We start from the raw sequence: 70,169 nt of genomic DNA, 5'->3' as shown, positions 1-70,169 counted from the left end.
AGCCAGGTGACCGCCTCCGTGGTGTAGTGGTTAGAGCGTCCGCCCGGAGAGGGAAGGTCACGGTTTCTGATCACCGAACGCGTCATACCAAAAGACGTTAAAATTTGGTACTCGTTGGTCCCTGCCTGGCGCTCGGCATTAATGGGTAGATACAACAAGGACTGGTCGGCTCGGAGTCCGTATAATGTGTCTGAGTGGGTATTTATGCTTCACTGCGGCATGGTATCCCAGTGGGCTAGCACTATAAAACCAGCTTCAGTCTGGGCTAGTACAAGCAGCCACACATACACATACACACGCATGCACGTCATCATATGAGCGAAATATTCTCAAGCACGACGTTAAACCTAAATTAGACCACCTCCTCACCTTCCTTGTACAGGGACACCCTACAGAAATTAAGTACATGCAAATTTCTCTCCCACCCCATAAGCCAGGCTAAAACTGAGTCTTATGTTAACAAAATATTCACGACTTAACACACATTTAATACTGACGAAGCTTCGAGCTAACATCGCCTTCATGACTTCGGGACTTTGGTTTACCACTCACAATCCTCTAAAATCCCGGACAATCTGAAGCTCATCATTTCCCCTCCTGACTTGATAAGGTCGATAACGCTATATTTGGTTTTAAAAATCTCCAGTTACAAATGTCCTGTTAAGGACACCGGTGATAAATCAGCATGGACTCGCATTAAACGTCAAGGAGAGAATCGTGACTGTGTAAACGCGACCAGGAGCTGTCGTATAATTAATGCATGTCGTTCACCCACACTAACGTTTAGTCGTTGTGACAGAAACAAATATCACCATTTACAATGATTAGGAGCCAAAGTCAGGTGGGTGATTCCTTATGTGACAATCATGTTTTTCCGGGACAAGCCGAAATGGGCGCGTGGTGGCGAATGCGTTTTGAGGTTACGGAAAAGGGCGAGTGGTGACGAATGTTCAAAGAGGTCTCGGAAAGGAGCGAGTGGTGACGAATGTTCTTGGAGGTTACGGAAAGGGCGAGTGGTGACGAATGTTATTGGAGGTTACGGAAAGGGGCGAGTGGTGACGAATGTTCTTGGAGGTTACGGAAAGGAGCGAGTGGTGACGAATGTTCTTGGCGGTTACGGAAAGGGGCGATGGTGACGAATGTTCAAAGAGGTCTCGGAAAGGAGCGAGAGGTGACGAATGTTCAAGGAGGTTACGGAAAGGAGCGAGTGGTGACGAATGTTCAAGGAGGTTACGGAAAGGAGCGAGGTTGACGAATGTTCATGTTCAAGGAGGTTACGGAAATGGGGCGAGTGGTGACGAATGTTCAAGGAGGTTACGGAAAGGAGCGAGAGGTGACGAATGTTCAAGGAGTTACGGAAAGGAGCGAGAGGTGACGAATGTTCAAAGGAGGTTACGAAAGGGCGAGAGGTGACGAATGTTCAAAGAGGTTACGGAAAGGGGCGAGGAAAGGGGACGAGAGGAGTTCAAGGAGGTTACGGAAAGGGGCGAGAGGTGACGAATGTTCAAAGAGGTTACGGAAACGGGCGAGAGGAGACGAATGTTCAACGAGGTTACGGAAAGGGGCGAGGAGGAGACGAATGTTCAAGGAGGTTACGGAAAGGGGCGAGAGGACGAATGTTCAAGGAGGTTACGGAAAGGGCGAGAGGTGACGAACGGTGAGATTCAGAACCTGAGGAAATCAAGACTTGGGGAGCATTTTTCACGGATAGGGCTATGTGTCGTTGTACAAAACAATCTTTACTGCGGTTGATCTTAGAGACTAAGGATAACCTTAGGGGAAACCTTAACAAAATCTTACGCCAATTACACTGAATCTTTCTTTGTTTACGATTTACGTTTCAAACAAGCACAGCGTTTTCACATCAAATATGTTTCGTTTGGTTTTAGCTAGACACTTGGTGATAAAGACCATCTGTTGTTGGTGGTGGTGGTGGTGATGTTTTATTCTAAAATGTATGAAGAATTCAGTGTACAATGTATATGTCGTACAACATTTTAGGTTCGTGATTTGAAACTGCTCAAATGTTCGTGATGACTGTATTGAATCAACACCGTTCGACAACACACTGGTGACTGAGATCAGCTTCACGTCGCTTTTAGCAATATTCCAGCAATATCACGGCGGGGACACCAGAATGGCTTTCACACATTGTACCCGGGTGTACCGGGTATTCATATATACCCCTGCAACAACTTGCATCTTTACTTTGATTGTCGGGGATTTCAGTAAACATACGTGTGAAACCCCTAAAGAGACATTCGTACGTTTTGTAGGTGCATTTTTAAAGTTGGTAGGCACTATTCTTCTGGGATATCAACAGATCGTCAAAATCAATCATTTAACAGACGAAATAATTTAATCCAGACGGAAGCGCTTGAAGGTTAATAAATGACCATTGAAACTCTCGTGAAATGAACTTCACACACACACACACACACACACACACACACTTTTTAGCTGTTAAACTGTAGCGATACCCATCTAATACTGCTTGGGTTTTTTTCACCCCTATGTGATGATATATATTCGACATTTCTTTAAAAATGCCATGTCGAAAATGTGCTTTGAAATTTAATATATATCTAAAATAGACTACATTCTAATGTGAATAAATACGAGAAGCTGACAGTCCTTTGATTGTATAAATAGACAACGCATAACACCTTCACAAAATCAGTTGTGTTACTCAGAAATCAAAGCTTATGTTCAGTGCTCAGTGCAGTGGGCGTTAAACCCAACTCACTCACTCACTCGTCAGATAACTTGCTCATTGATCCGCAATATAAATATGAAGTAACCATTGTCAAGAATATTGTCACGAATCCCCTTTACATGTTCTATTTACCCCAGTCTTTACAGATATAATGATGTACTCACACAAGAATGTATAACTCCGACGGGAAAAGCTTACGCAAGCAGCAAGGTGGCGGACAAAGCAGAAAACTCCTGACCCTATAACTAATACACGGGCATCTAGAATACACAGCTGTAACGCTGTCTCATTAAGCCTTACTTGTGATGCATGACGTTTATCACTCAGTAGGCTGTATACATTGAAACACGTGACATTTACTGCATAGATGACACTTCACAGATACCATGTATACAGGAGAGCCATGGGTAATCTTTATGTCCCGTTCAAGTCGCCGTTTTGTTTTGGGGATATTGCGGTCGGTCTCTTGAGGGCTATAAGGAGGACAGTCGGGGTTAAGGTCACGCCAGACTAGTGAGTGAGTTGGGGTTTACGACGTTTGTGACCCCGACGTGACATCACTGGGATACTAAAAGCGGCGTAAAACCATATTCACTCACTCACTCGCTCTTACGAGCAGCACACGCTGGGACTGACTTGCTGAGTTTAGCTGTACGCCGCTTTTAGCAATATTCCAGAATATCGGGACACCAGAAATGGGCTTCACACATGGTGTCATTGCAAGGAATCGAACCCCGGCCTATGACTTCACGAACGAACGCTGTAAACCACTCAGGCTACCCCACCGCCCCTATATATAAATATTAATCAGTATTTTTGATACATCTAATCACGTGTATATTGCAACAATACGCTCCTTCTAATCCTTGCAAACCCGTCGTGCAGCGTGCTCTGTCGTACAGCGAGCTCTGTCGTACAGCGCGCTCTGACAAACGGAAATCTGAAATTGTGGAAACCTCCAACGAGGCTCGGCCGCTAGAAAAGTTTAGCGGTCTGGTACGGACTTGATATTGTATCAATCACAATGTACGTTACTAAAATACATTTAATTAGCACAAAGAACACATAACAGGTGTAACCAGTGAGCCAAATGAATTGTGAATCATTGTACGACCAATGTAGGCCATCAAACATGACATTGGTGTCGCGAGCGAACGCATCCACCACAGAGCTACCCTAGTACACTTTCGCCTTCATGTATACGTATTGGTTTGTTGGTGCGTTGTTTAACGCCGCACTCAGCAATATTCCAGCTATTTGGCGGAGGCTTGTAAACAATCGAGTCTGACCAGACAATCCAGTTATAAAAATATGAGCTTTGATCTAAATTAGGATTCGACCAAGTCAACAAGCCTGACCACCCGATCCCGTTAGTCGCATGGGCATCATGTACACGTGCAATTTTCGAATATAACGAACTAATTTGAAAGTCAATGACGTTCGGGATATCCGTTATTCACTGTGAAGGGTTATCTCCCAATTGACAGACACCCATTTGACAGACACCCAATTGACAGACACTGAACTAGAAGGTTAATTAGGGTAACACCTACGGGTATAATGGAACAGTCCACTGTGTAGTGAGTAGAGCAGGGTGAGCCTGAAACAGGTTCGTTACTGAGAAGTTTGATTGTGGGTAAATAGAACTTTGTTGTGATTAAATGATAAATGATTTCTCTTCTCAAAACTGATTTTACTATTAATTACTATCGAATATAAAATTGATTGTGTTTATTGATAGAAAAGCCCCTCCCAATCATAACATATGTACAACAGAAGTTAACTGAGAAAACGTTTTGTTGGAGAGATATAGATATGTACATATTTGAAAACATTCTGATTTGCAGTAAATGAGACACCTGCATTGCCATGTAAGATACGATTAATACCAATCAGTGTTCTAATTTTAACAATACTTTCTAAAGATTGTAACAGTTTATGTCTTTGAGTAGTATACAATGGACATTCAAGGGAGAAATGAAAAACATTCTCACATCCATGGCCACATTGACATGATGCGTCATATTTTAAATATTTAGTCTAAATAAATTGTGATTAAGTGCACTTAATAACTTCTTTATTCCATATGAATAATATTTAGGTTCACATTTGTCTTTATTTGATTTATATGATACAACAGTGTCGCAATTTCTAATAGCTAAGCTAATGCTTTCAATATGATGATGCCGACACCCGTTAGACTAGAAGGTTAAACCGAAATGTTTATGAAAATAAACTGGGTTTTTTATTACAGCAATAAAAATTCAAATTAATTTTTTTCGTCCATCTTTCAATATAAATAATATAGCTTCAGTTTGTTCCTGTGTTTTTATTTGGACTATTCCATTATAATGTGTAGGTAACAGGTAGTAGATAATCTGTTCACTGAACCGTAAATATATGTTGTTGTTTTAAGGTGTCTGCGAACTGGCTGTCTGCGTAATGGGAGGACACCCTGTGAAGGGTTAGCATCAGTATACACGCAGGTTTGAGAGTGTGTTCGAGAAAACAGTGTGTCGATGTCAGGAAGAGACATCAACATTTGACCCGTGAAGGTCCGGGTTGAATATTGATCTTCAGTAACCCATGCTTGCCGTAACTCGTGTTATTCCGGGACAAGCCGGAAGGTTTTCATACTGGCGCATGAACATCAGAACTACTTTAAACAAGAACGATAACTCTATTCCTATTTGATTCCACTGGTACTTAATATCACCGAAGTACTCGTACATTGTATTGCTGTTTTGGTTTTTACTTATTCATTATAAGGAATTAAACGTCTTTGATACAACTAAAAGAAGGTGAAAAGACATATTTGTTAAAGACATTCTAACGTAATTATTACCAGCTGTTTCCAATTATATTTCTGAATAGGGCTTAATAGTCACAAATGGGATTTGTTTAACTGAATGTGCAAATAAGAGTTTTAAAATCTCAGCTAAATGAAGTCCCAAAGCAGATACTCAGAAATGACTTTAAAATATTTCTCACACTGAGCATTCGTGTAGCCTTGCTGTCACACCCCAAGTGGAATTTTAATTGAATTCGCTGAAAATATATGAATGACAAAAAAAGTCAGACTAAAATATTCCCAGAGATGTGAAATATATGCCTAATGTTAAAGATTAAAGTTGATTAGTTACATACAGATATAACATAATTGTTTTGAAACTCGTAGCGATTTATGATTACGTTTCCTAAAACTGTTGGAAGCGCACGTACAATCACCAGAACAAGCCCCGCTAGATCGTCAGAAATACACTCAATTGGACCCATGAGAGCCGTTATGTAAACAAACGCACGTGCGTGTATTTGAATCTCTCACCTTCCATGGCAATATCTTTACTAAAAACTACACATGAGCCAAAACAATAATGTTACCTACATTCCTTGTACTTTCAATATGATGATACATATTTTTCAAGATTGTTTAAACAATGACATAATGCCATAAACGATTTAAGTATTCGGGATTATATTTATCAAAGCACCGCCTTTATTACGTGCGTTCTGATTGGTTTGTCGTATTTTCGCACGTAACAAGCATCGAGACGGGGACGAGTCTTCTTGGAGTTTACGGAAAGGGGAGAGTGGTGGGAATGTACAAGCAGCTGGTCGTACACTCTCACGCACTCGGGTTATTCCGGGACAAGCGGGAGGTTACGGAAAAAGGCGAGTGGTGACAAACAAACACACACATGTCATCCATCCGTCACCACTCGCCCTTTCCGTAGCCTCGCTATTCGGCTCGTCCCGAATAACACGAGTTGGTCACGAATGACATGTCATCGTTAAAGTGAAATAACCTTGATCGAGACGTTGAATCCTTCAGCTTCCCTAACCCTCTAGATTCCCTCCGTGTACTTACCGCGCCATTTCCTGCCGTGAAGCCAGCCATTGTATCAATACAGCCGGTCTAAACGGAACAGACACACTGGTTGAAAATGTCCCCGATCCTACAGGCGATACTAACCTGTCTCACAGTCCCTGTACCACATTATTTTCCCCTTCTGCCAAGTCCTTTCTGCAGTGCTAAAGCCCTAATTGAAGCAAGTCTAGATTTCCTGAGGTTCTGAATATCTGGTCTCCCTGGGTCTCCTTTTCAATTTAAATGGGCTTGTTTGTTACTATCAAAATTATATATATTCAGAGACTAAGGCGGCACGAATGTGCCTATATTTAGATACGCCTCGACAAACTAGATTTTTGCAAAGGCCACGAAACCTCATCGCTGTGACGCATTATTTGCATTGTACACCTGTACAACGTTTTTCGTTACGGTCCATTGAAATGTTTAAATAGTAAATTCAACAATTTCTCTGCGGACAAAAGGCATTATGCACTAAACAATGAGAGCGACATCAGTGTAGGTAGTGCGCTGGGTCTTAAATGTACCTTTCGAACCTTCTGAAGAGCTTACTGAAAGCCGAGCTCATTGACTAACTGTAGTCTCTGAATATATATAATCTTGATAGATAAAAACAACACCTTTTAAATTGAAAAGGAGTCCGGGTGCAGAGGCAGATTCAGAAACAGAGGAAATCTAGACTTGCTTCATTTAGGGGTTTAGCATTGCAGAAACGGCCAGGCAGAAGGGAAAATAACGCAGTTCGGGGACTGTGAGACAGACTAGGTGTAGCATTTCAGGGAGGACACTTCATTTGCTGAAGAGAGTGAGTGAGTTTAGTTTTACGCCGCTTTTAGCAATATTCCAGCGATATCACGGCGGGGACACCAGAAATGGGCTTCACCTTGTACCCATGTTGGAAATCAAACCCGGGCCTTTGTGGCGTGACGAGCGAACGCTTTAACCACACGGCTACCCCACCGCCCCTTGCTCGTATTGATGGAGCTGACGTTATGAAAACACAATACCATTTAGATAGTGGTCAAATGTAACACATGTTATATTTGGGATTGCACTTTCTCAGTTAAGTACAGATTCTAGATCTAGTACTTTTGTTGGGTTGAACCCGGGAATCTGGGATTCGACCCTACACCCTCAGAGCCAGGCACCTTACCGCCAGCACATAAAGTCGGCCATCTAACCCACTCAGCCAGAGCGGCTTCCACAAAATTGAAGTCGGACAACTGGTAGTCTATATGTACCCTATGTGTACCCCTCTGACGAGAAAAGATTGGCACGGCTCCCACGGGCGAAATCTATGAATACACAATGCGAATTACAAATGCCATTTACTGAGAAAGTGTAATCCCAAATATAACACGTGTGATATTTCATTTTGACCACTTCCTACGGAGTCCCCTATTGAGACTCAATTCAACAAAAGTACTAGAATCTGTACTTTACTGAGTAAGTGTAATCCAAAATATATAACATATATGTTACATGCACAGCAAAAATAACTTGGTTTCCGCACGGAAACCTGAAAAGTGGACTGAAACTTAAGTTTCCACCTAGAATCCAGTGAGTTTCCGTTCTTTACATTGAGTTTCCGCAATAACGGAAAATTACAATTACCCACTTTCTAAGGGTTTCCGCAAGGTTTCCGTTACCCCTCACTCCAACAGGTTTCCGCAAGGTATCCGTTACCCACACTCCGACAAGTTTCCGTTGAGTTTCAGTTAACTTTGAATCCATCAGGTTTCCGCAAGGTTTCAGTTATTAATAAGACTCCAACAGGTTTCCGCAGAGTTTCAGTTACCAGCTATTCGACATAGTTTCCGCATAGTTTCAGTTACCGGTTTCAATTTCAGGTTCACAGGTTTTCATATGCGTTTCAAAGAGCCAAATTTAAACATTGTTCTTTACTCATATCATAAACTCTTGTTAAAAACAATATAAGCAATTTGTTATCATGACATTTACTTAAAGAAAACAGAATATATAATAAGATTCATTGTTTTATTTTCTCAACATGAATATGAATTAGCATTTAAGGCAAATAAAGATCATACATATAACTAGTAATATAGCACTAAAAAAACAGGGCAAAACATTTTGGCATAACTCAATCCAGTTTAAGAAATCATATATCATTTATAACAAAGTAGTAATTTTTCATCAGTTAAACTTTCATTCACTTATTATCTTGAAATAGCATGTTAGATATGAAATTTATTTCTAAAATCATGCTAATGGTGAAAATAACATTAACATACAACTTAACACAGTAATAAAACATAGCTGCATCGGACATTTATTTGCACGCCTTGGCATTCAGCCACACACTCTATGTCACAACTATCGCCAAACATCCACTATGATATACATCATACAATAACACAACATACAGCTTACAATACAAAAATAAAATAAAAATTACATTATGAAATCGAAAATAAATTCAATTATATTGCAAGAGTTGGTCAGTTAGCCCAATAAGGGGGCATCCCTGGGTGGAGATCCCTCCGGTTGATTGGATGCCTTATCCTCGTCCTCACGTTGGCCATGACGAGAGCAGTGGAGGTGTAGATTCTTTCCAAGTCCAGTGTCGTCGTGTATGCCCTAAGCTTGCTGGACTCCCAGACAAAGGGGACGGAATGCAACTAATTGACGTCATCTTCGTCACTCACGACTGGTGATGTCATGTCTATGGTGAGTGTTGTCGCTACCTTTTTCTTTCGTCTATCATCGATAGATGCAAGTCTGTTTAGGCGTTGTGCAAGTTTCTGAAAATGGCAGGTAATAACGAATTACTAGGTTATTTTGATAAATTACACAAACATCAATCAACGAGAAACTGACAATGCCAAGGATGATTTAAAATGAGTAATCCAAAAGGAAGTTTGAATAAAGAGAACTAAATTGAACAATCACACTTTGCACTAGTTTTCTCAAAACTCAAATTATGCAATTCATCACACTTCATTGACCGAATGAAATATCTTATTTTCTAAAGAGGACACACAATCTATACAAAATTTGCTCTGAAGTTACATGCTTCCCAGTCCAGAGGTAGTAATACGTTATATATATATATATATATATATATATATATAACATTTATTGCATTTTCTATACAGTAATAATGATACTAGTAATAGATTTTCATCAAATTGCTATATTCAATCTCTTACGGTTCGTATTGAGCCCATTTCTGGTGTCCCCGCCGTGATGTTGCTGGAATATTGCTAAAAGCGGCGTAAAACCAAACTCAGTCAGTCAGTCGTATTGTTGAAGGCACAAGTATATTCACCCAGTAGTGACTGTATGTTTACACCATTAAGTCTTTGAGGTGTATGTAGAAGTGAATAATGCAAGACATGAATGTTTACGGATGTCAACGTCTTTATTATGTAAAACATAATAAAGGAGTTGACATCCATAAACTTGTCTCTACACTATTAATTTGAAATTATTTACTATTTATAATGAAAGTCACTACAGATAGGTCAAAATTACCTTCACATGTTACTGCTTCACTGCTTACCATCCTTGATCATTTGTTATACAGTCTCCAGATTCATCATCAGCTTCGCTGAAAAAAACAACAATAACACGTTACTTTTCTTTGCATTTCCCCATTCATTCATTCGAGTTTTAAAAAACCCTTAAACCTGCAGCGACATTTATACCAACAAGCAAACTACAGATTTATCACTTTAGGTTATGCAATCAGTAAGTGAAGGCCTGACATAAACATCCTGATGAATGAAGTTTATGTGACATAACCTTGGAGTAATTACGGTGTAAATTGAGTAAAAGGGTGCAGGCTAAAACGGAACCACAGCAAAACGGCACCTGGCGAAAACGGCACCATTTGGACATAACGGAACCTCGACTTGGCGAAAACGGCTACAAATCTTATGGCGAAAACGGCACAAACTAAAATCTTATGGGGAAAACTAGTTTGTTATAAGATAATCGGATTGCAGATAATAAATACATCTACTATTATGTCGGAACTATCAAAATTTAAGAACAAGGATGTATTTTTATATTCAGGATACGATGTGAAAACTACTTTATACGGTAACGGCGCATTGAATAACTCAACTATTAGTGATATTCTGAACTCATTACAACAGTTCATTTCTAAAAGTAACCGCTTACAGTAATTATCAAATCTACGTATATATTCAATGTAAGGCAAATTTTATATATTTGATTTTCTGCCGCTGCTCATTTCGTTGCTAGGCATATCCAACACTATACCGAACATATTTATTATTCAATCATTTATCTGTTATTTTGTCACAGTATTTTTCTTTTGTTGTCAAATTATTTCAATTATGTATCCAGCTATTGGAACAATGTAATGGAGTTGCGTCTATATAAGCCACTAATAAAAATAAATATGTTTGTTAGTTTTTTGGTTTTATGGGTTTTTTTTTTCTTTTTTGGGTATACATAACATAATAACTTTTCTGAATATACATAACATATATTATGCAAGCTTAATGATGTTTCATTTTTCATATTTTACCATTTTTATTAGACATTTCCTGAAATTGTGTCACTGCCGTTACGAAATTTGTAACATCATTTTGAAAAGAAAAAATCCAAAGATAATATTTATTTCATGTACATATATATTAAAATATCTAGTTTTACAATATAACATGGAGTTTTGAAATTGTATATTTATTGCTTATGAAAAGACTAAAAATTCAAATGCCACATCTGTGACATTAGCCACAGGAGTTGTGACACATGAACATTGAGTAAAATTGGGTGGTGTAAAGTAAATATAAAAAATATAGTTTCCCTACTTTTGTTACTGTAAAGTGTAGAAAAATATTGTGATAAGTTAGTTACCATAATTTTTTTTTTTTTGACTTGAGAATGACTCATATGTTGATATAATCTTGCTAATGCTATAATGAAATGAAATAAAACATGAGTCAACGTCTTACTTTGTTTTATATATGGTGCCGTTTTAGCCCAGAAATCAGTAGCCGTTTTCGCTAATATGGTGCCGTTTTCGCCACACAAATTTGGTGCCGTTCTGCTGTGGTGCCGTTTTAGCTATAACCCATTGTAAAATCAAGGGGTCACTTTGACTGCAATTTCACACAGGTGTTAAGTTAAGATTTATTTGGTCCAATTTGAAATCATGATTAAGTTACCGGTTATTCAAATCCATTTGCAAATGTAACTTTAGTATGGTTCATTTTGTGAAAATGTATCTAGGGAAGCATAATAATAAAATATTCAAAGTGAAATTATGTCTATGTTTCGTAGTACCATAAACACATACCTTCAGTAAGAGAGGGTGATCTTTTCCTCCAGGAGTAGTCGTGACACATGTTTCCTCACAACAGCCTTAATGAATAAAACAAATCCATTAATATATAATCTATTTGCTATATTTTTCAAAATTGTAGTATATTTTAGATAGACTTATTTTACTTCACCAACCTTAGTTCGAGCAAAACAGTTTATACAGTCATGGGACTTAAATATACGTCCATCGGCAAAATTCTCATAGACTTGCATGCTATTTTAGTGTAGCTGTGTAATTTTCATTAATTCAGTTTTCCATATTTGGTTGTCAAATTTTGCAGGTTGTTAGGAAATCATCTTGGTCACAGATACATAATTTTCCACATTGTAGTTACATGAGCAACATATATATAAACATTGCGTATTCTTTCCCCATAGACCGCCATGTTAAAAATTGCCATAACCATGACACGCACTGAAGTGAAAATAAAACGGAAATTATGTCTTTGTAGCTAAGACGATTCATGACCCATGTGCAAAATATGAACAATATCAAACGGATATGAAATAAATTCAAGACATATTTCTTGCTGCACCAAATTAACATGTAAGTCGAATAATGCATAGTGACGAATACCTATGGCCAGTGGCTGTAATTCGATAGATTAGCTTGTTTACCAATCCAGATTTCTGTAGGTAAAGTAAATAATTCATTAAACGTTATTTGACAACAAAATAAATTGGTCTTACCTGACAGGGTCGTGGTACTGCGAGTTTTCACAGCCATTTCCATCTTTCTTTTCCAGGTAGCGAATTCTCTCTTCCAGTGCTTTGAGGGAAACTGAGGCGGCTATGAAAATGGCGTCTCGCAAAGACTCACGGGAAAAACACTTTGTTGTTGTTTTTTAATCTAAATCTAGCATTACAGTTTGACAATATCTTTCCGCGTTATACAACAAAATAAACATACACTATACACCTAAAATGTCAGCTGTGTGTTTTTATAATTATTTAGGTAGTCTCGCGTGGACGTGATCCGGTCGCCATTGTTTTATTCGTTTACATTGCCGACATCAAAGGGACTGTGAAAGGTGGAAATGAGCAGATTGAATGTGAGTACCCAAAGTGACAACAGTGGGCTGTTATGGGCTTAAGGGTCTTTTCATCGGATTATGGGCACTAATTGCTCCTCCTCAGTGTCAAGCATCAACATGTAGGCCTAGAGATAATTAACAGTGAATAAATCTGAAAACATATTCACGTTACTTTAATAGTCCTGGGTGCCGTTCCACTAACCGATTTTAGGCCGATTGTAGCCGGTCCCGATCTTACGATCCGATCCAAGCTTAGATCGAGACTCTTTCGTGCGAGAGATAGAGGAATGGGAGGCACGAGTTATCTCCCTTTGCATAGTCTAGCAAATGATGGAAGTAGTTTACGAACCAACTGAATGAGTGAGTGAGTTTAGATTTACGCCGCACTCAGCAATAGTCCAGCTATATGGCGGCGCTCTGTAAATAACCTAACTTAGATGCATAGCGTTCACTAACATGAGCGTTCATGTTAGTGAACGCTATGTATCTTAGCTATAAATAATCGAGTCTGGACCAGACAACCCAGTGATCAACAGCATGAGGATCGATCTGCGCAGTTGGGAACCGATTACATGTGTCAACCAAGTCAGCGAGCCTGACCATCCGATCCCGTTAGTGGCCTCTTACGACAAGCATGGGTTATTGAAGTTCAATATTCTAACCCGGGCCTTCATTGGTATTTTTCCAACCATGTGTAAACGTGGAGAAAAACCTAGAGCAAAATATTAGGGTAGTGAGCACCTTGGTTTCAGGTGCAAGTGCGTGTGAACGCTGGGTATCAGGCATAATATAATAATAATAAATGCATATTTATAGTGCGCCTATTCCACATCCTGGGGCATGCTCAAAGCGCCATGTACAGATAATTTACACGAGAGTATTTACAGCCGAGATTATAAGTAATAAACTTAGAACAGGTTTTAAGTCTGGACTTTAAAATGTCAATTGTGTCAGAGCTTTTAATATGTGCCTGAATAACACGCGGCCTGCCTTTAGAATCCCCACCAAATATGCGCAGTGAAATCAAACATATTTGTATCTTTTGCTTCAGAACATTGTTCACTTCACAGCTGTCCCATGACGTTGCAATATTGTTGTACAAATGTGTCACACCGACTCGCTCGGTTGTGTTCCCATGACGACAGAGGTCAGACTGGCCTGACATTTGTAAGGCTTCAGTGCAGTGTTTGTTTACATCACAGAAATATACAAATTCATTTCATGGGGATTTTAGGGGACGCTCACGGTGAAATGCTCGCTCTTATTTTCACATAGAATAGGAAAGCCACCATTTTGGTTTCTCTACGATTGATTTTAGCTATCCTAAGTTGGTCATGAGCAACTTAGACTTTGAATCTTAACTTTACGATTGACTTGGGTAAGATTGGTTAGTGGAACGGTATGCCGATCGTAACGTCACGCTAAGATTGGGATTTTAGGGGTTTACGATTGGCGTAGGGCTAAGATCGGTTAGTGGAACGGCACCCTGATCGAGCTTCATGAGTCCTACTCGTGAGAACTTGTGTTAGTGACAAATAGGTGATTTTTCAAAACCCTGTCAGGAGTAGGCAATATACGAAAATATTTTTGCTGGACGTAAAACTTCATCATGTAAGTAATTTACCCATTGAGATCCAAGCATGCAAGTGTATTAGACATGCTTATATCATGTTCATTCTTTTCAGTTCTACACCTAGATATACTATTCCCATGTATTATAAGTTAAATTATCTAATTTTTGCAGTATATATTGCTAGTTTATATGTAATGTCAGCTCAATATATCTAAGTGAGTGAGTTTAGTATTACGCCGCACTCAGCAATATTCCAGCTATATGGCGGTATTTATCCAATTATACCAGTTCATCTATTTTATCATTTTATAACCATTAAATCAATTATTACATATACTTTACACTCATAGCTTTGTGTAATAATTTGTGTAATCAATTATTAAACCTCTTAGCCTTACAATGCATTGACACAAGTCACGTATAACATTTCTAAAAAGAATCATTGTTTCAATTTACCGATACCTTTTGTGGATCTAGGGACTTGTTGGAGATTGACAAGAGGCTTGGCATGGTAATCATTTATAGTTACACCCTACCATGCTCCTAATTGCATTAAAGGAAATCTTAAAACAATATTTTTTTATTCATCAGCATTTAGTCAAAAACAAGTAAACACTAAATCGATACACAGAATAAATTTCTTTATCTTTGTGAAAATATAATCACTCAAAATGTAACAGTGCGTGGATTCCAGTGTAATTTTAAGTTGATATGTTTTCAGTTCAAAGAAGAAGACCAGTTTTCTGTCCGCACTGCCAGTCGCTTGTTTCAAGGAAACAAGGAATCCGTCTGGAATGGACGGCAGTTTCTCATCAGGTTAGTCGTCAAAGATACTTCACTTCATAGGTTTCACTTAACGACTTCAGTTTGATCTGTCCCTTTGTTATCCATCGTATATCAATAATGAATATATTTAATTATTGTATATCAAATATGTAACTGTAACTGTAAGTGAATAAGTTGTGTTACACATTTTACAGTTTTAAATTAAAGTAAAGGTCACATTAAAAAAATATTTTTTTGTTATTATATTGCTGTGAATGTTTCTTTAGAGGGTTGATAAAACTAAGAAATGCCCACGATTTTTCATTCATGGGAAATGTTAGGTTTTGTATGCTTTTCTCAGTAGAGTTGGTCCTTTCAATTTGAAATGAACAAGATCACATGTATAATAAGGTGTTACATTCAGTGTTTAAACATGATTCGTATCTATTTAAAATATGTATGTACCGTTTTACCTATTCTTAGATTTCAATTGGCGATTTGGTAGTAGATGTTACCTTGAATATGAGTACAGTAACAGTAATAAATATTACCACAATTTGCTTCAGAATACTGGGTTGGCTACTATTTTCTGGTACCAATCAATCAAATAAGTGACATGTCCAATGGAACATACAATATACATGTATACTACAGATCTTTCCTTTGTGATTGTGAAAAAAATCTTTTGGGTACATCTACAAATTAGTCGTTCTAATTTTATAATTTCATTGTGATCAGATATACCACTGTGCATGTTTTGAATATGTATACATGTGTTACTTTGGCTGTTTTTGTAGTTTTACTAAGCATTGTATGTATTGTATTTGCAGGATGATGCAGAGTCTGTGTGGGACGATGAGCATGGCAACGATGTTGTGCCAGACATCAACCAGGACTCTTCATATTCACCCACAGATCTTAAGTAGAGCATACACCATCTGTTTGCGGTTGTGGACTGGTTCAAGCCTTGTTGTAATCAACTTGGTTATATTTCCCCTTTCTCTGTGTGGCAAAACAAATGTCTCAACTCAGGCTCTGCTTCATATGTACCAGATCAGAGGATTGCTGTCAGCTCAGTATGAGTGCAATAGAAGCTTCATGATTGTCAGCACGTTGCCAAGTCTTTACTATGTGAGATTGTTAGTGTGTATATGTTAAGATACATTGAGGCAGCTTCAAATGTACACTTCATGTATATGGGCCCATGACCTTTCATACAATAAACATTTGAATTTGAATTTAAAATCTGTTTAATAAATACCACAGCAAGTATGTTATGCCTGCACTAGTAGACATCATTTCATCATATGCATAAAATGTTGTAGGGTTTTGACATATTTGTATTTGCATATTCATACAGAAGTTGTGTTCTCCAATGCTGAAGATTCCCTCTTGATGTGGCTTCTCTCATACATACATACATACACACACACACACACACACACACACACACACACACACACACACACACACACACACACACACACACACACACACACACACACACACACACACACACACACACACACACACACACACACACACACACACACACACACACACACACACACACACACATACATACATACATTTATTGGTTCTCTTTGAAATGTGAGCTATTCAAAATAATGAAACAGATGAATCATATCAGTGACTGTGTTACTGTGTCTGTTGTTTTCGTGTACAATGTAATAAATGGTACATTCACAAGTTATGCAGAATGGTAGTGAGTTACAAAGTCACATCGGCAGCCATATCGTGAAAGTCGTAAATCTAAATTTGTAAATGTGTACATGAAATAAAAACAAACTTATATACCTACCTGTCTTCTAAGGACAGTAAAATAACTAGTCTATCACAAATGTACACTAAAAACTGGCATGTAACCATAAACACTTTAACGGTACAGTATAAAAATGGGCTATAGATTGCCAACACCTGAAGGTTGATCAACATACTAGGGACTACGGAACGAACGTACAGTACTTTTGCTTCCTGCATGGACCCTAGCTGGATTCTGTATATAGAAATTATCTTGCAAATGTAACAGTAAGTAAATATTGTCCCCCAATGGAACAGCACAAAGTTAAGTTTGCCATTTCATCTAAGCTGAAACCAACAGAAACCTAGCGGAAACCTACATTACCCAGTATTCAATAGGTTTCCCGCAATAGCGAAACTAAGTCATTTTGCTATGAATGTTTCAGCGAACTGAAACTAAATGGAAACTAATGATAGTTTCAGTTGTAGAAACTTGACTAGATTTGTTAGTTTCAGTTTTGTAAACTATGCGGAAACTCGCATTGTCTGTTTCCGGATACTGAAACCTAGCGGAAACCTACATTACCCAGTATTAATTAGGTTTCCGCAAGAACGAAAACTAAGTTATTTTTGCTGTGATGAAGTTGACGTTGTCGGCTAGGACATTATTATACCGACAGCCGCCATATATCTGGAATATCAAGTCAAAACATTGATTACACAACAGTCTCGTTACCTGCTGACTGGGTTCCGTCCTATTGCGCAACTTAGTACAATAACCAGTCCAGAAGTTTGAGACCAACTCATTCAACTGGATATCAATATCAGTGAGTGAGTGAGTGAGTTTGGTTTTACGCCGCTTTGTGCAATAATCCAGCAATATCAGGGCGGGGACACCACAAATGGGCTTCACACATTGTGCCCATGTGGGGAATCGAACCGGATCTTCGGCGTGACGAGCGAACGCTTTAACCACTAGGCTACCCCGGCGCCCCTATATATAAATATTAATCAGTATTTTTTATACATCTAATCACGTGTATATTGCAACAATACGCTCCTTCTAATCCTTGGGGTGGTGGGGTAGCCTACTGGTTAAAGCGTTGGCTCGTCACGCCGAAGACCCGGGTTCGATTCCCTACATGGGCACAATGTGTTAAGCCCATTTCTGTGTCCCCGCCGTGATATTGCTGGAATATTGAATAAAAGCGGCGTAAAAACTAAACTCAGTCAGTCTAATCCTTGCAAACCCGTCGTGCAGCGTGCTTTGTCGTACAGCGCGCTCTGACAAACGGAAATCTGCAAATCGTGGAAACCTCAAAACGAGGCTCGGCCGCTAGAAAAGTTTGGCGGTCTGGTACGGACTTGATATTATATCATTCACAATGTACGGTACTAAAATACACTTAATTAAAGCAAAGAATACATAACAGGTGTAACCAGTGAGCCAAATGAATTGTGAATCATTGTACGACCTCTTCATACAGGTGCAGTCTGTGACGTATGCTGCCTAAACCTCCAATAAAATATAGATATACGATTTTATTAAACTTTAAAATTGAAATGTATTTGTAAATACAATTTTCTTATGAAACAAGGAATTCGAATTCAGTGTAACCATAGTTGTTTGTAGTGTGTCTTTTCTCACTTTCACACGAGAAAATTCGGATCGGCTGAAAAGTAGGTCATTGTCTGAATTGGTTAATGAGACTCATGTTTCGGTTTGGCGCAGTGCGGCGTTACACAGTAAACAAATTAATCAATAATAACAAAGAAAAGTTAATTAATATGCAGCACTTCCAAACAGTCTATTCAACAGAATTACAAATATTGAAATGTCGGTACACGTCTACTTTCAACACCTGTTGCAATATTTCATCAAAAGCAAAAACATATAATATAGTGGATATAATATTGCGGTTTGCCATATGGGAGGAAGTTTTGGGCTGTACATGTGCATGTATTCTACATAGACTCCTACAATATGTAGTCATAATTCCACAGAACAAGAATAGTTTGCATTATATCCCAGAACCTTTCGTCATCGTACCTTTTGATTTGATTTTTATACACTTTTACACATTTTGAAAATGATGATTTATGATTTATTGAAAATAATGTTAGTAACAATCTTGTCCGTTAATTAATCTTTGTAAAGGGGAATAGAGATACTGCCTTGGTGCTTCCCAAACTGGTAAAACGAATATTTCACAACTGGTAAAAAGTAATATGGCGTACTTCTATTCTGTCTTGTGTTCGTGTTTATCAACATGAGGATTAAACCAACAACAAACTAGATGAGGTTTTTTTATACTACCCATCAAAAGTTTAGACTCACTTTAAGCACTTACTACATGAATTTCTCCACTAACTTCCGGGAACTAACTGCAAACCGTATGCAGATGAATTGCACGAGGATCATGCATCAAATTGCTGAAAAGCATGTGCAAATATCGTGCATGTGAACAGCTGCGTTTTGGTGTAAAGTTTTGTTAAGAATTCGCCAATTTTCACTGAGTTTCATCATTTACTGAACTCAGGACAATAATCTTTTCAACGTTACAAATTTGTTTTACGATACATCAGTTCATGTGTAAACAGTACCTTTAAACAGTAGGGTATATTTTGCAAAATCTAGTTTAGAACAGTTGACTGAAGTACGTGGCTACATTTACACTGGTGAGTCTAAACTTTTGATGGGTATACGTATACATTTCAGCCTATGGAATCATTTGGGAGGCCAGGGTTGTTCTACACGGCACCCAACCGTTGAAGGACAGGGTATATAATGGTTAACAAGTCCGCCCGTGCGTACCTCAATCCTTTGTTGGTTTTGTTGCTTTTCACCTTAACCTTTCTTTTTACCTACGAGTGAAGAAAACTTTCTTTATGAAAAAGACGTCTGTGGGGATGCTCTGTTTCACCTCACAACCACAATGAACAAAAGTAGGTTACAACGGCGTCGGTTCGCGTGACGGTGGATACCTTTCGAACCTTCTGAAGAGCTTACTGAAAGCCGAGCTCATTGAATGATCAGGGGCGACATGATAGTTCACTGGGTGAAGCATAGACTAGCTCTTAGTCTCTGAATATATATAATCTTAGAAGATAAAAGCAACTCCTTTTAAATTGAAAAGGAGTCCGGGTGCGGAGGCAGATTCAGAAACAGAGGAAATCTAGACTTGCTTCATTTAGGGGTTTAGCATTGCAGAAACGGCCCGGCAGAAGGAAAATAACGCAGTTCGGGGGCTGTGAGACAGACTAGTTGTAGCATTTCAGGGAGTGGACACTTCATTTACTGAAGAGTGAGTTTAGCTTTCCGCCGCTTTTAGCAATATTCCAGCAATATCACGGCGGGGACGCCAGAAATGGGCTGCATTGTACCCATGTGGGGAATCGAACCCGGGCCCTCGGCATGATGAGCGAACGCTTTAACCACTAGGCAACCCCACCGCCCCAACTGAAGAGAGAGAGGTGCCTGTAGTCAGTATATATTTTATGAAGATAAGCGCTTGTGTGAAGACCATATACTTTCACCGTGGATATCTAGGCCGAATCGGTATATGTTCACAACCACAGGTGTGTGTCACGCTTAGAACTGACTGACTGACTGAGTTTGGTTTTACGCCGCTTTTAGCAATATTTCAGCAACATCACGGTGGGGGACACCAGAAATGGGCTTCACACATTGTACCCATGTGGGGATTCGAACCCGGGTCTTCGGCGTGACGAGCCAACGCTTTAACCACTAGGCTACCCCACCGCCCCGTCACGCTTAGAAACAGCGTTAGAAAGACATATAGGTATATAGACCCGACCGTAGTACTATATAAAAGGATAGTACTAGGGTAGGGTCTATATACCTATATGTCTTTCTAACGCTGTATCTAAAACACGCCCTAATGCTAACAACGACAAACAACGTACAAGTAGTCTGTTCAAAACACTTAAGTTAGAAATAGCTTTCTGCTTTCAACATGTCTCGACGGCTTTGTACACGCTGTCGAGATCATTGCGATGTACACGTTCACGCACGCACGCACTCACTTGCTCATAGAGTCAATCACTGGATTGTCTGGTCCAGTCCGATTATTTACAGACCACCGCGTTAAGAGCTGTAACACTGAGGCGCTAAACAACAAACCAACCAAACACTCACCCCACCCAGGGTCTGTAGAGTCGGAACGCTTGTGAATACTTTCGCACCAGAAATCATTGTCTGTCAAATACGAACACTGGGGCTGAAAATAACCTAGTCAATATTAATCAAATACAAAACCCGACCAACCATTGCTAAATCACAATATGTCGTGAAATAGCCCTAATAGTGCCGTATGCAGTATCACTGCACTTGCCAATACAGGCGGCAGCTGTGCCTGAAACGTACAGTAGTATAGCCTTGCCCCAAGGCGTACAGGACTTTATTTACACTCCGGTCGTTCTGCGGCTTTAGAGGCTCATGCTTACATCATTATTATGTACAGCTTATTTGTGTTAAATACCTGTATGATAGACCAAATGGTAATATAATTATGCTTATCGCTTGGTTGCAAGAATACATTAAGTCTGTACATGCATTTAACCAGTTAAATGAACTATGTTACACTCATGCGTTATTATTTTTCCTTTTCGGGCGATGCTGAAAAAGAGACATTATTATTGTGCAAAATATTGCTGTTTTCATAATTTTTCCTAGTTTGTTAGAGTGACACGGATGGTTCATTTGGTGCATGTTCGGGCTCTACAATAACAGTTGTTTATATATTTTTTTCCTTCGAGGGCCAAGGTAGGGCAAATAAACAGTAATTCGTCTCAAATATCGTTTGCATAACATAACAAACATAATCTTTCCTATGGGAGTGTTTTACTCCATCGTCCTGTTTCAGCTGGAAGGTAATGGTTTGATTGGAAGGTAATGGTTTGAGTGGAAGGTAATGGTTTGATTGGAAGGTAATGGTTTGAGTGGAAGGTAATGGTTTGAGTGGAAGATAAAGGTTCGATCGGATGGTGTGATGGTTTGAGTGGAAGGTAATGATTTGAGTGGAAGGTAATGGTTTGAGTGGAAGGTAATGGTTTGAGCGAAAGGTAATTGTTTGAGTGGAAGGTGATGGTTTGAGTGGAAGGTAATGGTTTGAGCGAAAGGTAATGGTTTGAGTGGAAGGTGATGGTTTGAGTGGAAGATAAATGGTTTGAGTGGAAGGTAATGGTTTGAGTGGAAGATAATGGTTTGAGTGGAAGGTAATGGTTTGAGTGGAAGATAATGGTTTGAGTGGAAGGTAATGGTTTGAGTGGAAGGTGATGGTTTGAGTGGAAGGTAATGGTTTGAGTGGAAGGTAATGGTTTGAGTGGAAGATAATGGTTTGAGTGGAAGGTAATGGTTTGAGTGGAAGGTAATGGTTTGAGTGGAAGTAAATGATTTGAGTGGAGGTAGTGGTGGTTTGAGTGGAAGGTAATGGTTTGAGTGGAAGGTAATGGTTTGAGTGGAAGGTAATGGTTTGAGTGGAAGGTAATGGTTTGAGTGGAAGGTAATGGTTGAGTGGAAGGTAATGGTTTAGGTGGAAGGTAATGGCTTGAGTGGAAGGTAATGGTTTGAGTGGAAGGTAATGGTTTGAGTGGAAGGTAATGGTTTGAGTGGGAAGGTAGTGGTTTGAGTTGGAAGGTAATGGTTTGAGTGGAAGGTAATGGTTTGAGTGGAAGGTAATGGTTTGAGTGGAAGGTAATGGTTTGACTTGAGTGGAAGGTAATGGTTTGAGTTGAAGGTAATGGTTTGAGTGGAAGGTAATGGTTTGAGTGATGGTTTGAGGGAAGATTAAATGGTTTGAGTAAGGTAATGGTTTGAGTGGAAGGTAATGGTTTGAGTTGGAAGGTAATGGTTTGAGTGGAAGGTAATGGTTTTGAGTGGAAGGTAATGGTTTGAGTGGAAGGTAATGGTTTGAGTGGGAAGATAATGGTTTTGAGTGGGAAGGTAATGGTTTGAGTGGAAGGTAATGGTTTGAGTGGAAGGTAATGGTTTTGGAGTGGAAGGTAATGGTTTGAGTGGAAGGTAATGGTTTGAGTGGAAGGTAATGGTTTGAGTGGAAGGTAATGGTAAAAGTGGTTTGAGTGGAAGGTAATGGTTTGAGTGGAAGGTAATGGTTTGAGTGGAAGGTAATGGTTTGGAGTGGAAGGTAATGGTTTGAGTGGAAGGTAATGGTTTGAGTGGAAGGTAATGGTTTGAGTGGGAAGGTAATGGTTTGAGTGGAAGGTAATGGTTTGAGTGGAAGGTAATGGTTTGAGTGGAAGGTAATGGTTTGAGTGGAAAGGTTTGAGTGGAGTGGAAGGTAATGGTTTGAGTGGAAGGTAATGGTTTGAGTGGAAGGTAATGGTTTGAGTGGAAGGTAATGGTTTGAGTGGAAGGTAATGGTTTGAGTGGAAGGTAATGGTTTGAGTGGAAGGTAATGGTTTGAGTGGAAGGTGATGGTTTGAGTGGAAGGTAATGGTTTGAGTGGAAGGTAATGGTTTGAGTGGAAGGTAATGGTTTTGAGTGGAAGGTAATGGTTTGAGTGGAAGGTAATGGTTTGAGTGGAAGGGTAATGGTAGTGGGAAAGTAATGGTTTGGAGTGGAAGGTAATGGTTTGAGTGGAAGGTAATGGTTTGAGTGGAAGGTAATGGTTTGAGTGGAAGGTGATGGTTTGAGTGGAAGGTGATGGTTTGAGTGGAAGGTGGAAGGTTTGATGGAAGGTAATGGTTTGAGTGGAAGGTGATGGTTTGAGTGGAAGGTAATTGTTTGAGTGGAAGGTAATGGTTTGAGTGGAAGGTAATGGTTCGAGCGGAAGGTAATTTTTTGAGTGGAAGGTGATGGTTTGTGTGGAATTTAATGGCTTGAGTGGAAGGTAATGGTTTGAGTGGAAGGTAATGACTTGAGTGGAAGATAATGGTTTGAGTGGAAGATAATGGTTTGAGGTTCTGAAATTGAGTAATCCCTTCACTGATCTGTAAGGCTGTACTGATCGATAACTCCACAGATGTATGCTAACCATAACCCTACATGCAAGAATCTAGTTACGCGAACAGCACATCGTATGACGAATGATTTTCATAAGGAAACCACATCATCATCACCATCTTATCTTTTTATGTAATCTAGGAATTATGATTTCAGCTAAGAAGTATTGCTTTAGAGACTTGTGAATGTCTAGTAATGTATCGCTATGTCCAGAGCTAGTTTTCAATAAATGAAATGATGAAATGCAATCCTGGGTGGCAATGATGGAGCGATTATGCGTGTGTTTGATGTGCGTGCGGTGTGTGTTTGATGTGTGTCCGATGTATGTTTGATGTGCGTCCGATGTGTTTGATGTGCGTCCGATGTGTTTGATGTGTGTCTGATGTGTTTGATGTCTGTTTGATGTGTGTCCGATGTGTGTTTGATGTGCGTTTGATGTGTGTTTGATGTGTGTCCGATGTGTGTGTGTGTGTCGGTGGGGCGGGGCGGGGATGTTATGCATGTATGATACGCGCGCGCGTGCGTGTGTGTGTGGTATGCATGCGTGATGTGTGTGTGTTTGCGTGTGGTATGCATGTGTGATGTGCGTGTGTATTTTTGTGTGTGTCCGTCAGTCATGCTCACTGATATATAACCTGCCAATTAACACCGACAACGACTAGGCTTTCCCATTTACTCTCTTCGCCCAGCCGGATACAACAACATACATGTACTTGCCTGTACGCCTACTGACCCCTGGGTTGTTCCAACACGTTGGCAGCAGCACACTTGACAATACGATGTCGCGCTGCTTCAAAGGGTGATCTAGCACGGCTGAGCGTTTTCTAAAGCAAGGGATAATGCAGCGTATGTAACCATGGTAACGCTGCGTCCACGTTCGAATATCAGCTTACAGGCACCTTATTGGGTCGGCGATAACTAATGATGTGATGATTACCAATGGGAGGTAACTCGCGAGTGACCTGACCGAGAGATCAGGCACGAGCCATGAAAACACGTAATCGATTCATCTGTTGCTGTTGTTTGGATATTCCCTGGCGGTCTGAGTGACCTATAATTTTATATACAAACGCTTATACTCTTAATATATATAATTTTGATAGTAACACAGAAACCCATTTAAATTGAAAAGAAACCTCAGTGAGATAGGAGATTCAGAACCTGAACCTCTAGACTTCTAAGGCAGTATCAGTCGGGAATGAGAAGTTCTGAGGCCTATTGGAGACTTGACCACATTTAAAGAAATAGCAACTGAGTCAATAAAATAACATTTATGTGATAAATAGGCAGGAACGAGCCAGGGAACTAATAGTTTGTTTTGGGGTTGTTGCTTTTAACACCGCCCTCCAGCTATATGGCGGCGGTCTGTAAATAACTTGAGGGCTTTGAAACAAATCGTGGGGCGGTGGGGTAACCTAGTGGTTAAAAGCGTTCGCTCGTCACGCCGAAGACCCGGGTTCGAATCCCCACATGGGTACATTGTGTGAAGCTCATTTCTGGTGTCCCCCCGCCGTGATATTGCTGGAATATTGCTAAAAGCGGCGTAAAACAAAACTCACTCACTCACTTACTGAAACAAATCGTATCGAAGATCAGAATGATAAGGGCAGTTAACTAATAAATTGACTTCGTTTTCGACAGCCTGACCACTACAGTGACGACAAAGCCTGTCTGCCAGTGGCGTCTTAGTTCCACCACGTTCTAGTTCTAATGGAAGTGTACCACAGCGTAGTTTACCTAGAACGCTACGGTGCCATCTGGGCAGTATAGAAGTTATGCATGGTTCTGGAGTAACAGTGTACTTAAACTGACTATATGTGCGTAGCTTATTACCGTTAGGATTACCCTGGTCATTCCACAATTCCCGTAGCCACTCATGATGATCTAACAACTGTACATGTTGAAATGACAAAGTCAGTTCACAACTAGACATGTGTAGCAGATCTCGCACTTGGAGATACTGTTGACCTTAGAGTGAGTGAGTGAGTTTAGTTTTACGCCGCACCCAGCAATATTTCAGCTATATGGCGGCGGACTGTAAATAATCGAGTCTGGACCAGACAATCTAGTGATCAACAGCATGAGCATCGATCTGCGCAATTGGGAACCGATGACATATGTCAACCAAGCCAGCGAGCCTGACCACCCGATCCCGTTAGTCGCCTCTTATGACAAGCATGGGTTACTGAAGACCAGAGGACAGAAAGCAACTGTGCTCCGTCAACAGCTGCAATACTGACAGACAGACACAATATTTTATCATTGTGTCACGTGAATGTACACATGAATTAAAATGACAGTGGTAAAAGAGCATAAAACATACAACCCGAATCTTCACGGGTCGCTTGCCTTCAGATATCGGGCCGATAAATAAAACAAGTAACCAACCATACGTGTGATTTACTGTTAGAATGGATTGAAAAATTAAAAATGGGTCATGTGCTTATTATTACGATGCAAACTCTCTTGGGATTGTATCTTTGTAATTTGCGTGGCTATTTCTATTTCAATAGTGTACATATTCACAGTTTGAACCTCTCTGCTGACATATCTGGAAGTCTCATCTTGGGGAATCTTAACCAGCATAGAGACAACTGGTTTAGAGCATGATGAAGCTCCGTAGGCGGGAGCTTATTTGAGGCTCTGTCTCGCAGTTGATAGATGTGTAATATAGGTCTAAATTAAACACTTGCAACGCAACTTTGACGGTGACAAGGAACACTTTGGATGTGTAAAGCGTACTATAAACCAGTGTATGAAATAAGCCAAAAACCCAGCCAGACATTTGGGCTGGTAACTTCAAAAACTTACAGCCCAGAAGAGATTTAACCAGTCCTTCTTATATACTAAATAGAGAGTGCCATTGGACATGTTATCTGAATAAAAAAAATTCACCCGTCCATCGGGCCGGGTTAGCTGTACTTAGACCGTCCGACAGAAATCTAGCCCGTCTCGGGCGGTCGGACGGGCCTTATTTCATACACTGTATGAACTTTGTCCTCTTACGTACAGTGAAAATGTTAAGTGACATCCCTGTCAAACAAGATACAACCTGTTAATCTCTCATAAATGTGCGTTACAGCAATACACGAAGCCCTTGTTTCTCCCACACACACTTTGTGTAACATGTAAGGATCAGCGCTGTATTGGGGGTACTTTCCTAACTTACGCTCGGTTAACAAAAATATTTAATCAAATACTACAAAAAGTTGTAAACTAAACCTATTTGCGAGTGAATGTAAAACACTTTCACCTTATTTGTGGGAGGTTGGGTGGGGTAGCTTAAAGTACTGTCGGAAATGCTAGAAAAATGCTTTTTAGCCTTAATATCTTTAGAAAGGTGATAAATGTATTATGTTGTCAATATATCAACTCACCTATAGTGTACCTAATTTTTATTTCAATTGATTTAACATTCCCATGCATTTAAAGGGCAGTTTACAGGAGAGAATTTGGTACCAAAACAGCAACTTAAGATTTTTTCAGAGTTCAACAACAGAAATCTGAAATAGTCTTTACATTTATGCTAATAATACAGGTGGTGTAAAAATATAAATTAACGTTTTTCTTAAACAAATAAATGTTGAATGTTTGTGTTACTTTACTTAATTATCGTTTCTTTATTGAAGAAATATTAATATAAATGTTAAGTCTTTATAAATAAGTTTCCGTCATGCATGCACATCTTTATCACAGCGTCCACTATGGCCAACTATTTGCAGACGATTGTTGCAAAGGTTTATAAGATTTTGTGCTTGAAAAAGGCAGAGGTAAACCTTTCATTAGTATAGAAATGGTTTATTACAGAGCTTGTAGAGCTCGTGGTTTGTCTTACCAACAAGTTTACAATATTGTAAACAAATCAGACAAGACAGTTCCGGGACGTAAAGCCATCCTTGACAACTCTGACAAGGGAGTACTTAGACGGGCGGTATACAAACTTTATGAGAAGAAGAATATATATATTCTAAAGAAGCTACACCAGTGACTTCGTTAAATATTTGGCCAATGTTCACAACTAGATTAAACTGACCGAATTACATCCATATTTTTGCAATGAAATATACTGTTGACATGCAAAACATTTATTAAAACGTTGCACATTTCTACAATCAATCGATAAGATAACACAAGTGATAGGATTCTTTCCAATGTACAGTAATTCGTATGTTTATTTCACAACAAACACACATACACAAATGATCCCTTACATAACCAATACGTATACTATACGTACACATATTCAACATTTTGAAGAAAACATCTATTGAGATGACCCCTCGCCCGAGCGTGTGCTCAGGTGTCAATTTCACCTGTCGATACCGTGCATGCTGATGACGTAACACAGGCAGTTAATGTTTGTATCAAATAACGTCCCACTACACCTAATTTTTCTAAGTTTTTGGTATTTTCATCAGTAAAATCACATTTTAGGGCATGTCTCAAAATTTATTCCCTCGTGATATTTGTTATTTAAGTAACTGTAATACCTCTGAATTTTAAATATAAGTCAAAAAGCAATTTTCTAGCATTTCCGACAGTACTTTAGTGGTTAAAACGTTAATTAGCACGTCACGCCGAAAAGACGGGTTCGATTTCGAAAATGGGTACACTGTGTGAAGCCCATTTCTGGTGTCCCCACGCCGTGATATTGCTGGAGAATTGCTAAAAGCGGCGTAAAACCATACTCACTCACCGGTTCAGGAGACAGTGTCAAGATTGAGCCGGACGTTTCCCGAGCAGACGACGTACTAAGGGAGGTAACTCCAATTTCTTTCCGGGCGGGCTGACACGATACCCCATTCAAAATGACACGAGTGGAATATGTCTTGGTTAATAAACTTTTTATTGAATTCTATTTTTTGCTCTGTTCAACACGCGAGATGCTTCTTTCCACTCATTGTAGACCAACGCTTAATCTCTGAAAATATATTTGTGACTGAAATAAAGAACTTCATTTAAACTGAAAAGGAGCCCCAATGAGGTGGGAGATTCTAGACTTGCTTCATTTAGGGCGTTTACATGTTGCAGTAAGGGCTTGTTGGAAGGGAAATTATATGGTTCATGGACAGACTACATTGTTTGGGAAGTGAATTGGCTGTAACTCTAGGAGTGTTTCTGTACATCATGCGTGTTTATTTTCAATGGCATTTTATAGTGATATACTTTTTTTTCTTTATTCTTGTTAGTATTTGAAAAACAAAAAGCTAAAACTACAAAAACTATACCAAATTAAAGTATATTAGTTTCAAACTTTAAATAAATGAAAATTTGAATTAGTCAAAACCCATGCCAATTCTGCACTTTAAAAACAAAATAATATCTAGTATTTTAAAATTAATCTCAAATCAAAGCAACTTGTGCAAACATAATTACATAATGTAATTGTCATGATTATATTTTTAAGTGGATGAATCCAAACTATTCTGCTAATGTCTAGTGGAGCAGTGTATTTCCCAAGACTCTTTCTTCGCCTGACCATTCTCCAGTTACAGATGAAGTGAAATGCGATTGAACATCAGGTTCAAGGTTATTATGCTTGTATGGTTCAAGGTTATTATGCTTGTACGGTTCAAGGTTATTATGCTTGTACGGTTCAAGGTTATTATGCTTGTACGGTTCAAGGTTATTATGCTTGTACGGTTCAAGGTTATTATGCTTGTATGGTTCAAGGTTATTATGCTTGTATGGTTCAAGGTTATTATGCTTGTACGGGTCAAGGTTATTATGCTTGTATAGTTAAGTTACAAAGTTAAAGCACTCTTTCTGTCCTTCTGTGCCTGCTATGTGTGTGTTTTGTGTTGGGGAAGAGAGGTTGGTACATCCAGTAATATGCTTAATTCCAAGCGTCATGTTGGGAAATCTGGAAAGATGCTCTACGCACTGGACCATCCAGGTACAGAGGCCAACAGAGAGCACCGTAGTCCTGAATAGATCAATAATAAATTGATTGTAATCGTAAACCCCAACACAAAACTCATATGGGCAATAATGAGTGAGTGAGTGAGTTTGGTTTTACGCCGCGTTTAGCAATATTCCAGCAACATCACGGCTGGGGACACCAGAAATGGGCTTCATACAATGTTCCCATGTGGGAATTCGAACCCGGGTCCTCGGCGTGACGAGCCAACGCTTTAACCACTAGGCTACCCCACCGCCCCTGGGCAATAATGGGATACATTCATAACATGGTACAAACAAAACATGGTACAAACAAAACATGCACCGATTAATACCATGATAATCAAGGATACTTCCTGTTGAGGCCCGTGTGCAACTGTCATTGCATTTTTGTGAGTCAGACAACTGCATCAGTTATTTATGTCTTGATTGAACAAACACAACAATAAGAAACATACTTTCTAAAATTTCATTTCATTTTTTATGAACATCAGTCTCTGGACTAATCGCTCCAGTACTAGTCACTGTGAATTAGCATGATGAACTTGTTAAATCACAAACTGGTTTAGAAAAATATTATTCTAGCATGCAAAGAAGTTTATTATAACACACAGCCATTTATTACTTTTTATTGCTAAATTGGCAACAAGTGGACCAGTTTACATTCTGACAGGAAGATGTCTAAAACATATTACCTAAATGATGACTGCATGCAGCATATAAATTTTAATTCAGCATGTAACTTCACATGCCATGTGAACCTCCTTGATCGTTATGTGATGTACTTTTCATGGATTTATGCAAGTTTCAAAATCTGCTGTACTCCTGGTCAGCATGACCATGGACACTCTAGACCATGTCCAGTGAAGCATTGTAAGTCTCGCCCATCAAATAGTGGAACACATATTGCTGGGGTGCCCCTGGTTTCCCAACATTTCTTAAACCAACAAAATCAGCCAGGCATAGGACAATAGAAGGATTAGTATGGGCACACACTTGGTAGGGGTGTCAGGTTGGACTGCTTAATTTGCGTCAAACTGAAATGTGTTCACCAAACTTGATGTATATCTATCAAAGATTGTTAGAAGGTATTACTTTACAAGAAAGCTTAACAATAACAACATAGCTTTATGCAATTCACGAAAAGGAATTCTCAAATGCATTCATATTTAGGTGAAATGCATCTTTTTTCAAAAGATTTATATAGTCCTATTTTCGACCACGCCGAAATAAACCAATAACAGTGATTTAGATGGCCAAAAGAAAGGTTAAAATAAAATTATGGGATGTGATTGATGTTGAATGATGTGATTGATGTTGAATGATGTTGATTGATGTTGAATGATGATACAGTGTCAGAGATGTAATACACAACTACTTAACAATCCACTCCGATTTGTTATGTTTGAGTCACCATCTCCAAAATGTCACCCCTACAATAAATGTGAGTGTGTCCCACAGTTCTTAATCCTCTAATCCCTCTGTTTACTTAAGTTTCCAAATGTTGGGAAACCAGGAGTACACCCATATTGCTAAGGTGATCACCACTCCAACACTTTGACATAGGCTTATGAATTATGTTGCGCGAAGATACCTTGGTGTAACAGGGTGGTGGAGAATTACCACTGGGGGTGGTTCGATTAATTGAAATAATCGAAGATTGGTCGCAGTGACTAAACGACCAAGCAATCGATCATGTTTTCTCATAATCGAACACAAACAATTCTAGAACACTTGTTTTCATTAACAGTATTTTTCACTAGGTTGGTTTTGTCTGTTACATTTCATAAGCACTACAAGCTCGTTCCAAGTCATCATTGAATTTATCTTAAAGACTCTAAGAAATTTATGTTCCTCCATACTAGTCATCCTTTAAAGATGTGAAATTTTGCCCCAAAGAACTACATTTTTTTCCTTATTTTTTTGTGCATTAACACATTTCATAAATGACGCTAACCAATTATTTTCAATGATTGATCGGTTGTAATGAACCAATCATCGATTATGAGATTTTAACCATTTCTTAACACTAATTACCACTGGTATTGCTTGGAACATACACATCCTGACCATGTACAGTACACAAAGTGGGATCAACATGACAAAATCTACACCAATCTTTTCTCTCTTTACCATGTTTACATGTTGAACTTTCCTTCGTTAATCATGTTAATCTCATTGTTATGACTGTTCCAACAATAAGTGTCTTCCTCTGTTGATCATTCACTTCATGATGTTCTGACTATAATGATAATGATGATAATATAAAGATAACACATCATGATTCTTCATCTTCTTTTTGCATCTGTTCAATAAGTCTCTTCCTCTCCTCTGCTTGCCGCATCTTCATTAAAACTAGGCTTTCAAAATCTCTCTCATGGCTCGTTTTGGGTATAAAACTTGTTTGCTTAGGTTTTTCTGGAACTGCGGTGAAAGAAACACTGTCACTTTCTGTGGGAAATGAAGGCATTTGAGGACTTGCATCACTATGTGACAGACTCACAGTCTCATAAGTCGGTGTTTCTGGTTTACCAGATAACCATTTGAGAGTTAAAGGATTCTCCTGTAAACCTCTTTCACTCTTAAAAGCCATATCTGCTGCTCTGGGAGATTTATATTCAACTATGGCACGTCCTATTCTTGGTCCCTGAAATAACAAGAGCACTCACTTCTCCATATTTTCCTAACATAGCACGTAACATTCCATGTGAATATCCACCATTGCTATCATCACGCTTCTCTGCTGACCATGTGACTTTCAGTTTGGGTGAAACAGTTGAAATTTCTTCCTCTTTATTCGCTTTCGTGTTTTTCTGTATATTTTTTATGGCTTCTTCTCTATCCTTTTTTAACTGTTCCTTTAAATATTCCTGCTCTTGTTCAAGAAGTGAAGAGCCCTGTTTTCTTAGTCTTTCAATTTCAGCTTCTAAATTTCTCTGAGCCCGGAAATCGTCTGCTTTCTGGTCTTGAGACGCTCGTTCCCTCGCTTCCAAATCTTCTTTGAACTTTTTTCTCTTGCTGTCAAGTACTTTGTGACGTTCCTCGGCCGCTTTCTTGGCTTTTCTCGTCTTATCATAAGCAGCTCTTGCTGCAACATCAGAGAGGATCTCGAGAGCTTTAGAAAGTCTCTGAAACTCATTGGCCGCATCTGGATTGTCCGGATTTTTATCAGGGTGACATTTCAAGGCTGCTTTTCTGTAGGCCTTCACCAATTCTTTTTCGGTGGCATCTTCTCCAACTCCAAGCAAACGATACAGATCTGTTTTGTTCAAATCAAGCGCCATGTTTTCTTGCTATCAGTATAAAAGCGCACTACTGTCTCTGCGAGTTGTAGACGATAGTTACACACACGTCCAAAACTGTACCGAAACGTATATTTCCCGGAAGTTCTAATTTCCTTTGTTTCACATACCCGAGAGTGCATAAAGGGAGATAATTGACTCACTCGCGAACTTATGTGGATATTTTTAGACAAGGGTTAGGTACATGTAATACCTTGCGAGTAAAAACTCTAAGTGCTTCTTGTTAACGATTTCGATGTTTCTTTCGAAACAAAAACAGCAAACCGCTTTTGCTTGTACAAGTGGCAAATGTTTGAGAATAAGTTAGAGTTATCTCCCTTACACCAATCACCGCTCGCTCAAAGTTGTCCACGACAGTTTATCTTATCTTCATTGAAACCCTGTGGACTTCGCTGTCTGCTCGACTAGAGCATGGCCGATGTTTTGAAAGTCACACAAGGCCTGCTTTCGACAGTTTATAGTTATATTCCAGGACTGCCATCATCTAAGGAGGTCGAAAAAGTGATAATCCGAGAGATTGAAATGCCTCGACCAAGTGCATTTTATCGCCTCGCCGGCTTGTCAGGTGCTATCGCCGTGGCGATGGGAGCGTACGGCGCTCACGGTGGGCCTTTTGACTTCTTAGCATCTTCGTTCTGCAGATGATAGCGTTATGCTAAATATATCCTCGATTGTGCGTTTTCGGACGCCTTAGAAATCTTTTGTTTTCCGATTATCGCATGAACAATTGTAAAACGTCACTGACTCATTAAAGACAGTATATATCACACCACTATATGTATATCATAAACACAAGCCATCATCCGAGTATTTACAATGTCTGTGTGACAGTACTCGCCTAGTTATAGCAAGAGTAAACTGTAAATGCAGCTGTCCAAAACTGAATGATGTCCAAAACACATAATCCGAGGATATTGATGATTAGTAACATGGAAGCATGGTGTCATAATTATGTCATAAAAAGGTGAGTTTTGTCCTGTCCTAGTCAATACAATTGTGATTGCCTTGTGTAACTCTTCTGGGTGCAGTGGGGGCAGTGGGGTAGCCTGGTGGTTAAAGCGTTCGCTCGTCACACCGATGACCCTGGTTCGATTTCCCATATGGGTACAATGTGTGAAGCCCATTTCTGGTGTCCCCTGCCGTGATATTGCTGGAGTATTGCTAAAAGCGGCGTAAAACCATACTCATTCACTCACTCTGGGTGCAGTGTTTACCAAACAAGTGTCATACGGTTTATGTTCAACCAAGAGATGTAGCAGTCTGATTAATATCATATCAATACTTCAGCATCTTCTCAATAAGCTGTAGCTCTGGTTAAGGCCACCCTGTTCTTGACTTGTTTTTTTTTTATTTCACTATTGCCAATAATAAAACATATGACTGATAATAACTTCTCGTCCATAAAGTTGTATGCATTATTATTGACTCACCAACTTCTAGAATGCTGAGAAAATAATTCTGTTGCCAAGATGCCAAGATGCCAATTCATATTCTTAAATAATACAGTGCATTAGGGACCAAGATGACAGTGTCATCAAAGGATGAGAGAGTGAGTGGGTGAGTTTTGTTTTTGGCCACATTTAACAGTATTTATTCAGTGAGAAGTGTTAGTTCAGTGGAGGTTGGCCAGTATGTCCCCAGTACACAGCCTTGTAAGAAGAGAATGAAATGAGAAACAGACTAGCAATGGTCCATTTTGACCAGAGGTATTGTCCACCACAGCCTGTGACTTGAGGCGTAAGTCTTAAACCGGAGAGCAGTAAAATTCCAATCAGTCTGGTATGATCAGCTCATAAACTCTGCATAAATTAACTAGAATCCATTTACGTTATGCTGTGGGTTAGTCATCTCAAAGCATTTGGCACAGACCACTAGTCTGACTCTAAAGTAATCCATTGATTTATGATGGCGATGTACTGTTTAGTGCAGTAACTAGCCATCTTCTGTGGTGGCATGGATGGGCAGGCCTCGATTCAATAGATAAAAACCTACTTGCACCAGGTGCAACCTAAGATAAAAACCTCCATTTGCACTGCTTTTATTGCAATTTGTAATGGAAGAAATATGCTATTGAATTATTTAGATCTCTTCAGAAGTTTACCCACTCAAAAATTGACTTGCACCTGGTGCAAGTTAGACTAATAACTAGGTTGCACTTTGTAATATTGGGTTGCACCAGTACAAGTAACAAAGCACTAAACAAGACCTGATGGGTGTTCATACTTCGACCACTGGTTAGCCTTGTCTTTATTTCCGCCTCCACTGTAGTTAGTCAAATATCTTGTCCTTGATGCTTGATGCTTTTGAGACACTTATACAGTCAAGTACTGTTATTACATACTCCAACAGACCCCAAGTGCAGTTTGTTTCAGCCACAGTTTGTTATAAGCTTCTTGACAAGAAGATAAAGCAAGTATAGTCTGATTGCAGTGAAAACGTACCAATGAATTTCACTTTACACAAAAAGATAAATCAAATAAAGTGAAATTAAGATTACGAATCCTCATAATTTTACCTTGCCAATTGAACATTTAAATCACAGAACTTTATTCAACTTACGATAAAAGTTGTTTAACAAACAATCATAGTTTCAAATCGCTATTATCGGTTTGTATCACAAGGGGTATTTTATGCTGGGAAATGAAACACCTAGAACATGGGACTATTCCAACCCAGAACCCTCCAACAACAACCCTTTCAAAACAGTAGGCATGGCTCTCCACTCATGGTTTAGCTTACACCAAAGATTACTCACAGAAGTTGTCGAATGCCTGAAGCTTACTGTACTTGTAATACAGAGTTAATAGCGGTAGATTTGACTCTTTGAATCACATTTTAAAACTAACATGCAGCACACTAATTCAGTGGACCCATGAAGATCGGGGTTAGAATTGATCTTCAGTAACCCATGCTTGTCATAAGAGGGGACTAACGGGATCGGGTGGTCAGGCTCGCTGACTTGGTTGACACATGTCATTGGTTCCCAATTGTGCAGATCGATGCTCATGCTGTTGATCACTGGATTATCTGGTCCAGACTCGATTATTTACCGACCGCCGCCATATAGCTGGAATATTGCTGAGTGTGGCGTAAAACTAAACTCACTCACTCACTAATTCAGTGACTATGGCAGAATGGTGTCGGGGTGACTGATAAACGTGAAAAATACAGATAGTTCACTTTGAGAATATCAAAAATTTGCTAATTAAAAAAATCAATCATATTTATGTAAGATTGTTACTTTCTACATTTTCTACTCCGGAATTTATTCAGTTAAGATATAATGTACACACTGTCATTGTGTATTTTCTATATTTCAGTTTTCCGTCCCAGCGATGCTGATGAAAGATTAAAAGAGGTAAAATATGATAGTTTCTTAACCAATAGTATTTGAAGTACCAACCCTTGAAAATCTAGCTTAGTTTGTTTGTTGCTTGACAATGCACTGTATGAGGTGAGGTGAGGTGAGGTGAAATTGGGTTTTAACTTCATGCTTGAGAATATTTCACTCATATGACGACGTGCATGCGTGTGTATGTGTATGAGCGGCTGCGTGTACTAGCCCAGACTTAAGCTGGTTTATAGTGCTAGCCCACTGAGATACCATGCCGCCGTGAAGCATGAATACCCCACTCACACACATTATACGGACTCCGAGCGGACCAGTCCTTCATGTACCCATTAATGTCGAGCGCGAGGCAGGGACCAACAAGTACCATATTTTAACGTCTTTTGGTATGACGCGGTCGGGGATCGAACCCACGACCTTCCGCTCACCGGGCGGACGCTCTAACCACTACACCACAGAGGCGGTCCACTGTATGACAGATATTTTACAGTAAATAGCAGGAGGGGTATTATATGTTTTGTTTGTTTGTTGTTTAACGCCACACTCAGCAATATTCCAGCCACAGGTTACATGGGTTAGTATGTCAAGTGTGTGGGGGCGGTGGGGTAGCCAAGTGGTTAAAGTGTTGGCTCGTCACGCCGAAGACCTGGGTTCGAATCCCAACATGGGTACAATGTGTGAAGCCCATTTCTGGTGTCCCCCGCCGTGATGTTGCTGGAATATTGCTAAAAGCGGCGTAACACCAAACTCAGTCAGTATGTCAAGTGTGTGGAAGAATGAAGGGTGCATGGTGTGCCATTCATCACAATAGCCTGTCAGGGCTCGATTTAGTGCTGTGTTACTTGCACTGATGCTAGCCAATATTACAAAGTGCAACGTAGTTATTGTTCTAACTTGCACCAGGTGCAGGTCAATTTTTGAGTGGGTAAACTTCTGAATAAAACATCTAAATAACTAAGTAGCATATTTCTTTCATTACATTCTTTCATTTCACCATAAAATCAGTGCAACTGGAATTTGGCTGGTGCAACTAGGTTTTTATCTTAGGTTGCACCTGGTGCAAGTAGGTTAACATCTCTTAAACCGAGCCCTGCCTGTTGCTTGTGTCTGGATGAGCATGTTTTTACAGCTTGTTTTTAGTAAGATGATCCTTCAGTGTGCGAAATATTTTCCAAATTTTGCTAGCTATGCCTGAAAGTTACTAGCCCACAACATAATTCACCAGCCCGAAATTTGAATGTAGAAACTAAGCAAAAGATTACAAAAAAAGATGAGAAGAAGACATTGTCAGTATGACACAGGTTTCATCATTACGCTGCTAATATGATGAACATGTTTATCAGGCCATAATGTTGCATGATTTAAAAGTGTATTATGACTTAACATTAATAACAAGTCAGAGAGAGTGATATATATATTTACAAATGACCCCATGAAAATTTACTAGCCAGTCGTACCAATTACTGTGGAGATTTACTGGCTGTCTGGAATTTTACTAGCCACGGGCTAGCGGGCTAGTGGCTATTTCGCACACTGTCCTTTTCAGAGAAAAGAGGGCCCATTTTCAAACCTGACAGTACATCTTGACTGACAGGAGGCAGTGGCCAAGTCATCTAAGACACCACAATTTGCTGTACAGAGTTGCATCCCTTGGGGATGCCAGGAGGCTATGTTCATTAGTTAGAATCCTGCTTCACCCAGTGATGTTTCTAGGTTTGTCAACGCAATACCTGTGATTTTGGGTTTCACCAAAGTGTTAGACGTCTCAGACCTGATCACTTTATGTTTTCCTCCCGTGGGTCTATCAACTGATATACTGTTATATCTTGAAGAATGTTGAGAGCAGCAGTGAGCCCAACTCACTCTCACTTTTTACACTGGCAAACTGACTTCAAGGCAGTCATAAAGATGCTTGTATGGTTCTTTAGAAAGCAGAATGAGATATTCTTCGTAATAGGTGCTGAGAAGTGTCAATACGTCAATGAAACATTCTTGATAATAGTAACAAGCAGTTGATACTGGTGTTGGGAATTGGTTAAAATCTCATAATTGATGATTGGTTCATTGCAACCAATCAATCATCGAAAATAATTGGTTAGCGTCATTTATGAAATGTTCCTGGTTATTTTTGTTAATGCTCAAATAAGGAAAAAACCCATGTAGTTCTTTGGGTTTTTGGTGCAAATTTTCATTCTTTAAAGGATGACGAGTATGTAAGGAACATAAATTTCTTAGAGTCTTTAAGATATATTCAATCATGACTTGGAAGAGCTTGTAGTGCTGATGAAATGTAACAGACAAAACCAACCAATCTTGTGAAATATTTCAATTAATCGAACCACCACTAGTTACCTCCTGCCTATAGTAACAAGCAGTTGATACCCCTCCTGCCTATAGTAACAAGCAGTTGATACCCCTCCTGCCTATAGTAACAAGCAGTTGATACCCCTCCTGCCTATAGTAACAAGCAGTTGATACCCCTCCTGCCTATAGTAACAAGCAGTTGATACCCCTCCTGCCTATAGTAACAAGCAGTTGATACCCTCCTCACCTCTTGTTTACAGTAAAATATCTGTCATACAGTGCTTACACTACTAAATACTATGTCACATCAGGTTTAGGGACCGTTCATTATTTATGACTGGGGGTGATGATGATTTTTATGGACAAAGCATGTACAATGTGGTGACCTCCCTAAAATCTATGTACAAAGTATGTGACCCTCCTCCATGTCATGTACAAAATCAATTACCCCTCCCCTTCCCATATTATTTTTTGGCATAATATTTTTATAGATTCAGGGGTGGAAATAACTTTAAAATTGCTAGTGTACTCCGGAACAGTGGCACATGTAAAATCACTTGCCCTGATAATTTTTCCACTATACCAACCGTTTTCTTGTTGATTTTTTAAATAAACAACATAATTAACATTGGAAAGTCAACTGGACACTGGTACAGTGTGATATACAAATTTGCTTGCCTGACAGAAAAAAACACTGGACTCGGACGTCGGGCAATGGGTTATTTCCACCCCTGAGATTTAACAAGGTTATAAACAAAACTAACAGGCTATTTTAGCGCTGAGATAACTGTTTGTTTAGTTAGATTGGAATAAATTTTAAAAATTTCGCCATAATGATCCGTCCGAAATTTCTTTGTGCAACACTGGAAAACTAATGATTGGAATAATCATTTTATCTACATTTTATGTTGAATTTATGTACTTGTCCAGTTTTCTTGTTCAAAAGAACATGAGCCACTGGTTTGAAGTAATATCACAAGGTGTTACATAAACAAATTTCATTTCTAAATGTCCCAGGGTACAGGAACTTATCTGTCACATTGTAATTTTAACCATCCCATTAGTACCGACTTAAAGACATATATCTTCAAACATGGTGTGAGAAAATATCTTTGTCAAGTAAATGTTTTTACTATTCAAAATTTAAAAAAGATCTATTCAATGAAGTATACTTATCATGTGTTAATATAAAGAAATTTAGGCGATCACTAGCAAGATTCGATGTTCATCTCACGATTTGTTGATTGAAAGCGGCAGATATAAAAATGTTAAAAGAGAAGAGAGAATATGTACACTTTGTCGTTTAAATGAAATTGAAGATGAATATCACTTTCTCCTCATCTGTCCATCATATAATTCAATACGTTGTAAATACATTAAAAGATATTACTATATCCATCCAAGCATCATAAAATTCTCTACCCTTATAAGCAGTAAAACTCAAAATATATTACAAAATCTTGCCATGTTCATCCACATTGCAATGTTGTATAGAACAAAAGTTTTATCACTGTAATGTAAATATATTTATTTATGTAATTCCCCATTATATATATGTATATGTACTATAGGCCTGTGGCCTCTTCAGTACGACATAAAGATTGATTTGATTTGACCAAAGATTTTCCACCTCAGTCATTTTGTGCTCCCCTTCCCATCCTCTGTCCCTCCCCCACCCTCCGTTCTCCGTACTTCCTGCTCAGCTGGTGCCTCTGTGAACTCATTTAGTCACTTCCAGCAAGTATTGGAACTAACACCGTCCCCAGATTACCCCCAGGGATCTGTAAACACAAACTTCCATCAGTATGGAAATTTAGATCTAATAACAAAATGATTGTCCCGAGATCTGATTCTATATGCATAAAGAGTTGTCAGGCTGTTGTTTTCAGGGGGATATTCTTTTTAATAGCAGGAATCTGTTCAAGGTATTCTTAAAACTGTCACACAGGATTGTGAAATGAAGTTGATGAAATGAAGGGAGGTAACTCCATCAGGCTTGTCAATCTCTTCACACTGACGCTTCTGCACCAGCTAAAGGGAGCTAAATTTAAAACTGACACTCCTATAATAATCATACATATTCCGATGTAGTCCATGCAAAGAAAGTCTATTTGACCTCAAATTAATGCTTACAAATTCAACTGTGAATGTGTTTTGCAACTCTACATCATCTTGCTGTTTCAGACCTTCAGAACTGGTTACATGATTCATCTAGTCCACTCTGTGGCCCTTATGGGGACTCCCATGGCTCGCAGACCCGTGCTGGTAAGTTAAATGGCCTCCGTGGTCTAGGGAGCGGACTCCAGGCAGTAATCAATTGTTATTCTCAAGTTGCACCAAAGCATTTATCACCGTACTAGTATTGTCCATATATCTCATATATTTGTAAAAGTAAAACACTTTACTTTATGTAGCAGGGATAACTGACTTGATCTTTTGTATATATCTTGGTATGTTTTCTTTATTTAATTGTATGTTCATCTTTCATCAAGATTCCATTTGTTGCATCAGCCATCTTTTCATATCACTATACGTTAAATGTCCATTTGTTGTCCGTGTTTGCCGTTGAACGCCGTCTCTCTTAATTGTCACCTTTTTATCTGTTTCCTGGAGCCTTGTGACAAGGATTTCCCTTCACCTCTGTTCTAGTTTTGATTCAGTACCCATCCTCTGGGCTTTCCCTAGACTGTTTATAAGTCACATCAAAGGTTACCTTTGATTCTTATCTGTCCTCTAATTGGCTATTGTGTCCCTCTGTGTACTTCCTTTGGCCTACCTGTCTTCCACCTCACTCCAATTGCTGTTGCTGAGGTGGAAACATCTTTTCTTTCTTCAGGTATGGCCATTTTCTAATCCTTTTCCATCTGCCTCAATTTCATCTTAACTTCTATACAAAGGTGCTTAAATTAATTCAAACTGTAATTTAAAACTATTAAGGGTAATATTTAATTTATAATCTTAAACTTTAAGCAATTAATTAGTAATAACTTGTATACATTGTATTGACCATGTGCATTGACCATGTGCTCTCAATACATTTATAGATTTGTTTTGCAAAAAGTTTATTTATTACCTTGGCTAACTGTGATACTTGTTTACAATGCATAATATTATATTTAATGTTAATTTAATATTGAGTTAATTGTTTAGAGACTCCAATTGCTGTTGCTGAGGTGGAAACATCTTCTCTTTCTTCAGATACCTCAGCAACAGCCTCATAATAAACTCACATCATTACCATTGTTTTGTCTTGTACCCAACGGCCCAGAGCCGAAATTCCCAGGCGACCTCGGCTACATTTACATTAACAATTCCCTTTAAGTTGTAATAAAATAACCTGACCTGACTACCTAAAGTACTGTCGGAAATAGTAAAAACTGTTTAGGCTGTTACTCTGTATCCCTAAAATTGACACAATTGCAAATAGCATATGTCGAAATAACCCACTTCGGCCTAACTTGGCATTCAGTGGGATGCGTATTACGATATCCAGAAAAGCATGTTTACTCGTAAAATTGGGCAAAACTTACAAAAAATATGAATAGCTGCTGAAAACAATAGATCAGACTATAGATGGCAAATAGGTCGCTCAGCCAGGTATGACGACGGACCGTCGACTCACCTGGCATGAAATGCACGTGCTGCCTACAGGCACAAGGGGTCATCTCAAAGATATTATGTGCTTTATCCCATGTTTCAGGTGGGATCATCACAATCACTACTGACACTTTATCCCATGTTTCAGGTGGGATCATCACTGCCCCCACTAACACTTTATCCCATGTTTCAGGTGGGATCATCACAAGCCCGACTAACACTTTATCCCATGTTTCAGGTGGGATCATCACTGCCCCCACTAACACTTTATCCCATGTTTCAGGTGGGATCATCACAAGCCCCACTATCACACTTTTATCCCATGTTTCAGGTGGGATCATCACAATCACTACTGACACTTTATCCCATGTTTCAGGTGGGATCATCACTGCCCCCACTAACACTTTATCCCATGTTTCAGGTGGGATCATCACAACCACTACTGACACTTTATCCCATGTTTCAGGTGGGATCATCACTGCTCGCACTAATCATGTATCCATGTTTCAGGTGGGATCATCACTGCCCCACTAATCATGTATCCATGTTTCAGGTGGGATCACTGCCACACATGCCACTCACTGCACTGTATCCATGTTTCAGGTGGGATCATCACTGCCCCCACTAATCATGTATCCATATTTCAGGTGGGATCATCACTGCCCCCACTAATCATGTATCCATGTTTCAGGTGGGATCATCACTGCTCGCATCATCACTGTCACTAATCATGTATCCATGTTTCAGGTGGGATCATCACTGCTTGCACTAATCATGTATCCATGTTTCAGGTGGGATCATCACTGCCCCCACTAATCATGTATCCATGTTTCAGGTGGGATCATCACTGCCCCCACTAATCATGTATCCATATTTCAGGTGGGATCATCACTGCTCGCACTAATCATGTATCCATGTTTCAGGTGGGATCATCACTGCTTGCACTAATCATGTATCCATGTTTCAGGTGGGACCATCACTGCCCCCACTAATCATGTATCCATGTTTCAGGTGGGATCATCACTGCCCCCACTAATCATGTATCCATGTTTCAGGTGGGATCATCACTGCTCGCACTAATCATGTATCCATGTTTCAGGTGGGATCATCACTGCCCCCACTAATCATGTATCATCACTGCCCCCATGTCATGTTCCATGTTTCAGGTGGGATCATCACTGTTTCCCACTGCCCCCACTAATCATGTATCCATGTTTCAGGTAGGATCATCACTGCCCCCACTAATCATGTATCTATGTTTCAGGTGGGATCATCACTGCCCCAACTAATCATGTATCTATGTTTCAGGTGGGATCATCACTGCCCCCACTAATCATGTATCTATGTTTCAGGTGGGCTCGATGATGTCAATGGGCATGCTGTTGTTCTCCGGAAGCTGCTACTACCACGCCCTGAGTGGAAACACATCAGTACGATACATTACCCCCTACGGTGGCATGATGATCATCTTTGCCTGGCTGGCCATGGCATTGTAACCCCAATCAGCATCCTACACCCCACAAACACCCACACCTCTACACTTCCACACACCCCTACACACCTCTATATCCCCAAACACCCACACCCCACACACCCCACACCTCTACACACACACCACCTCTATATCCCCCCAAACACCCAACAAACCCCCACACCTCCACACCTCCACACCCTCTACACCCCCAAATATCCCCAAACTCCACACACCCCACACCTCTACACTTCCACACACCCCTACACCTCTATATCCCCAAACACCCACACCCACAAACCCCCACACCTCTACACTTCCACACCCCTACACACCTCTATATATCCCCAAAAACACCCACACCTCTACACTTCCACACACACCTTATATCCCCAACCCCCCAAACCTCCCCACATATCTCTAACATACCCATATACCCCAACCCCAAACCCACTCCCACCCCCACACACCTTCCACCTCCTGCAGCCCCACCCACACCACAGCCCTACATGCCCCACAAACCCCCACATCCCTACAACCCCCCTCACCCACCCTCAGCCCACACACACCACACAGGCCAATGCCCTACATGCCACAGCCCTACATGCCCAACACCCCTCAAATCCCACACTCCATTATCCCTAAACAGCCATATGGCCGCTCCCTACATGCCCCACACCTCCACACAGTCAGTGAGAGGGAAGGAAGGCAGTGACTGTTTCACTGTAAAGAAAGACTCATGGCTGGAGGAAAATGTCATCGTCATTATGCCTTCTAGCAGAAAGTGCTTTTAAATTGTGAAGAGTAAATGCATTTGTTTCATTGTTTGTTAGATTCAGTACTGTGTTTGTAATGTGCCAAAAGGTTTTACAATTATAAGTCAGTCTCAGAGTCTGAATTATAATGATTGGCAAGAAATAGACAATTGACGTTAAGCATTAGGTTAGTGGTACATGTAAAGGTTGTTATCTTTATATATTTACTGAAAGAGCGAACTGTTTATGTTATGGAGACAGAGGTCTGGGATTTTATATAAACAAACATAACTGTCTTAAAGAATTCTCTAAAAGAATTTATAGGATTCAGACAGTTCAAAAATATAACTTTTCCCCATACAAAAAAGTTGTTGCAATTTCTGATGTTTTTAAAAAATAAATATTCAGGTTCATGGCTTTAAAAGTATCTGGTTAGCATTTATTGCTTAAATAGGATCTCAAATAATTTTAATTAACACCCGCACCCAGAATATCAAAGAGTTAGTCACTGAAATTTTGATGCCTGGCTGTAAACGTCCATAAGACAGATGTCATAATTCTAACATCAACATGTTTGCTTTTACATCAAAAGACTGTTTCCTGTAGACTGATTAAACTGAAGTTATATTTATAGAGGTGGATGTGTTATGAGATGATATACATGTACAGTTTGTGATTGCTTGTTGTCAACAGCTTTGATAAATAAACAAGTACTTATATGGATTGCTTCTGTACTGCTCTGGGTTGTTTCTGTACTGACCCGTGAAGGTCCGGGTTAGAATGAGCCTTCAGTAACCCATGCTTTTCGTAAGAGGCGACTAACGGAATCGGGTTGTCAGGCTCGCTGGCTTGGTTGTCACATGTCATCGGTTCCCAGTTGCGCAGATCGATGCTCATGCTGTTGATCACTGGATTGTGTGGTTCAGTGTCGATTATTTACAGACCGCCCATATAGCTGGAATATTGCTGAGTGCGGCGTAAAACTAAACTCACTCACTCACTGTTTCTGTACTACTGTGGATCCTACATCACATTACAGGGGGTCTGCATCTCTGAGTTCCCCATCTTGATAGGATGCATTATTACACTGCATGTGTGGACCAAGTTATTTCACTTTTATCATGTATGGTAAATTTATCAACTTCACTGAAATGCCATCTATAGACGTTTCCAAAAAGACACGTGGAATATGGGGTTTATAGGAACAAAGTGGTTATCTGACTTACATAGATTCAGGTTAATGCCATTGTTTTAGATTTTTACTGTTTTCCTTCTTCTTCCTCTTCTTCTTCCTCTTCTTCTGCTTCTTCCTCTTCTTCTTCTGCTGCCTCTTCTTCTTCTTCCTCTTCTTCTTCCTCTTCTTCTTCTTCCTCTTCTTCTTCTTCCTCTTCTTCTTTCTTCCTCTTCTTCTTCTGCTTCTTCTTCTTCTTCTTCTCTCTTTCTTCTCTTCTTCCTCTTCTTCTTCCTCTTCTTCTGCTTCTTCTTCTTCTTCTTCTTCTGCTTCTTCCTTCTTCTTCTTCTTCTTCCTCTTCTTCTTCTTCCTCTTCTTCTTCTTCTCTTCTTCTTCTTCTTCTTCCTCTTCTTCTTCTTCTTCTTCTGCTTCTTCTTCTTCCTCTTCTTTCTTCTTCCTCTTCTTCTGCTTCCTCTTCTTCTTAATCTTCTTCCTCTTCCTCTTCTTGGGGCGGTGGGGTAGCCTAATGGTTAAAGCGTTGGCTCGTCACGCGGAAGACCGGGTTCGAATCACCACATGGGTACAATGTGTGAAGCCCATTTCTGGTGTCCCCCGCCGTGATGTTGCTGGAATATTGCTAAAAGCGGCGTAAAACCAAACTCAGTCAGTCAGTCAGTCTTCCTCTTCTTCTTCTTCTTCTTCTTCTTCTTCTTCTGCTTCTGCTTCTTCTTGGGGCGGTGGGGTAGCCTAGTGGTTAAAGCGTTGGCTGGTCACGCCGAAGACCCGGGTTCGATTCCCCACATGGGCACAATGTGTTAAGCCCATTTCTGGTGTCCCCCGCCGTGATATTGCTGGAATATTGCTAAAAGCGGCGTAAAACGACACTCAGTCAGTCTGCTTCTTCTTCTCTTCTTTTCTTCTTCTTCTTCTCCTTTGTATTTGCCTTTTAATGCCACACTCAATACTTCGGCTATAAAACTATGTTCTTGTATAATCCATAAAATATGCTTTACTTTTCTTCAACTTTTTTTTCGTTCGATCGTTCGTTCGCTCGTTCGTACATTCATTCATTTATTTGTTTATTTATTTATTTTACTGATTTGGGTTATAATTATGGTAAGTACTTTTCCTATATTTCCTAGTGTGTGTGTATGTCTGTCTGTCTGTTACACCAGGGTGAACAAACCAATGGTTGTGAACATGAACAGAACCACCAATCCATACCATTTTACTTTCCTCTTAATACAATCTTAGGGTAATGTGAAGCCTGTCTTCCTGGATTCTCCGCAGGGAGTTGAAACCATAATGCATACCTTGTAAATTGTAATAATAATTCATCAGTCTATGATACTTTTATGTGAACATTGACACACGAATTCGCAGTCTGGGAAATCTAGAATTTATCGTACAATACTACATGAGAAGAATGGAATTCCTCTTTTTTCTGAAGGGAGAAATCAGCGCCCAGCCTACTCAGTCATGGAAGGTTTTATTTGTCTGTTAGTGACACTGATAGATATAATGACACGGAAATAAAGCCGCAAGTGAGTAATGGCGTTTGTTATAGATCACCAGAGAGCTCGGGTACTTAAATGCCTGAATTGATTTTGGAACCGACTATCTGAAATTCTGGAGGGACCGGGTTTGCTTTTTTGAATAAAATGCTCGAAAAAGATAATGTTGCATCAAGATTTACCCAAAAATGTTTCGGGGACTTTTTTTAGCTTTGAAAAAAATGTTTAGAAAAAAGGGCCAACCTTTTCGGTTTCTTTTCTTAAGAGTAAAGAGTCTGATAAATCTTGAAACAGTATTCATATTGTGCTTAAAAACAAAACATAGGGAATATCATATCACAGCCCGTGAGGGTCCGGGTTAGAATTGATCTTCAGTAGCCCATGCTTGTCGTAAGAGGCGACTAACGGGATCGGGTGGTCAGGCTCGCTGACTTGTCTGACACATGTCATCGGTTCCCAATTGCGTGGGTCGATGTTCATGCTGTTGATCACTGGATTGTCTGGTCCAGATTCGATTAATTACAGACCGCCGCCATATAGCTGGAATATTGCTGGGTGTGGCGTAAAACTAAACTCACTCACTCACTCACATTTGTTAGAAACGGTCGATGGGATTCTTGTTAGGACTGGTGTTGAAACGGTATACCGCGGTACTAGTAGAACAGCGGTATATTGCCTTCGGTTCGGTATACCGTAATGCAGTCCAAAAATTCGTTTTTTGTACCGTCATTTTATTAACATATTTAAACCCTTTCTAAAATGTCTAAAAATCGAATCAATTTGTCAAAATTTGTACATTTCTTTGCTTGAGGGCCGCTATTTTCCCGGAAGTAAGTTATCAATTTCCGAACCGAAACATACTGAACCGAACCGAAGGCCTTGTACCACAATACGTACCGTACCGTGGTAAGAGCGTACAGCTTCACCCCCAGTTAGGACATAAACTTTGATATACATGTAGTGTCATAATGTCGACTCGTCAAGCTCAATACATGTACATATTCGGTATGGATAAATATATACACATGGTTAAAAGTATCGCAACACCCATGACGTTAACACCTATATAGCCATTTATATTCATATCATGATTATGTTTGTATGATTATTTTGACCCTTCGGGTGCACCATACATTGATTTTATATATGCACGTGTGACGATCAAAGGCGAGTATAACATGCAATAACCGTCATTAAGCAAAAATTTATATTAAGTTAAAAAAAAGAGTTTTTACAGCTCGATGACCTATAGAAACAGTTGATTTTGTTGTTGGTAACAAATATGGGGCCTCCACAACTGACAACTGCTCAAATGTGGCAAGTTATTTGTATGTCATTAAGGGCTATTGCAAGAGATGCATGCTGTCATCCATCGACTGTCAGCCGACTGGACAGAAAACGTCAGCAAACTAGTGACGTAAAGGGCCGTCATCCGTTCATGTCTGTGGCATGGATATCACACGTCATACAACATGGTTGTGTAAAATCCTACAGTACAATGCTACATAATGGGCTAGATTGGCTTCCACATCGTCGTTTATCCAACAGAAGGGTTGAAATCACCTACAATCGCCACGGTATAGAGCCAGACAACCTCCACTCGTCCGTAGCTATCCCCAGTGCACAAAGCAGCACGACCAGTGACCACCTGCACAAAGCGATCTTAGCGTTACGACTAACGTAAGTCAACGTTAAAGAATGGGAGAAACGCTGAGATCGCTTTGTGCAAGTGGCCCCAAGTGTCGCGGTCGACGTCACTGGAATTTGACGTTACGAGGAAGGGTCCATTGGTCGGACGAAAGTCAGTTTCCTTTGTTTATGACTGATGGCCGAGCTGGTTGGTTGGTTTGTTGTTTAACGCCGCTTTCAGCAATATTCCAGCTATATGGCGGCGGTCTGTAAATAATCGAATCTGGACCAGACAATCCAGTGATCAACATCATGAGCATCGATCTACGCAATTGGGAACCGATAACATGTGTCAACCAACTCAGTGAGCCTGACCACCCGATCCCGTTAGTCGCCTCTTACGACAAGCATGGGTTACTGAAGGCCAATTCTAACCCGGATCTTCATGGGTCTGGCCAAGCTGGTGTTTGGCGCTGCAGAAACACTGCATATGCACAACGGAATATCTTGAAGCAAGTGTAACTGTTAACTTGACCTTTGTGAGGATCAGACAAAATCAGAATGGACAACGATACAATGATATCCCGGATAGGGTGGTTGTACCACATTTCGATGACCATCCACTGAACAGACACAAGGGAGATCTGATGCTACAGTCAGTGAGGAGGAGGGTCAGGGATGTTGTTGCAGTTGGCGGAGGTTACACCAGATATTGTGCTCGGCGCTTGATGCTTCTGTGATTTCTTGAGGATCGTATGCCAGAATCTTGAAAATGACCGCACGTGCCAACGTCATACGGCCATAACTATCAGCACTACAAAAAGTAGTAATATTCCCCATGCTTGGTTCTGTATATAAACTAATATATAAACTAAGTTGTTGTTTATTATTAAGTAGTAATATTTTCCCATGCTTGGTTCTGTATATAAACTAATATATAAACTAATTTGTTGTTTTTTATTAAGTAGAAAATATTTTCCCATGCTTGGTTCTGTATATAAACTAATGTATAAACTAATTTGATGGGGTTTTTTTGGGGGGGAGTTGCCATTTAATTATTCTTTGAGGATCAGTTTATAGCGATAATAAGTTAAATTGAAGTTTGGATCAGTTCCCTTGCTTTGGTAAATAGTAACATATTGATACTACTAAAATATTGCCATATTGTTTCTATTTGTATATTTGAGATCCTGCGAGGTACTGGTATTTTTCTTCGTTTTTTTTCAATATATTTCTTCAAGACATACATTGTATATGAAAATGATGATTTTTCCTCAGGCGTAAAGAATTGTATTGCCCTATTTCTGGTGTCCCCCGCCGTCATATTGCTGGAATACTGATAAAAGCGGCGTAAAACCCTAACACACTGATCACTGCTGAATCCTTCATCGTGAAAAGAGAAGTGTGTATTTGCCAGTCCTATGAATATTATCACTGGCTTTATTCAACTTAATGTTTTAATTTGTCTTGCCCAATATCCTCACTTCTTATCTCGTACTTTGGAGATCTACGAATACAACAATACAGGCATGGGTTCGATAGACACGCCCCTCGATGAATATGTCTCGCTGTGTAACAGATGTTCTCAGTGAGAACGTGCAACTCGTGCGCACAAGTTCGACAACACGTGCCGCGCCGACAAAATGAAACTTCCAAAGACCACTTGTCTTTAATGAAGAAACCCATATCCACAGATGAGATCATTTGAAATTACGGTACACAATGAACCAGTTTGGCCTGTACTCACGATCAAATGTTGCACGTGCAAATTATGCAAATGACACGTGTTGTTCATGAGGACTTAAGTTGCCCGAGTGCACGGCCATTGGGTGCCAAACCTGCAACAGTCGTACCGAACTCAATGAGCTCTTGAAATGATTTCCAAAACGACAACACAATATGTGTCAATTATTAAGACCCGTGAAGATCGTAAGAGGCGACTAACGGATCGGGTGATCAGTGAGTGAGTGAGTTTGGTTTTACGCCGCTTTTAGCAATATTCCAGCAATATCACGGCGGGGGACACCAGAAATGGGCTTCACACAATGTACCCATGTGGGGATTCGAACCCGGGTCATCGGCTACCCCATCGCCCTCTGGTGGTCACAATCGCGGACGTGGTTGATGCATGTCGTATCTCAGTTGCGTGAATCGATGTTTATGATTGCCATCACTGGAAGTTCTGATCCAGATTTGATTATTTACAGAACAGCATTATACATGTGGAAAATTGCCGAGTGTGGCGTTACACCACACGTAACCCCCCCAAAAACAAAAACAACATGATATATACTCAAACCCATACGTCACCGTAATCATACAAGTCAATTGAATATTGATAACATAATATTGACAACATGACATTATGATTTACCTCACTCACTCCCACCACCATGCACACACAATACACAAATCCCCGTCCAGATCGTATCTCTGTGTACAAAGTTTCAGTTATCGAATCCTGTTGACGTAAGACCATGATGTGACTTAATCGTTTTCAGTTTTTTAGCTACCAAAGCACAAATATTAAAAATATCTATAACCAACAAATGGAAATTATTCCTGGAATGGTATGCCGGCATTTTCGTATTTTCAGTCCAACCCAGGTTTTATAAATGACTGTGTCTACGCGTGACAACAACCAATTGGTCAATAATTACATTAATGCCGTTTTAATACTGCTATATAGTAAGCCAGGTCTCCACTATTTTCCCCTCGCAAGCTGCATATACATATCACACACAGGGAATATCATATCACAACCCGTGAGGGTCCGGGTTAGAATTGATCTTCAGTAACCCATGCTTGTCGTAAGATGCGACTAACGGGATCGGGTGGTCAGGCTCGTTGACTTGGCTGACACATGCCATCATACGCCAATTGGGTGGATCGATATTCATGCTGTTGATCGCTGGATTTACAGACTCGATTATTTACAGGCCGCCGCCATATAGCTGGAATATTGCAGGGTGCGGCGTAAAATTAAATTCACTCACTCATGATATTGAAACTAAAATCAACAGAATAAATTATGATGGAACTTGAAATAATTACACACTGAATTTTAGTAAATTTTAAACCTCAACATATTTATACCCATTTTTAGACCAATAAAACTGAGGGACTCTGCAGAGAGACAAACACAGCTGTTTAAGTTTGACAGTATGAACAAAATCACTGCTGCAGTCATGTATCCAACTTAAGACTCCCAGAGAACCTGAAGCAAAAGTATATAAAAATATAAATTCGTGGGAATGGAAAAACTTTAATCGATTTTCAATGAAAACTCACCGACTTCACCGGAATGAAGTAGCGTTGATTTCGTTAAACTCCGCACTGAGGAAATCGATTGAAAACCTCATCGGTGTGCCATAGACGTAAACGTGTACATACTAAAATTGTAAATATTTCGACCGTGATATGTACATAGAAATCAAAGGACTTCGTAATACCAAGCATAAACACTAACACGACAGAAGGGATCAACATTGTGTGCGACGTTGAATGCATGTAACAATATACTCAAAATGAAAATAATAAAGTTAATTTTAAAAAATGTCCATCCGAAACAATTAATTTACATCGGAAATAATTAGTATCAACGTTTCTCAACAAATATCCCTAAACTGTAGCGACAGTTGCTTCGTAGTTGTACATGAATTGTAGCAACGTTGGCATATGGGATGCTGCAACGTACGTCAACGTCGTCGCCATAACACCCACTGACACTTAACCCATGTCATCATCATCTCCTCGCATTTATCTCGAACATCCCCAGTGGGTTTCCATACATTCTCATGTTTAACGCCTTCTGGTTTAAAGTCATATATTTACGTTTCGCCATGACCAGCGTTACAGTATATCCCAATCGTTATATCGTAGGGTGAAACGTAACAATATGTCATAGCATCGAGAACAAGACGGGGAATTTCGGTGTCATAAAATCCGAATTTCGTCTCGCGAGATCGATGGCTTTGTTCGTAAATTGATTAATTGTTGTCACTTTCGATCTTTCGTTGCCATTTCTTTATAGGCGTAATGCTTTAATGACGAGGGCCCGGCTCTTATTTGCTCAGCTAATTAAAGTTCCCGGCTCTCCCGCTTGGCCCGGTCAGCTGTCGAGGGGTGTCCCCACGGGGAGATGACACACAGCTTCATACGGCTATAATCTCGGCATCTCACACCGCCGCCATGTTGAAAAGCTGCCAGAAAACAGTCTCGCGGCTGGAGCCGTAAATGTGGGTTGCGTTGCGGCGACGACTACCATAAGGGCCAAGAACGTTCTTTTCTTTAGCATACGGTTGGTCTGATATAACGGCGTTGTTTGGCTTCAAGATTACGACAATAACATCATTAAGGAATACATGTAATATTCTATTTGATGACACACGAGCCAGGAGGCAAATGACCTCTGATTATGGGGGAAGACCATTTTCAATATCCATTTATAACCTGATGATGGGAGCGACAGAGCGATATTTTACGCATATCATGGCCTGCCATATTAAAGGTAGTAATCAGTCATTCTTTCCAATCGCTGCTGAACTCAGAACAGAGCTTTCAATATCGTGCTAGTTTAACTTCAGTGGACATTTTCACGCATGACTATCTCTATATAACTGGTAATTACAACGCTAGTGTAGCGTGTAGAAAAGCAGTTGCATAGTTCTGCATATAAGTCACATGTTACTTTGGATCTTCCAGTCTATGAGTCTCGATCGATGGCTTTCTTTATATGGGAGGAAATCCTAAACTGGACAGGTCTCAGAGTGATGCCACTTTGGTGAGACTCACGATCACAGGTAAGGTTCTGACCAAACTACACTAAACGCCAAAAGAAACGTTACCTTCCTTCCTTAATGACGGAGGTAGGTATCTTGAGCTGGCGTTGTGATGCGTGGACATCCACTTCTTGCTCTGTCTACGGTGAACCTAGTCTGTCTGTAGCGCTGAATAAGTCTTATAACCGTGATACGGTGGCATCCGAGGGCGTTGGCAACAGCATTGTATGTCGACCCCCATCTGCACCATCCCAATGGCTCTTTCTCTCTCTTCAGCTGTTAATCGTGACATATTTCTCGAACTTGAGTATCATATCATGCATTCTAGTCTCTCTTTGTACTCTATAGAATCATTCTACACGTGAAATTGATGCTAATACTGCTTTGGCGACTGATTTGCTATGTGTAAACAGAAAATGGAAAAATGTTACTTTGCAAGCAAAAATGTTCACAAAGATAATTTTAGGTGTTCCTTAACACTTTTTTCACAATATCAAAGACACGTTTTACTTGTTTTCACTAATACAAATCAGCAGAAAGTGAAGAAGATGATTTTAAGGGGGGTCACCCATTTTGTTATGGGGAGCTGGGGGTCAGCAATTTTGTACACACGTGCTAGGGGGTCAGCAATTTTATACATAAATATTATTTAAAAATTATGCTTAGAAATTATGGGAAGGGGAGGGGGGTCATTGATTTTGTACATGACATGCAGGGGGGGCACTTATTTTGTACATAAATTTTAGGGGGGGGTCATTCACATTGTACATGCTTCTCCATTAAAATCATCACCATCCCCCGTAGCCATAAATTATGAACGGTCCCCAGGCTTAATGTAGGAGGAAGTCGCGAAGTAATGCAGGGTTCAGACTTTTGGCATTTTGCTGAAACCCATGAACTCGGGCAAGGTGCTGACCTTGGGGCAAACCGGGATTCCAGTCAAGCACAGGATTCTGTCGTGCCCAAGGGACGCAACTCTACACAGCAAACAGTTTTACCTTAAAAGATCCCTACCAGTTAAGATCTACTGTCGTGTGTAATAATGACTGTAACGACTTGTGTCTGCAGTATTAACGTATTCATCATGTGCAATATAGACTCATATGATTAACTTTGACAATTAGTGATTCGGTTACTTGCGAGGACTGCAGATGTATAGTTTCCTGTTCATTCAAATATATCTATTTTCAGAAAATGTCTGTATTTGCGAGCAAACACCACCTCCTTACATTTAATACGGTTCCAGCAATGAAATCATTTCAAGGTTCAAGACAGAATGCAAAATGGTAAATTAAAATAAAAAATGAGACATCAGAAGATATATCATACCATTATATATTATATTATGTCTGAAATTAATGTAAGCGGCACAATATTCATGCTAGATAATTTCAGAATTGCAGTCAGATTCTTGATTACTGTTCATTAGGATATTACGAATCTCTTTACTTTCATGATGAAGTCAAGCATTCCAAGGAAACAGGGACAGTCCCAAAACATTTACAACTTCTTCTTTTTAGTGACAACCCTTTCTGGTGTCCTTCGTGATATTGTGAAATATTGCCTCAGGCGCTGTAGAACCATGCAAATTAACTCATTTCATGCTATCTTTTTTTTATATTATTACCCTTTTTTTTCGTACAAAGTCAACGTGTCAAGAAAAGTCCACTAATTCCAGACATTTCCTGGAATTTTGATATTAATCAAACCAGACAGTATGAGAGTACGAAGTGAATACAGAGAGTATGACATAAACTGAATTGATAACATCTTCAACTAAAAAGCACATGACATGAAGACCAAAAATGTAGAAATGGTTGTACGCAACAGTTAATCTTCGAGTTGTAATTATCTAAATTGTATGAAATTTCGCCCTTTTTTTTAATGTGTGAAATATTTGGATGTCAGTTTGCTAGTCTTGATTTGAAATATTATATTTTGTGATAATTATGATGCGATTGAGCACATCATCTTTTCTCAGGGTATCCAAATAATACCTTTTTCTTATCTAAGTGAAGAAGAGTGCCCGTTTTATGTTGAATCCACGCAATAACATTATTCCAAATCTCTGACAATATCACATTCATAGAATATGTGTATTATGGTTTCAACACTTGATTTACAGAGAGTACAAGCATTGGATTCAATCAATTTAATGTTTGATAGCATTTCGTTAGTTGATATACACCAGTGAATGACACTTTATTGAAACCATTGATGTTTTCCATTAACAAGGGCCCTGAACGGTATTTTATGGATATATTTCCAATCATTATCAGATATACATTCGTGTACTTCTAAATCCCATTTATTTCTGTATTTGTTGTTTTTATTTTGAATTCTAGTCGCCTGTAGTATATCATAAACTATTCTGCACCCTCTGCTTGGATTAACTAAATCTTGTAAAAGGTGAGGAATAAAAGGCATGCAGGATTATTTATGTAGTGTGGTATTTGTTAAGATACAATATTTTTTAATCGTTTTCGAAATTCATATTCTAAAAAGTTTGTTTTGCAATTATACATATTTTTAAACTGTTCAAATGTTAGTATGTTTCCTTTGTCGTCTACCAAATCGTTTATAGTATTTATTCCTGCCGTTTCATAGTGTCTATAGTATACTGGCTTGCTGCTGATACGTCAATTGTCATTATGCAACAGTGGTTGTGTGAGAATATCATCTTCATCCTTGATGTTTCGTCTTTTACTATTGATGTAATTTCCCCATGAGATTAAAACATCTGTCCAAAAGTCATTGGTTCGCTTCGTCATAACATTTTCCTTGATATACTGTTCACATTTTGATACAAATGTCATATCATTTGTTTTAATATTATTATAAAATAAAGTTTTAAGTTTTGAATTTTTGTAGATTTGATTGTATTTTCTACGTTTGGAACTCTCAGTCCCCATTTTACGACTGATTTGCTAAGTTCTTTTCTACTTATCTTATCTGGTTTATTTTGCCAAATGAATTTAAAGAATTCTGAATTTAATTCTCTTATAAATGTTTTATTTGGATTAGGGAAAGATGAAAATATATTGTCAATACAGTATTTCTACCTATAGGTGTAAGGGCTCTTGCTGACCATTTCTTCATCGACAGTCGTACTTCTTTCAGTTTATCTTTGTAGTTTCTGTCCACCATTTCTGCCAAATTATGTGTGAAGATGATGCCAAGGAGAGAAAATTCAATTTCAATCCAATTCAATTTACATTTTTACATAAGATTTCTTTGAATTTTCAGGGATCCTATTATAACTACTTTGGTTTTGTTTGTGGTAATTTTAAACCCGAAAATGATGCATAGTGTCGTAGGATTTGTAGAGTGTTCTTAAGGTAATTTTCAGTACCATCTAGTATCAGTGTTGTGTCATCTGCAAATTGAGATACAAGATATTCCTTATTTCCAATGGTTATTCATTTTATTATAGCGTTAGTCCTTAGCATGTTTGCTAGTATTTCTGCACATAGCAGAAAAATATATGGGGATAAGGGGATTTCATGTGATATTGTGAAATATTGCCTCAGGCGCTGTAGAACCATGCAAATTAACTCATTTCATGCTATCTTACCCAATCTAACTCATTCGGCATCATGGATTAAATCAGGCTGGAAGCTTTGAAACAGTGTGAAGTGTTTAGAAATGACATCTTCCGGAAGGGATTCGTTCTTTGAACACTGCATATTCAGTACGTCAGATAATACCCAGTCCGAATTTCAGAAACCAATTACACAGGATGTTAAACGTAATGACAAAAACTATACGATTTGTTCACTGAAAAGCAGTTCCGACACCAGATGGTCTAGAATAGGTGTGGGGCGGTGGGGTAGCCTAGTGGTTAAAGCGTTGGCTCGTCACGCCGAAGACCCGGGTTCGAATCCCCACATGGGTACAATGTGTGAAGCCCATTTCTGGTGTCCCCCGCCGTGATGTTGCTGGAATAGTGCTAAAAGCGGCGTAAAACCATACTCAGTCAGTCAGTAGAATAGGTGTCCTGTTCTACCGCTACTCACACAGTTTACATCAGTGAAGTAAGCGCCAATGACGTTGGAGGTTCGAAATCTCCGTGTTGCAATCACAGCATATTACAACGTCATGGTACAAGATAGTGGACACTTGTGCAGTGTGCGAAATAGTCACTGGCCCGCTAGCCCGTGGCTAGTAAAAGTCCAGTCGGGCCAGTAAATTTCCACAGTCATTGGCCCGACTGGCTAGTCATTTTGTTAATATATCACTCTCTCAGACTTGAAGTTATAATACACTTTTAAATCATGCAACATTATGGCCTGATAAAAATGTTCATTACATTAGCAGCTTAATGATGAAACCCGTGCCTACATTCAAATTTGTGAATTTTTTTGTGGGTTGGTAACTTTCAGGCATAGCTAGTCCAAAATTTGGAAACTATTTCGCACACTGCACTTGTGCGGATCCATATACTGTGCTAGATTACACTGATTCTGGGGATCATGCTATGTGCTGACTCGGTGGTCTACTGTTTGACCAGCACTCACTTGATTTGACCGTAGGTCACTTTCTTCTTTCTTTAAACATGTAACTTCAGAGATTGTTCATTTCTTTGTTCAATCTCTGAATGTTTTGTATCAATAAATATCCAAATGTGTAGCATGGGACCAGCATTCTGGGGTACTACATGGGGTTGCCTGAGGGTGTGGAGCCACCACGCCGGAGACCGGGTTCGATCCCGAAATGTGTACAACGTGAGATTTGCGCTCGTGTCAACAACCGCGATATAGCTGGACTGTTTCTAAAAGTGAATCATAATCTAACTCAGTCGTTAGGCCTAAAGAGAACTAAGCACTGTCGAAAACTTTCCGTGCGGCCCCGTGAAGATCCTGATTTGAATTAATCTTCACCTACCCTGCTTGTCGAAAGAGGCGACTAACGGGATCGGGTGGTCAGGCTCGGTGACTTGGTTGACACATGTCATCGGTTCCCAATTGCGCAGATCGATGTTCATGCTGTTGATCACTGGATTGTCTGGTCCAGACTCGATTAATTACAGACCGCCGCTGAGTTGGTTGTCCTCGTATCCCAATTGCTTAGACCGACGATCATTATACTAATCACTGGATTGTCTGATTATACAGAACATCGTTGGAATATATATTGTTGAGTGCGGGGTGCTTTCTTTATGTGTTATAGGCAAAGAAACCCGTTATTCCTAACCACAACATTTGGTTTCTGGACAATAACTGCTGAAAACGTCTACATACAAATTCAAAAGTCATTACTACAAAATTATTCCTTAATCCTGAAATGAGTAAATCCGGGAGATTTCACTGGCCAAGGTACAGTCCGTTTTAACAAGGTTGGCCAAGGTACAGTCCGGTGTAACAAGGTGTTAGTGTACTTTCACCAGTTTCTAACAGTAAAGTTTGGCCGAAGTGTGTCCGTGCTTCACTTGACGCTCTGTCCATGGACATGCAATTTCATTTCCTAAAGATATGAAACTTCAGGGAAACTTTTAAAAAAACACCGGCAGTCGAGAAATACTTTCCATTGATACTGTAAGGCACTATTGTATGCTGTCCTGTCAGTTTATCACGGAATACAGTTCGGTGTACATCAGACCGTATTCCCGAGTGAGGAGCCTGCTATAAGCGTACCCTACAGCAATGTTCATCTGTCGACACAAATGAACGGAGATTTTTCTGTTTTGAGACATTTGCCGAACTGTGGGAACAAAGTGCATTTACTGTTATGACATTGATGTTCTGTAAGGCAACATATATATACATCGAACCATTTTTACTGTTCGATAACGCTTGAACTAATTTCTTTAATTTCAAATTACTGCTGGTCCACTCACAAAGGGCTTGAAAACGAAGGGGGTTCCTTTACTCCCGCTATGTTCCATGTGACCAGTTTGTTTGCGTCATGTTTGCTCAACCGACAATTTGTCATGTCTAGGCTCTGTGCATTGCGTATATATGCAAAAGTCAGTAGTAGGCTAGTGTAAAAAAGGCGACGCCCATTCGCTGTAACGAGCTTGAACTGTATAAAATATCGGTCACCACTGTTGGATATATCCTTTCCAGTTACTGAAGCGCGGAACGTCCATATTTATAATATGAATCATTGACCAATCATATCCAAGTATTTGAACTATAAGGTAAGATACGATCTTACTTTATAGTTCAAATACTTGGATAAGTTCACTGTAGTGGTGTTCCGATTAATTGAAATAATCGAAGATTGGTCGAAGTGACCAAACGACCAAGCAATCGATCACATTTTCTCATAATCGAACACAAACGATTTTGGAACTGCTGTTTTAGTCGTTGAAACACTTGACGATGGAACATATCTTCGAAGTTGTCAGGGCCTGAAAACTTGTTTAATTCTTAGAAAACTCACTTCATAACTGAAAAGTCATGACTGAATATTTCTGGAAGACCCTAGAAGGTTTATGCTCATGATATATCAACATCACTTTAAAGTATCAAGGTGCATCATGTTATACATATCTGCAATAACAACCTGAATAAGAAAATCTAAAAATTGACGCTAACCAATTTTTATCGATGATTGTTCGTTGGTAATGAAGCAATCATCAATTATGAGATTTCCACCAATTCCCAACACTAGTTCACTGAACACTTTCCCCACTTAAGACACAGGACATTCACATTTTTGTTATTTCACAGTCACATAGGGGGGAGGGGTGCGCATATAAGTACATCACATTCCAATCCCTTTTTATTTTAATCATGTCTCCATGTATAGAATGGCAACATTCAGTGATGGCGGCAGTTCCATCGACATTGTGAACCGTTTCTACTGACTGCAATGGATCTACGTGGACTTCTCGCCGCAAGGAGCTGTAAGATTGCTGGTGCGGCATGTAACAACATTCACTCACCCTGCTTGTATTTCAGAACGATTGCCTGCGTTTGACACAACATAATGTTAGAATGACAGGTCCATACATATTCAGCCATTGTTAGACCGACTGCCGATCGTCACTTACAACTCCCAGTACAGTTCTAGAAGGGGAAAAAACACGGAACAAAAAATAACACATTTCATTGCCATCCCGGTGGAGATACATCCTGGGATAATATTTCCAGAAATCAATACAGTTTAATATAAGGATCATCCTGTTTCAGTTTCAACGAATCTGAAAAATGTTATCCTTTTGAAAGTGAAATCTGTCCAATATGTACACCATTGCAGTGTGTATTCATTGCCTGCATAGCTGATGTACTCTAAATTAGATATGGACTTGCGGTGACTCTGAAAACACTCCGAATTACAGATTATGAACTTAAAAAATAAACAACCAAAACCAAAACTATACTCATGCCAATAATGGTTGTCAAACCCTCCCCACCCCAATCCCCTACCACCTCCTACCCCACACCCCTCCAATTAAAAAATTGAAGGGGTGACAAACCATTATTGGCATGAGTATATTACACAACAGACTGCTCGCGAGCGTAACAACATCATGCCTTGATCTTTGCCATATAGCGTCATCCCCACATCAGCATCCTTTCAACTAATTATGAGATGGACCAACACATCTTCGTCTCCATCCAAACAGCCATCAGGTGCAATGCCGGTAAAGTGGAATTATTCTAACTGCTTCCCTCTTCCTCTCGTTATCTATTATACATGTCTGTTAATGCAAAAAACATCAATCATTCTAACAAGGCTTAATTATCAGCATAGGAGAGGAATTCTTCTCAGGTTTGTCCAATAAAGCCAAACTGGCATTCTCCCGGTTCAATTGCTCCAGCTTTCATTAGGCCCAATTATCAGATGTTAACTTGGTTAACATCTAATACTGTTCAAGCATTTTCACCTATTGAACCGATTCGGCGACACAAATAACCTAGCGAAGCAAACATTTAAAAACTAATGAATCCATCAGGGCCCAATAGTTCAGATTAAGTGCTGATTTGACACTTTCCACGGATAATACTGTGACCTCCCCGAGTATTGAGGCAAAGGAGCATGGTAGGTGACGGTTAAACCTTATTCCCAGAACAATTAACGGTGGAATTGTTTTACCTCTCTCATAAGGCGAGTTCCGAATGGGGATGGCTGTGTTAACACGGGTCGACTTGAGCAGTTTAAATTTGCTCAACTACCGTAAATGTAGATTAGATCCTTTGACGAAGAGCGCACACTTATAACACAATAACCGTATTTAAGGAGTCGACTTTTCTTTGATTTCTTGAGGTCGCGAGAAAGTATCTCGTTGTTGATTGAAGAATAAGGGACCTATCTTGTCACAGAAGACCTCAGCCATTCCATTTAGACGCGAGGTCACGCTTTCTCTCAGAGCAACTAACATGGGGGCGAGACTTGGTCATCATTCCATGCATATGATTTCCAGAAGAGAGACCAATTTGCGGCCCGTTACCGCCATATTTCGCAACCCCTTGAAAGATTAATGTTTTAAAAGGGAAACAAAGTGTGGTACACGTAATCTAGTAAGTTTCCTAAAAGACTGAATTTGTCAAAGAAAACCACTTCACCACGAAGGAGTTTCACAAATTGACGTCTGTACAAGATGGAGTTTTTTCTTTACACCTTGTAAAACGAAGAGCCACAGAGCGTGATTGTGTTTCTACAGAATGGCTCTGTTGTCTTGTTAATGCAATAACCAGTTTATCGTAAGAAGAAATGGGAAGAGCTTTGAGTCTTCCCACTAATCGGTTTTGTTTGAAGATGTTTTTGATACTTAATATTGTTACTACCTAGACCACATTGATAAAATAGATTCATTTGTGGCAAAGAACAAACTCATGCAATCTGAGATTTGGACATATTTGCAAATATCAGGAACACAAAGAACTGCTCTTTGTATACGTTTATATTTTTATTTTGGTCTATTCGGTTTTCAGAGATTCAGCTTTTTAAGTGATTTTAATAATTAGCAGTTTGTTTCCAAATTAAAAGTGATTAAAGTATCATCTTGACAACTATAAACGTTGAGGAAATCCCAGTCCTGACTACTCTTAGAAATAGATTCCATTTGGTGCAAAGAGGATAAAGAGCTGTGCAAATCATAGGAATGGCACACTGAAAATCAAACATGCGATAAAATCAACTGCAGCTCGTGTTATATGAATGGAGATGTTTATTCTGTATTCGAAATGTATTGTATTCATCTAGGAATCTTTATCTATTGGTGCAGGATTAAATAAATGAATGCGTCTAGTAGACCAAACACAAATTTTGTTGACAACATTATAATGTTTGTACAACTTTGATGACATGCAGACGGACATGAACGGAAGTGATCAACACTGGGCGAATTTTGGTAAATGAGGAGAAAAAATCATACAATCTGGGATTTGGACATATTGGTATATACCAGGAACAAAGAGACCCTAAAGTGTTACCCCGATGTTTCCAACCATCTTGGTATTTTATAACTATAAACCCAGACTTGACTACCTCAGAAATAGATTCCATTTGGTGCAAAGAGGCGAAAACTGTGAAAATCATGGGAATAACGGCACATTGAAAATCAAGGATGACACCGGGTGTTCATGAAATGGGTAAGCATGTCCTTCACCCATCACTCACACCATTTGCCTAAAAATGGAAGTATTTACAGCCCAACGTCATACATTCCTCCCAGTAAACAATTTCATTTTCGACATCGGAAAGTTCATATATGTATAAAGATAACATTTGTTGTTTTTACGATTCGTTTCCCCTATGATTTAGTTTAAATTATTGAAGTATTAACAAACGGAAAAGTGATGTTTAAAACCATGGGCAATTTCCCTGATCGTTCTGAAAGCGCGTGAAACCCCAAGCCAAAGGAGCACATGTTCTATAAGAAGCTAGTGTCCATATACAGTTTTCTGTACCAACATGTATTGACAAGAAATCTATCTTTGTTCTTTAGATTAAATGTAATTACTTAGAATATGAGGATCGCTGTAATGCATCAAGGTGATATTGAAACGTTTTGAAAAATACTTCAAAGAGTTTGATGTTTTGAATTTGCAAATTTCCCTTTGGTTTTAATAGTGCGATTAGTAACTGAGGCGGGAGGCAGAAGAAAGTATACATCGAGTGTTTTGTATGAAGCTGTAAATTAAAAAGATCTATTATTATTTCCTGTTTTGGTTAACCACCAGTCATTCCTGCAACAGTATGTTATAAGTAATCGGTGGCTGAATCTCGTGTAACAACGAACTGGTTTAATGCAGAGGGATTTAGGAAGCAATTTATTTCATGACTCCTGTCGTGTTTGAAATGTTGTAAATTTAAGCCTATAACACTATTTTTATATTTTCACATATGATGTGTAAAAAGCCCATTGGCGATTTGTTTTCATGTTTAAAAATCTAAATCAAATTACATTTTAGAAATACTTCCGCCAATCCTGTGTGCTGGTGAAACACTTTACAGTTGTTTTCGTGGATATGTTATCTCTAACTTAAAAATAGTTTTGTTGAAAATCAAACATGGGATAAATCAAATGCACCTCGTGTTATATGAATTGATTATTCTGCATTCGAAATGTGATGTATTCATCGGGGAATATATACTTATTAGGTGCAGGATTAAAAAAATGTTCTAGAAGCACAAACCAAAACGTTGTTGACAAAATTTACACAATGTTTGTAGAATGTTCATGACAAGCCAACGGATATAATTCTCTGAAGTGACCAACGCTGGACGAATTGGACGTGTTGGTAAATGAGGAGAAACCTCCAAGTTTTAGAAACATGGGTCTTTAGTCGCCACAATTCTCCACATGAAGAGTTGCTTCCCTTTACGTGCCAGGAACCAATGATCGTGGGTTCGATTCCTTCATCACACTGCTTTGTGTTTCTAGCAGAGTGTGGCCTGTGGCATCAGTTTGGCAGGTACACAAATGCTTGCACTTGAAGTTGGCTGGTTGGTTGGTTTGTTGGCTGGTTGGTTGGTTGGTTGGTTGTTTAACGTCGCACTCAGCGATATTTCAGCTTTATAGCTGCGGTCTGTAAATAATCGAGTCTGACCAGACCATCCAGTGATCAACACATAAGGTATATACATGGAAACTGGATGGGTTCCCAACAAACAAACGTTATCAAAACGTTACCAGGACCAACAAGTCTCCAAAAAATTGCAAAAATATTCCTTAAAACAACTAAGAAACACTATCAACTACTTCATCATCACACCTTTGTTTTCTTCATAACCAGCCAGCATCAAATATGGGGTTCGCAAACACCCGGTGTCACTGATTTTCAGTGAGCCATCCATTAACATTTCTCTGCTATTTTTCCCTTACACCAAACGGAACCTGTTTCTGAGGATAGTAAAGGCTGGGTATTCTTTTGCAATGACGTTCTGTATTTATATTATACATCTATTGCCCAATCGTTTATAAGGACTGGTTACGGAAAGCGTGGAAAATATTTCGATTCATGATTTTTGATTGGATGGTAAAAACATCTATGTATGTACAGATATAGGTCATGTAGGTATGTACGCGTGTAAACCAGCGAGAGAAAGGCAGCTGGAGCGGGAGTTGAGATACAGAGCTGTGGACAACTCACGATTTAGCTGAGACGTATCCTTTACACCAGCAGCGTCTGCTTGGGGTATGTTTTATACTAGTTCCATGTAATTTCCCAAAATAGTACCGGGTCATTTGCTTATAGTAGAAGGTGAATAGCGTGGATTGGGAGGTGGACAGGCTCGGTGACTTGGTTATATCCTGAAGCATTGGCAGAAAAGATGCCAAATAAAAGTCAAAGAAAAGTAAGAACCTTTATGAGGTGAGGTGAAATTGGGTTTAACGTCGTGCTTGAGAATATTTCGCTCATATGACGACGTGCATGCGTGTGTATGTGTGTGTATGTGCGGCTGCTTGTACTAGCCCAGACTGAAGCTGGTTTTATAGTGCTAGCCCACTGAGATACCATGCCGCAGTGAAGCATGAATACCCACCTCAGACACATTATACTGACTCCGAGCCGACCAGTCCTTGTTGTACCCATTAATGCCGAGCGCCAGACAGGGACCAACAAGTACCATATTTTAACGTCTTTTGGTATGACGCGGTCGGGGATCGAACCCGCGACCTTCCGCTCTCCGGGCGGACGCTCTAACCACTAAGAACCTTTATGAAATGTTATATTAATTCCAAATTTTATTGAACAATTACCCATTGTTTAAAAAAAAGAAATGATATTAACCGAGTCAGTTTCTTTGTTTCAATATCATACTTTAGGGATAAAGACACGACTACCACAATGCATTCTATATTCCTATTTATATACCACTTGCTTGACAACGACATTAGAATCTATGTCGAAACGTCGCCTATATAGAATAAAGAAGTTGTATATCCATAAAAATAGTCCTCATTCTTCTATTTATATACTATTTACGACAAAGAAATTGACTATGGTAATAGTATATTTTTGTTTTGTTTTAAAGCGTACTTTTGCGTACGTTTGAGACGTAGGTTTACTCGATACAGTAACTTAAGAAACTGGCTATAAATACAATGTTTGTGGGAACTGTCTCATCATCATATTCTGCCAAATAAGTAATAGCAATGTTTGTTTGCATAAACACCCGCAGATCGTGAAACCAATATCTAAATATATTTGTTATATATGTTATGTTATGAGTTCCCAACACTACAAAGTATAATTTCACCATATGTTTGGCTGGTATTTCTTGTCACAACACATACAAATCATACTCTCAAGGGAGTTCAAATACATATAATATACTCTTGTTTTGTATGAGATGAGAATGACCTTTTCACATACAGTTAATTTCGATACAAATGTAACACTCAGAAATGTCACATTCGATTCACATATTTATTCACACAGATATATAAAGTCAACGCTGAAGAATATCAATTTATTCCGACCAGCTGCCGGGACATATTCCACGTGGCACGAGAGAACATTGTCGGTGAAGCTGACCCGTGAAGATCTGTCTCAGATCTGGACTTCAGCAACCCATGCTTGTCGTAAGAGGCGACTGGCGGGAACCATTGATAAGACTTGCTGACTTGGTTGACACATGTCATCGTATCCCAGTTGCGTAGATCGATGTCTATGAGGTCAGTCACGGGATTATCTGGTTCAGACTCGATTCTTCACAGACCACCACCATGTAGCGAGAATATTGCCAAGTGCGTCGTTAAACAATACAGAAACTAGCAACAAAGAGAAATGTATGTGCAGTACGTACAGCTAAACAAACAAACGAATATACAAGGTGAAAACTATTAAAATGAATGACTAAAAACCCGGTTTTTGTGAAAATGGTCAGCGTGCCCTGCATGCCTTTAACGGTAGCCACTCACACTATTTGTGTTTAATCGTTTCTTCCATGTTTCATAAGTGGACTTGTCCAGTGTAAGATCTGGGCATATCCATTGACTGTACGCAAGTTATAGATCGCATGAGAGCATAAACAATATTCAGTTTACAATGGAATCAGTCATAGTTTGATCATTTGACTCTAAGCTGAACTGGAACTCTAACACTGAAGCCCTATACAAAAAGTGTCAACAACGTCTTCATCTCATGCGTAAACTGAGATCTTTTAATGTTAACCCATCTGTGATGTCATTTTTTTATGTAGCATTTATTCAGAGTATTTTAATATTTTCCTTCCATCGTTGGTACGGGTCTCTCTCAGTTCATCTCAAATCTAAAATAGACAAAATTGTTAACACTGCAAGTAAAATCGCTGGAGTCAGATTTGAATGTTTATCATCAATATATGAGCGGCAAATCGTGAATCAAGCTGTCAAAATTATATCTGACCGTACTCACTACTTAAATTCGGAATACAACCTCCTCCCTTCAGGCCGCCGCTACAAAGTTCCAATTGTGAAAACTAAGAGAGCCCGTACATCCTTTATTCCAAGTACCATATCTCTCTTAAACAAATGTGAAGATACCTAAATCAATGAATTTATGTAAATATGTTTGGTATCTCTCTAATGTGTCAGCAGCTCTGCTGATGTAACACAAATTCCTGAAAAGGCATTAAAGTACTATTCTATTCTATTCTTCTATTCTATTACATTTAGTAAAAACTTAACACAATGTAACACAAGCTGAAACAAGCACGCGATCAACATCCAATAAGAGTAATATTTTGAATGTTTTTAAAGAATTATGTTTTATACACTCGCACCACCCAAGAGGTATGTAAAAATAGGTTTATGAAGTATTTCCAGAACTAAGGAGTGCTTCAAGTTTATTCTGAATAACTCGGTCGATGATTCCAAATGAAAGGTTAAAAACTTCAAATTTTGCCTCGAAACGTTTAGATTGTCATGTTAACATTTCATTTCCCCGGAATTGGCTTCACGATCACCAACGACTTTTAGCGTTAGATGGAAACTTTATGTTTAGATAAGATATTGGAACCAAGGAGGCAAGGGGGTTTTATCAACTGTCTGTTAACGTGAAAGTTATTTTGATATTGTTCTAAGACAGATTGTCTGTCCAACAGTACCAGTGTCTACGTGTCGTGACTCGCCATTGGTGTAAGTAAACACGTCTCAGAACACACAATATGGATTGCAATATGGATTCCTCCGTAGGGATTAGTTAGAACTGGCTCCTAGCTCCTGCTGGTCGTAAGAGTGAGTGAGTGAGGGAGGGAGGGATTAGGTTGCTTTTAGCAACAATCCAGCAATATCACGGCGGAAAATCAGAAAATTTTACCCATGTGGGAAATCGAACCCTGGTCTTCGGCGTGACGAACGAACGCTTTAACCTGGGCTACCGAATATGGCTGTAAGAGACAAAACAGTGGATCGGATGGCTTGGGGACATGGTTGACAGCGTTGTTCATAACATCAACCACTAGTTTGTATGTCTGTATTATTTCTTCCGTTGTCGTACAGCTGGAGTATTAGTGAGTGAATAAATGACAGGCGTTTACCTGTATCACATGCTTTGAAAACCAAGAGGGATACACATTGGAGTTGAATCCCAATTTCTCTCTGACAAGCGAACGCGCTCACCCTAGAGGCGTCACATAAGTTTAATAATTGCCGGTCTGATTAAATTCGCTGTATAGGGATAATGTACCCACTCATCTTAACAGTGAAGCCTACTTGATATCTTGACATATGTTCCCAGTTGCCCAGTGGAGCAACAGCAAAGGCTGCGTGGTGGTGATAGATCGATCAATGGGCAGGACACGTATTGATTAAGGGAGATCATCGCATATTGATCTAGGTGAAATTAAAAAGGAAATACATACAGATCGATGAAGGAAGATCAACACAGATCGATTAAGAGAGGCATACACAGATCAGTCAAAAGAGATGTTCCCTCTAAGAGTGAATGAGTATGATTTTATGCCGCTTTTAGCAGCCGCGCAGCACGATTCTTGAGGGGGTTCACTTAAATACATAAGGGTTGACATCATTTTTTATGAACCCATTATTTTCGCAAGAGGTGTAAATCTTAGGAAGGATCACGGAAAATCAGTGATGACACCCGGTGTTCGCGAAAACTATAAGCTTGTCGGGCCCTTAATTTTTCCCGCATCTGGGCAAAGTAATTCGTTCTTAGTCGAAACGACCGCCGCCATATAGCTGGAATATTGCTGAGTGCGGCGAAAAAAAAACTCACTCACTCACTCACTCGAAACGACTTCCTGTCCTTATTTACGAAACACAACACAGGGTCGATTTCTCCCTTGAGCTATCAACACATTCTTCATGTTTATCTTGCCTCAAAAACGCCATTTAAATACTAATCTGTTCTAGGATATAGGCGTCGTTCAAATTTTCCGTTTAGCTAAAAAACATCCATAGACTATTTGTTATTGAAGATGCAGCACATTACGATGGCCATATGGGTTTCTAGTTTTCTGAAGAAGGCCTTTTCCATGGTTTGGTTTTTCCGAAGTTGCCATCTGACCTCTGTTTACAAACACACCAGACATAGTCAGCTCGTTCACACGAACAGACTATGGCAGATAATCACATGTGTGTCTATTTGGTATCTATGTAAATCATTGTAGCTACATTTATGAGTGAGTGAGTGAGTTTGGTTTACGCCGCTTTTAGCAATATTCCAGCAATATCACAGCGGGGGACACTAGAAATGGGCTTCACACATTGTACCCATGTGGGAATCAAACCCGGGTCTTCGGCGTGACGAGCGAACGCTTTAACCACTAGGCTACCCCACCGCCCCTTATTTATGACAATGTTGAGAAGGCTTGCGTGCCACGGACATATTCTATACAGTGTTCGTGGTAACTTCATCTGATGTCACATTGATCTTTGATGCTGATAATTTTCTTTTTAATGATCATAATTTCTCCATAAGATACCATGCTGCCATTTATTTTCTTACACTTGTATACTAGCTAGTGAGT

At 39.5% G+C, this 70,169-nt stretch overlaps 2 protein-coding genes and 1 long non-coding RNA gene across 3 annotated transcripts; 1 reads left to right on the top strand and 2 right to left on the bottom strand.

Annotated features, from left to right (window-relative positions):
- Positions 1 to 30,540: 30,540 nt before the first annotated feature.
- Positions 30,541 to 31,684, bottom strand: LOC124274448. The gene is made up of 2 exons (XR_006897948.1): positions 30,772 to 31,684; positions 30,541 to 30,739 (listed from the first exon to the last, which is right to left on the bottom strand). It is a non-coding gene; the product is annotated as an uncharacterized LOC124274448 (long non-coding RNA).
- Positions 31,685 to 31,854: 170 nt separating this feature from the next.
- LOC124274449 (dnaJ homolog subfamily C member 17-like) lies at positions 31,855 to 33,335 on the bottom strand. The gene is given in 2 exon segments (XM_046709813.1): positions 31,855 to 32,560; positions 32,562 to 33,335. Coding segments are annotated over 2 exon segments (1,005 nt in total). The 5' UTR covers positions 33,210 to 33,335; the 3' UTR covers positions 31,855 to 32,203.
- Positions 33,336 to 33,536: 201 nt separating this feature from the next.
- Positions 33,537 to 44,115, top strand: LOC124274450 (transmembrane protein 256 homolog). The gene is made up of 4 exons (XM_046709814.1): positions 33,537 to 33,831; positions 36,548 to 36,585; positions 41,065 to 41,145; positions 43,830 to 44,115. The coding sequence occupies exons 1-4, from the start codon at positions 33,639 to 33,641 to the stop codon at positions 43,971 to 43,973; spliced, it is 456 nt and encodes a 151-aa protein (XP_046565770.1). The 5' UTR covers positions 33,537 to 33,638; the 3' UTR covers positions 43,974 to 44,115.
- The last annotated feature ends 26,054 nt before the right edge of the window (positions 44,116 to 70,169 follow it).

This window comes from Haliotis rubra, unplaced genomic scaffold (genome assembly GCF_003918875.1).
Source record: "Haliotis rubra isolate DU_JTF1 unplaced genomic scaffold, ASM391887v1 Scf1908, whole genome shotgun sequence".
NCBI classification, from domain to species: domain Eukaryota; kingdom Metazoa; phylum Mollusca; class Gastropoda; order Lepetellida; family Haliotidae; genus Haliotis; species Haliotis rubra.
This window is presented reverse-complemented; position numbering and strand designations above follow the sequence as displayed.

Bases quoted from the DNA above. Each gene is read 5' to 3' on its own strand.
- LOC124274450 (XM_046709814.1), top strand. From the start codon at position 33,639: ATGGCCGATGTTTTGAAAGTCACACAAGGCCTGCTTTCGACAGTTTAT. The intron at 36,586-41,064 runs GTAAAATATGAT...TTGCTGTTTCAG, and splicing joins CTGATGAAAGATTAAAAGAG to ACCTTCAGAACTGGTTACAT. The intron at 41,146-43,829 runs GTAAGTTAAATG...TCTATGTTTCAG, and splicing joins TGGCTCGCAGACCCGTGCTG to GTGGGCTCGATGATGTCAAT.